The sequence below is a fragment of the Chanos chanos genome, chromosome 5 (assembly GCF_902362185.1).
Source record: "Chanos chanos chromosome 5, fChaCha1.1, whole genome shotgun sequence".
Taxonomy (NCBI): domain Eukaryota; kingdom Metazoa; phylum Chordata; class Actinopteri; order Gonorynchiformes; family Chanidae; genus Chanos; species Chanos chanos.
In genome coordinates, this window is record NC_044499.1 from 16950531 (window position 1) to 17002200 (window position 51670).

The 51670-nt window shown below is 40.0% G+C and overlaps 2 protein-coding genes across 2 annotated transcripts; one reads left to right on the forward strand and one right to left on the reverse strand.

Moving 5' to 3' along the window:
- Window positions 1-4429: 4429 nt before the first annotated feature.
- bpnt2 (3'(2'), 5'-bisphosphate nucleotidase 2) lies at window positions 4430-8499 on the reverse strand. The gene is made up of 5 exons (XM_030774223.1): window positions 7817-8499; window positions 6987-7146; window positions 6639-6734; window positions 6031-6192; window positions 4430-5848 (listed from the first exon to the last, which is right to left on the reverse strand). The coding sequence occupies exons 1-5, from the start codon at window positions 8162-8164 to the stop codon at window positions 5577-5579; spliced, it is 1038 nt and encodes a 345-aa protein (XP_030630083.1). The 5' UTR covers window positions 8165-8499; the 3' UTR covers window positions 4430-5576.
- A 32278-nt stretch (window positions 8500-40777) lies between these two features.
- Window positions 40778-41974, forward strand: fam110b (family with sequence similarity 110 member B). The gene has a single exon (XM_030775977.1). The coding sequence runs from the start codon at window positions 40778-40780 to the stop codon at window positions 41972-41974; it is 1197 nt and encodes a 398-aa protein (XP_030631837.1).
- Window positions 41975-51670: the final 9696 nt, after the last annotated feature.

The following is a 51670-nucleotide window of genomic DNA, read 5'->3' on the forward strand; positions in this document are numbered from 1 at the left end:
CAGATCCTGTCTTATACATCCTGGCTCAGCATGGCATAAAGAACCATCACAAGTGTATTCCGTTAGAAGGATTTGAAATACTCAGATTGATCAGGTACGGCCCTTTGGAACTGGTGCCTTCCTGCTTGTCATCATAAGCTGTTGTATACATGGACAGTGAATATGTTCCTTCCTTAGCCAAGAGGAAATAGTCTGGCAAAAAAAAAAAAAACAGGGCCTCTGTGTTGTGTATGTCCATTTTCTCTCAAATAATTAAATTACAGGATTTATGTTCCATTCTAAAAGTTACATCCCTCTTGCAAGATGCCACTATTTATGTACCATTCACTTCTATAAAGTTCAGAGGAGGGAATTATAACATTTAATCTGCAAGGCTCATTTTTAATATTCATTGAACACATAATGAACACATATATTTAGATACAATAACCTTCCAAATTATTCAAGGCTTTTGAACATGAAGGCTACAGGGCATAAACTAAAAGATCAAATGAGCTCAATACTTGACATGAAAATTCTATATTTCATCATGACGGATTATATTCTCTTGTGCTTGGCTAAACCACAAATTCCCCCTATTAGGAAGCTGAAACTTGGCTACAAATGGATCTTTAAGCAGGTAAATGAAAATGAAGAAAGGAAAACTGATCACAGAATTTCTGTTTTGCAATTTTGTTTTCCAGACTGTACACATAACACCTGATCAACAGTTTCACCTATGGGTTGAAAATTAGTTGAGAAGCTAAGACCAAATGATGAAAAATATTTTGACATCATTTTTGGAGGTGAACCTATGATGACAGTAGTGTCATTTTGGTTAATTCCATCGACTAAACATGTTAGACAAGGGGAAATGTACATTTAAAAACAAACAAATTAATTCATTAATTTTAAAACCTTTTCCCATTTTGTCTTCAGTTTGGAACGTTTCGTTAGCTCCCAGGTCAGTGAGACTGTCACGTTTCCTTCGATACTCGAAACGGGAGCCGTTGCATCTTTTCACAGAACGAATGGCCTACGATCGAGTGAGAGCAGCCAAACCGCTCGTGACCAGAGAGAGAGCGATCCCAGGATGACACTGGCAAGTGAGTACTCTTACACAACTGATTACAATCTACAGTTATGGAACAATTTAGAGCTGAACCGTTAAGGGCGCAGGGCTGCACAATCCACTTTGGGTGTCTGAATATGTTACTCTCTGAATTTTTAATCATGATTCTGATACCACATTTAAATTACGTCTTTTCATAATCGTACTGGGCCCACTAGTGAGGACTTAAAAATAACGACAATAGTCAAGCAGACAGAAAGAGAGGCGCTGCATGGTGACTGGGATTTTCAATTGTGGGTGCCTCCAAAAGACAACGTTTTCTGAAGAATTGATAGCTTCTCTGAGTTCTTGTCTTTTCAGGTCTGTTGCCCCTTTTTGATTGCTTATTGTCATCTTTGTGTTTTCCCTATTGCTGTCTCTGTGATTTTCCGATTTACTGTTATGCTTTTCTTTTTGTTTTGTGCTTAATACACTGTATTCCTTGTACATCGTTTACATATGTTCACTCTGTATTTATCTTCTACAGGTTTTGTCCTACTAGCTCCGACCCGTGTAAAGAATCCTTTCAGACACCGGCCAACGAAATTCGACCAATTATGTTAAGTGCCCCCATAATGGGATTTGATTGGTGAATCACAGAAATGTAGGCAACGGCACTGTGGACTGCTTGATGTAGAACCAGCTCCCCCACCCCCTCCGCCATACCTTACAGCAGACCATTTAACTAGTTAATTTTATACAGTCTCTTTGCTCATATTTGATTGTGGCGTGGAATGAACGAACGATGAATGTACGAACGAAGGAACTGATTGAATGAATGATTGAACACTGCATTATGTTAAGCATATTATGGCTTTGTCTACATTTTGACAACTGCATCATCTCTCAAAGCTCTACAGCTAAAAACCTAGGTGTGACTGTTGACTCTAGTCTCTCACTCATATCAAAAACACAACCAAAACTGCCTTTTATCACCTCCGCAGTAACGCTACATGGATTTGCGCCGGCCTACCTATCTGATTTATTACACATAATCCCCCTCGCAGTTTACGCTCACAAAATTCTGGACTATTAGTCGTTCCAAGAGTTGAAAAGAAGTCCCCTGGCTACCGAGTCTTTCTCTACCGCTTTCCCTTCCTCTGGAATAGTCTACCTACAGAAATTAGGGAGGCGAACTCTCTTCATAACTTTGAAACCAAACTAAAGATTTATCTATTTTCTCTCATTTATGGATAATACAATTTTGTTTTGACTTTGTTATGGACATGTAAAGCCCTTTGAGACAATTAATAGTGATATTAGGCTCTAAATAAACTTGTATTATTATTATTATTACATTTGTCTCTTCGATTAAGAATGTTAAAGACCAGACCTCTTCAGTAGGGTCTGTGGAAGAGAGTGGTTGCCACCACACCTTTTTCTTTGATAGCGTTTGTGAATTAAATGTGATTTAAAAACTTTTTAATCATTTACATATTCATTAGTTTTTAAACTTTAGCTAATTATAAAAAAAATATCTGTGACTCTGTTTCAGTGAAAAGCGAGAACACGGTAAACGTGCATTAGTTTGTTTGAGAGAACACTTCCTTTATATCAATAGGCTAAATGTGGTAACGCTCCCAGGGTTACGGAGACTTTGGTTCATGTCTATTACTTCTGATTACATTCACTTTTAAGTGGCTCACGTTGGAAAAAGGCTTGAGGAAAATCTACTACTGTACATCCAATTGGATTACACTAACCACTGCTGCATGCATCAAATTGGGTTTGGTTGCCAGGCAACATAAACGCAGTTAGCAACACAGAAATCGACGGATAGCCGAGAGCACACACACACACACACACGCACACAATAAAGGCAGGATCACAAATCTAGCGACACGAGGAAGCGTCGGTAATTCAACAATTCAACTCTAGAAACATATCCATGATGAAATTTCCCATGGGAAATGATAGGACCTATCTGTTAAGCCTCTGTATAATGTGCAACGCTTCTGACCTCCGCCACCCGAATCTAATGTTAATCGTAGTATGTGTTTATTTCATCATTTTCTTTTTATATTTGCAAACTGCAAATAGTCAAAGAGATTAAACCGTCAGCAAGTTAGTGAAAGAGTATCACTGGAAAAAGTGAAAAAATTATTTTTTAAAGCAACTTCTTAAACTGTCATGCAACTGAGAGGAATCAACTCATTTAAGGCAAACTCTTTAAAAAATACATTAGAATTACTTTTAAGTGACAGAGTTTTGGTCTTTTTGTATTAGAATTCACTGGCCTCACAATGGGCTCATTGTGAATCCAAAGAAAGGAGGCACTTAACGCAAGAGTGGCTCTTGGGGGGTGAGAACTACATTTGCCGTGTTAAGTGAGTGTATCTGGAGAAATGGAAAAGGGTGACTGTTCCTGTAATGTCACGGCTAAAAAGCTCTCAGGTGGGGTCACTAACCAAAGTACATGAAAATTCATTTCAGGTGTATATGAAAGTGTGCCGAAACGTGAAAAACAGGAACCCTCCTAAGATGCAGTTCAGTTATTGTAATAATTATAAATAAGATAAAACAAGTTGAGTGTATAACTTGCAACTGGTTTGAAAAAGTATGCTCTACCTATAGTACAACAGTCTTTTGCTTGTATCATACATCTTTACACAATAATGCTTGGGTATTGCTGGGAATAGTCTCAGTAAGCATGGTGGTTTGCCTAGCCTACCACCTAGTGGTCAACAGAATCCTGACCAAAACAAGGAAGTTTGAACACATTACACCTGTCCTGGCTTCTCTTCACTGCCTCCCAATTCAGGCTAGGACAGATTTTAAGATCCTCTTACTGGCATATAAAATTCTACATGGGCTTGCTATCTGACTTAATTACAGCCTATAAGCCCCCCTTCCAGTGCACCCTGCGCTCTCAAGAAGTCGACTGGCTACCAAGCCTTCTCCTACCGCTCTCCCTTCCTCTCGAATGGTCTACCTACAGAAATTAGGGAGGCAAGGGGGGGGTGCCATCCTGTTTTGTCTGTTATGGGCATTTAAAGCCCTTTGAAACTGTAAACAGTGATATTGGGCTCTTAAATAAACTTCAATAGAAACATTGCAGAGTTTAAAACACTTCAGCATTCTGTTATGTGTCGTCTTTTTGTAGGGCTTTGGCTCACTCACCTCACAGACCAATTTGTATAAACTGAACTGTTGATTAAAATGTACTGACAGAATTTAAAACTGCATTTGAAATATATCTCCAAAATACTCTTTGAGATATCCCTCCGTTCTTTAAAATAAGTAAATAAAAAGGAAAAAAACACCACCACACAAAATAATATCAAATGGAAAAAAAAAAATTAGAATATGCAAACCCTTTAATTGCACATTAAAGGTGGCATGACAACTCAGAGCTGAAATTCAGACATAATTCATCATAAAGAAAGAACATGCCTAAACATCTGACATCACACATTAGTGAATGAGGAGCATGCAGCTCTTCTTTAACTGCTGTTTCCTGTGACAGCCATACTTCACTTTCATGCACATCACTTAATTTAAAAGATAAAACGTAACATTTAGAGTCAGACGGACACACAACCATGGCTAAGTGCAAGGGCTTAGCATAGAAGCGTATCTGAAGCACAGGAGTTCTTACAAAAATAGCTCCTCTGAAAATGTAGTTTATACAATGGAGTTAGTCATCACAGTGAATGGGCGTCTGAATCAACAGTTATATCAATATCTAACTGCGCCACCCTTTACAATGCTTTTGCTGCGTGTCTTAATAAAATACCAAAATCTCAAAAAAGTCCTTAAATTAGATTTACCTCCCACCCTCAACATGTCAACTAGCTTCCCCCTTTATAACATCTCTCCCTTACATATTTACAAGTGCTGAATTCCCTATACACCATCCATACAATTATTAAGAAACCAGAGACCAAACCATGATGACAGAACATACTGAACAGAAAAAAAATGGATTCTGTGCTGTAAGATGATTAACAGAACGAAAAAAGTAGTTTTGTGCACATGAAAACCTAGTTCAAGTTATTGATGGCTTCACAGCTACATTTTTACCCCTAACAAAAAGAGTTATTTGTAACGCATTATTAATACACCATTTTTCATAAAAGTGAGTGCCCCAGTACAACATCCGAGTGACATGAAGAACACTGAAGGACTGCTGAACCAAAATTCTGTAAGGCTATTGGTTAAGAATGAAGATGACTACTGTGATGTTCAACAGTTGCGTTCAGTACCTGTTAATTCAACCCTGTCCCTCTAGCTTCATATAATCCTTAAATAAAGACTTCGGGTGAAGGAAAACCTTCAGACATTCTGCAAGTACAAGACACAATTTAACCAAGTATCCCAGCAAGCCAAAGGCACCCAGCCCGGTATCTCCTCTAAGAAATCATCTGTGTTATTGTACCGATACCATTGAGCTCCACTTGTCATCTGGGGCTGTGAGCTTTTTAGGTCTATGGTACAAAAAAGGCATGGGAGACTGAGGTTGAGTTTGATCAGTGTGTTGGACATCTTATGAGTATTTCTTATCATCCCAGATGGGCAATTTGCTGACCAGAGCTTTGTGATCCAGTTTGATACTGGCCAGCAGGCCTCCTGGGTTCCCTGCAGAGCCTGAATAGTCTATCTCCTCTCCTTTAAGAGTAGTCATGTGACCACCCAGTGCCTTTAAGATGGCATTGCCGGCACAAATGTCCCATTTCTTGATGAACGTGACATGGATGTACACATCGGCCTGCTCATATTTATCATCAGTCGCGTCCAGGAGTGCAAGCACCTTGTAACCTGCAAAGAGTTCAGAGATATTATCCACCATCATGTATTAAAAATGTACATTTATGTTATACCTGTAAAAATCATCACGCTTTTTCATGGTAAAAAAACAAACAAACACACACACACAAAAACCCCCCGAAAAAACAAAACACCACTCTACAAAATCATGACAGGTTCGGAAGATGAGTTACCTGCGCCCCCTGCTGGAGTAACTTCTGTATTGTTCCCAAAAGCCTCGTGGACAAACGACTTCACCTTGCCCGCATGAGAGCGTGATACGATGAACTTGGGTGCACTGGAGCTGTAGGATGCGCGAGGCTTCACGTTTGATTCCTCACCGACAATGGCCCAAGCTGAGAGGTGAGCACATTTTTATAAGGTGAATAACCATAGTGTATTTCTGGTCAAACATTAGCTGTTAATCTTACAAAGTGCAATAACAATCATCAGTTTCAGTAAAACTTTGATCTTTGAGAACCAGTGTAGACAAAACTGCACTAAGAGCACACTAAACACCTTCTCCATGAATTATTTTGCACTGTAAAACATTAAAAAATACCATGGAAGCACCACTTCTTACAAAACACCACTGCTTTACATTTAACAGAGTCTAGCAGAGTGCATCTAAACTTATTCCTCTTTTACAAACCGTTTTTGACAACATTACGAGTGAGCACAAAATGCCTTACTGAGTGCTGCATCTTGCCAGGTTTCAAAACTGATGACATTGGTCCTGATCGTGCTGCTACAACATAATGTGTGTGACAATGTTTTAACAGTGTAAACAATTTAATCATACCTGTATACCCTGTGAAAGGCTTGTGGATCACACCTATGACAGGGCTACCATCAATGGCCACACAAACCATGGTTGTGACATACTGCCGAAGGTTTTCTGTTGAAGCAGGAACAGTAACAAAGTGGGTTTTTTTTTCTGGAACAGCATTCTAATAGGCAATCAACACTTCTATTTTTCTTTTACATAACTGAGCACACTTGTCTCGGCTCCAAATCAGATAAGATACATACACAAGCACACATACACATACACACAAAATCAGTGACTTGTAACAGGAAGAGCAAGTTCCATTTTCATGTGTACTTGAGTAACATTCTTTAAAAGGACATATGACTGATTGTGACACACCTGTGTACTCTTGAGTGGCATCCAGTGGGTCGATCCACACTGTGATACTTTTTGCAGGCACCTTTTTGCCAGCTTTGACTTTCTCAAGGATCTCACTGCTGATCTTGCCATCCCACTTGGTCAACTCGCCCTCTGCCTGATCGTGCTCCTCTGAGTTTACCTGATACATGAACAAAATAAGCACTCATCAAAATGAGCAAAAATCAATTTCTGTGCGGAATGTGTTCTGCTCCTTTTTGCATTCATTTGGGATCAACAAAACCTGCTTTCTACAACACAGTTATGGACCAAATTTTTAATGAAGGGTGCGGGTTATGGCAAAAAGATCTGCAAAGTATCTTATGCAGCGGCACTCCCACTATTGTCCCCACATATAATACAGATATGTGTCACAGTTCAAACAGTAACTGGATCATTGTAACCAACTTAGCTTCTGTTGAAGAAAGGATCTCTGTATTTAGACAATGCTTCTTAGGTCAACCAGTGTACAACACAGCTGTTAATATTCATGTGTAAGCTTACAAATGATGAATGGTCACAGTGAATTTTAATGAACTTCCATTTAGTGTTTCATTTTCCACTGACTCAAAGCTACTTAAATGATTTTTAGGTGCAAAATTGATGTAGTTCCAGTAGTGTCGAAACAATAATGCTGTACAATAATCATCATCATCATCACACTACTATCTCATTAGTAGCTAATTAGGTGCCTTGCACCATGAAATCACCCGCGGTGGTGGTGACAGGGAGCTTTGTGATAGTAGGCAAGTCATACAGGAGGATGGAATACTGTTGTATGATTTTCGGCGTTTGTAATCCTCATATCTTACCTGTAAGGTGGGATATGTGTTCTTTATCAGATAGTACATTTTTCTGTGGGAGTTCAGGTCTCCCAAAGTGAGTTTTTCACTGGCACCCTCCTTCGTTTTCCCTTTCGACCTCTCCTCCAGTGTGTTGTCCTCGCGAATTCGCTTCACCTCGCGCCCACCTTGTATAGCAGCTTCTACTGACAAAGCTAGGAGGTCTCTTAGATCGACTGTATCTTCAGTAATTTTCTGCCTGAAAGCGGATAGTCTATTCGATATCACCCCCGCGTAAAGGTGGTAGATCACACCGACTCCAAGTAAGCAAAACACAGCAACTCCAAGGGGGGACAAGCGAATGCCCATAGGAGCCATAGTATCGACAATAGCGAGCTATGAAAGCAGAGCTGTAAGACTCTCAATGGGCAAAATGTACAATTAACCGTTACCGAACAAGCTAGTCTCCAACTTTAAAATGCACTGGCATGTTTAACACTGATCAGCTGGCGACACTTTTGACACCAGCTAGCAAGCTAGCTAAATTAGCTCGTAAATCTAGACTGCTTCCTACTATGCTAACGCTGATTTAAAAAAACTTTACCAAGATAAACGAAGACCTTCAATTAATCACAATGCAAAAGTTTTCACTATTATTCTTTTGTCGTGACGGAAGCTGTTGTTTTGTCGGATATAGAAGCCTTCGAGGTTATCGGAGAGGAGTTTGCATTTCATTTAGCTCAGCTCCACGTCCACGGTAGATGACAGTCGAGGGTCAAAGTTGAGAGTTAACGTCACCGAAATATTTCCAGGTCAGGTGAAAAAACAGTGGACATAGAAATTAATTGTTCGATTTAAAAACGAGTTATAGCACAACGGGTAAGGCGCATGGAAGCACTTGACGTCCTTGTGTGTGGGTAACTGAAATGTCCACAACCCACGAAGCTTTTTAGTTCACTAGAACATCCCCAAAGACTGAATTTAGTCAATTAGTCTAATTTAAGTAAGTAAACACAACATGAGGAGGTTGCGTCAGTGAGAGTTGTGGAACAGTAGAGTGTACGGTGACGCATCTCTACAGATTTATACTCAACAAATCAAATCACATATGAGACTCAGTAAACTACTAGTGACTACTAATGAAAATACCTCATTAACGGTATGTAACCTGTAGCCACCACTAGATGCCACCAAACAACATTGTAAATAACTGATCTCCGCCAACGTTCTGTGGTTATGACAGTGGAATAGCAGTGTTGACCTAGGGGTAGGCTCAACAGTGCAATGAAAGGAAACGAATGATGTCAAGTCGATGATGCACATTATTATTGGCATTGTTTCCAAGAGAGATTTGGTACCGTAGTTTAATGAAACAGTACTCCGACCCGCACCCACGCTTCACATTCCCCCAAAAGGCAAACATGTCTGAAGAGTTTGTTAAAATGGCTTCCAAGAAAACTTCATGGTGCTCAGACAGCACAGACAAAACCCTCATGTGCTACAAGGTTCTGTTTTTTCTTTCTTTTCTTTTTTTTTTAAAGATGTATTACAACATGGCTTTTTAGTATAAAAGTATGTGCAATTTTTTTTTATAACACTTGTATTTTGAGTATGTTTTTTTTTTTTGTGGAAAATTAACTTTCACAACAGCCCTGTTGTATAATAGATATACTAATTTATAGGGTGTTCATCATAGTGTTATAAAGCTTGAGCTGTCAGATTTTGGATACCAGAGCAAAAGGCTCCAGTTTTCATCCAGAACCACAGGTATGTATCTTTTGACTTCATGTTGGCTCCGTTTGCTTCCTTGTGGCCGCATGATTGTAGTCCTGATCTGAGGTTTATTTGTGGAATAAGTTTTGGCATGGCAGTTTGTTTAGGGACAAGATGTTTTACTGTCTCTGTTTTCCTCTGATCCTTGTCTGTGACCCACAAACAGTGCTAGCTGAGAGGTAAATGGTGTGATGCTTTGATCAGAGAAAGAGAAAAGGAGAGAGGGAGGGAGAAAAAGAGAAAGGCACAGATGTTTTCAGCTGTGTTTTTGTCACTGTCATGCCGGAATCACTAATTCAGCACAGAGCAGTCCGTAGTAAAATGTTTCTGACTGATATTCATTGTAAATGAGGTAAAATTACCCCAAATCCAAGGCCAACAAAACAATCAAAGCAATTTACAAAGCAGTAGAGAAATCTCTAAGGTTGTTCTGCTGTAACAGTTGGCTTGCACTGTTTAGACGAGACATTTATTACACCTGGGTAAACTTGAAGTACTTGATCAGATAACTGTTTCAACCAATGGGTAGTTTTCAGTTTCTTTGTTTTTGTTTGTGTGACATGTTGATGTAGGTCCCAGAAACACTACAGAATGAAATGCTCCCTTAAGAAGAGTAACACAGAGATGATTCTCTTCACCCTGGACTAACAGCATCTCCCCTTTCAGCCAAGGCACAGCCTCTGCCAAACACAGGAATACAGACACTCGTTTTCAGTAATAAACAACACATGTCAGGAATGAAGCCCTCTCCTTGCAGTTTTTTGGCTATTCACGGTACATCACCCCATATGAGTTTCATTAAGCATCATTGTCTTTCCCACACAGTTTGGAATATAATGAATCCAGCAGAATATGGAGGAGCAGTACTGATGATCAGAAATCATAAACACAGTTTACTGACTAAGGGGTCTTTCTGTCTCTCGAGGATAATTCCTCCTTGACCAAGGATAACAGTTGCTGTAACTGTATTTTATTTTGTTACAATATTAATTTATAACACAATAAAAAAATGACCCCCTCAAATTCTCAGTGTTTAAAAAAAAACAGCCTGTATTAGTAAAGATTTATTCACTAAGTGATTTTTTTTTTTTTGGTATTGCGTATGTAGGAGAGGTCTATGAGTAATACTCCTTTGTAGTACCCAACAAAAATAGACTGCTTACATGTACATACCTTAAATGTTAAGTTGATGAGATAGGGAAAAGTTCCTTGATGTCTGATTTTAAACCTTATGTCCTTGTGTATGGTTGAACCACAGGCTTGTAACCCACAGTTATATAAATGAGCAGAACAAAAACTGTCCAGACATTTTAAATTGTTTAACAATGCTTCCATTTTTTCCTCCCTGTCTCTCTCTCTCTCTCTCTCTCTCTCTCTCTCTCTCTCTCTCTCTGTCAAACTCCCCTCTCTATTGGCTCTCATGCTGTTTCAGGAGACACTTCCTTCCGGAATGAGGACTTCCTTGGTAGAGCCATGCGATCAGTGGGGTGGCTGTTATGAGGAATGTGGGATGGAGGAAAGCACAAATACAATAAAGATTACTATCTCAATATCATCTTTTTACTTCCTACAATGGCCTCGAATCTATGTTTATTGTTTTTCAGTTCCCATAATACTTCAGTGTTACTTAAATTCTAATGTACATTTGGCTTGCTTGTTGCTAGTTAGCCAAAATAATCTAGAATAATCAGCTCTTGAACATATTCCAAAGACTGCACATCATTTCATCCTAATAGACAGAGCTAGGTTGTCTGAACTGTTCTCATCAAATCCTCTTCTTACAATGCGACTCAGAGATTTTGTGGATATGCCAATGCTTAACCAATATTCATTCTGGGTTGTGTGGGAACTTGACCTACATAATGTTTTGGATTGGTTGCAGATGCAGCCTCTTAGGGGATAGAGGGGAGCTCCAATTGAATCAGCAAAAAAACAGAACTTTCTTTAAGGGTTGGTCCAGATGGTATTTGAGAGGAGGAAAGACCTTTCCATTTGTTTTCCAACAAGCTGGAGAGTGGTTGCCTCTCCAAGGCTATGGAGAGCATTTCCCAAAACAAATGGGTATAATTAGAATAATTAACAGGAGATAATGTCATGCTCTATGATGCTGCTTTTCATTTTTGGTTGTTTTAAATTACTTATATGATGTATGAATTATTATTTTGATAATTAAATGTTTACTTTGAATATTGAAAAGAAATTGGAATGTGATTTTTGATAAAACATTGTGGGGTTTCTTTGTTTGTTTTTGCTTCCTAACATTTGAATAAATATTGAGCCTAACTTGTCTCCTAAATGGTTATGAGGTCTTCAAAGGTATCTAAATATTTAACAGTTTTAGAAATTGATACAAATAGTGACAATACATTTGTGAATATTGATACCTTAAAACTATGGTTGAGACAAGAAATTAAGGACATATACAACATGTAGTACAATATGTAACATTTGCACACTTTGTTTTTATATTTGCCATTGATTTTGCTATATGTGATAAATGTAATGTTGTGTTTCCAGTATTTCTACCATAAACTTTTTATAGTCCTCCCTAAAAATAAATAAACATTTGATTAATGTGCGGTTTACTTTGTAAAAGTAATTTCAATTTGACATTTCTTGTCCCAATAATGTTCCATCAGCGGAGGCCACTGAGCTCGGCTGGAGCTGCAGTAAATTAGTTTTGGGCAAATAATAACCAAATCAATTGGCATGTATTGCTTTAGTATTACATGAGCATGCGACTCTCAAAACAGTAAAGTCACAGATATATTCTCTCAGAGACAGTCAGAAACATAGTCTCTCTCCAGCTCAGCCAACAGTTGTGGCCCAGAAGGTGAAATGAAACGTTAAGCAGAGGCAAGTATAACTACTGATGGATAAAAACATGACTCTGTTTTCCTAGCTTATGACTCAGTAAGAGTGGTCACTTTTCCAAGTGTTCTGTTTTCCAGGAGACTTGCCACTGAAAGCTCAGCCTTCATGAATACATTTTCCATGGAGCAGATTCAGCTGAGTCTGGTCATGATTACAATTTGAACTTCCAGCTACTTATAGTGTAGTCATTCTTTTCAACAGAACCACTGTTTTGCTTGAGGTGATCCATTCTGCAACACATGGTCACAAGATCATACTGATGAACAGAAAATCATTCAGAAAATTGTTAAATGGAGGACATATGTGTTTGCTAAAAATGTGATGTGCTCAATAGCAATTGTACATATGATTATATACATTTTTCCTAAGGCAAATGAGTCTGAAAGGTATTTATTGTAATATAGTACGTATAGTAATATAGAGTATGATTTTATAATACACCTTGGAAGAAGGGAGACAGCTGTAGAATTATCCCTAATTCTATTGGATGGTTCAAGTAAGGGTCAGTCTGAGCTTTCTCTTGAGACTTCTTGACAAACGTTTCTGGTAATCCACTTCAGCCAACACTGAACACAGTGCAACCTCCATGGACTCAGAGAAAGATTGTCTTTCACTAACACAAATGCGAACACAGAAAATTATCACATGCCAAGCCTGGACGCAGAGCTCACAGATATATAAGCTCCTCAAACTTTCTCAGACTGGGACACAACCCACTTCAGATGACCAAAGGTAGGTAATGATCATTTTGCACTTTGATCATCTATGGGTTTGATATGCTTTTGGTGTTAAATAGCCATTCTCTCTCTCTCTCTCTCTCTCTCCCTCCCTCTCTCTCAAGAAGTTTTTCTCTCTTGAAACACTTGGTGTTAGGTTTCAGCATACATTCCCAAGGACTCTCCTTCTCCTTGTTGAGTTGCAATTAAGATTTATGTAACTTGGCTCATATGGTTCCACTTTTGAGCTGAGGTAGATGTTGCTCTGGTTGCCAAAGTCTTATGTAGAATTAAAGCCTTTGTGTACCTGAATGACATTACACAGAGAAAAATGCCAAAAGCGTAGAAGAGATATTTCAATGTTTTGAACTCAGACTAGAATCTGTTTAAAAGAACATTTCACCTCTGTTCATTTTTTGCTCATTATGTTCATTTTCTGACCTCAGGTTATGGAAATAGTTCTCCTCAGAAATGTATTTAGGAAGTGTTACTGAAGATGATGCAAGGACCTCCTTTTTTGTTATATATGTTCCGATTATGTAAATCACTTATTGTGTACATGGGGTGCTGATTTCTAATTTTGAGTAAGGCAAAATGATGTTGAGCTTGCCTCTGCCTGACAACAAGAATTCCAATTTTCAGCCAGGTTAGCTGTTGCTTGGTAACAGGAGAAGGTCTATGAAGTTAAACCTTTAGAAGGCTGCTGTTGCTGCTAACAGTTGTCCCTTCCAGAGTGATATGTGTAGTCATTGAATCTCCAAATGTGTCCTATCCAATACTGAAAAATTACACAGCCGTTTTGATGAGATCACTAAGAAAAATATTAAACAAACAGAGAAATCACATACCATTATCAAGACTTGTAATGCTCTTGTTTTACTAAATGGCTTTCCCATTCTAATGATTTAATAGGAAAATTTTGGTAAAGCTTGATAAAGCTTAAGTGACTGAACGTGAGTAATTTAACACTTAGATTAGGATGAAAATCTCTTACATCACAGGTGCTGTATGACCAGATGGGGAAGTGCCATGAAGATCACTGGACAACCTTGATAACTCTTTGATCTGGACAGAATACTCATTTTCCTGTTACAGAAAATCTCAGCTTGGCTTTTTAAACTCTTTTTACTCCCTATGCATTCCATTCCACTGGTCTGAAGATTGAAGATATATATACACCCCCTTCTTTTGAGAGTAAAAAAAAAAATCATTAACTGAAACACACTGTCAAACCTGTAAACTGCCCTAAAATATTATAATAATAACAACAATAATAATAATAGTGTTTATTTAGAGCCCAATATCACTATTTACAATCTTAAAAGGCTTTACTTGTCTATAAAAAAGTAAAAAAAAAAAATATATACAAACATTGGTGCCATTTATACTTTTAAAGCATAAAAAGTATGGATGTATGGTGTACACAAGCTTTTTTTGTTTTTCTTTTTTTAATCCCAAGAATAACTGGATGACCTTTTCTTTATTGTAATATAAGCACAGTTTACAGTTGACCTTTTTATTGAACAACTGCTAAAATTAAGTGTAGGAATTGGAGTGTTATTACCCAGCATTCCATAGTATCCTGCTTTGTAGTCATGGCAATACAGTTTTCTGCAGACTTTGCCAGTAAAGCATATGCCAGGACAGTTTAGTGGCTGGCATGATTCCAGGCTGGCACAGGACAAACAGAGGAGTGTGTCTTAGAAGTGTTATTTGTGGGACACTGAGCAGTGTGTTTCTAAAGTGAGAAAGTAACAAAAGTGGTCCTTTTGCATTTCCATGTGCCCTCTATCAATAAAACACAATAGCAGAGCCAGATAGTATATTTACTGTAGTATCTCAGACCAGTGTTGTTATGTGTTTCAAAAGCTACTAAGCAATCCTGAAAAATGAATGCAGTTTCTGATTACACACTTTGAGGTAAATCTTTCAATTTCTGCATTTAAATTTTTTTTTATCCTACTTCAGGTTAAACTAATTAAGAGCTTCATGACTGCAGGATATTGGAATCTGATACTGACACAAAACAAATAAGAGAAGCAGTTGAATGTTCTCACAGATTAGGTTGAGGCCCCCTTAAATGGCCAAATATTTTTGAACACTAGTCATTCTCCCTGTATATCAATGTTCACAGAGATTAGCACCATAATATGATGACCTTTTGAGGAGGGCAAATTGAATTACTCCTGCATCCTATAATTCATCATTCGTTTCTGAGAGGTGACACGTCACATACTGAAATTCAGCAATTAGTAATTTTAGAATAACGTTATAGACAGAACAAGTAAATAATTCGTAACTGTCATTGCCTTTACCGATCAGGTTACAGTCGGCTAGCCACATGAAATGACGAACGTTCCCTTTAAGACAAAACGGACTGAAGCATTTACAAATTTGGGGGGAATCGTTTGGGTATTTTTAAAAAACAGCCAGATATGCACGCAGTTCACTTTACTTGCAAAAGCTTTGCCTCTGTTTATGGTTCCTTATTTTCTAATGTATAACATATGGCCTCAATCTGTGTTGAGTAAAAGTAAATAAAACAGACACCCATACATTCTCCTTTTGGGTTTTCCCCTTCAACAATTGTCCGTCTAGGCCGATTGAAGGCTCACGATGCATTGCAGTTTCAACAAGCGAGTTGGTGCTGCCCATAGAAAGGCTTTGAAGTCTGACCGACGTTGATCGTGTAACGGAAAGATACAGCATCCCTATTGTTTTCGCCCACAAGCTATCAAGGTAAGCCATGGCATTATTAATAATGTGATCATTGGAACCCGACACAATTTTTCTAAAACTCGGGCTTCGCTTTTTCCTCAAACATCTGTAGCATCCCTCACCTTTTGTTTAACTGCAGGCATCCTAAATTCCATGCCTGGATAATGCAACATTGTTGGATGCCCATGTGAAACATTCAGGTTTATCTCTTTGCCTTTTTGACATCGGAAAGGTGTATTCGTTAAGGAGACACATAGTAGTGGCAGTCATTTGGATTGTTTTATCGGGTGTTCATGTGAAGGCGGTTTTGTTTCTGCTGTCACTTAGCTGCGTGATTTCGTAAAGCATCGTTATTCGGTTGAGGATAAAAATGGAGTGTGCTTGCCACATGTAATACCACTTTAACATCATTGTGCATCATTCTAAATTAAAATGTTAGATAATCGCCACGGGCAGGTTTCAGGTCGCCGAATGAGCGTGCAAGTAATCTGTATTATTGTATTGTATGAAAATACAATTCCATTTACTGCTTTCAGGGCAGAACAGTTTGTTCTTGCCTATAGTAGGTTAGCGAAAGGAAAAACGCCATTGTCTGAATGGTTAGTTTTTTTTATTTCCAGTTTATAGAATCATATGTTCATATGGAGGCATCTCATTTTGTGCTGGGTTCTACTAAACTAAATGTGCATGAGATCTGTGACAGACAGTGAAACTGTCATGCAGACTTAAGTACCTGCCTTTTGTGTTCCCACCCACCCCTCTGGAAGTCCTGTAGCTTGTGCCTGGTACACAGCTGCACACAACAGGTCTAAATGTCAGGAATGAGCATTTGGATTAGTGCATTAGTGTGTGGTCTTCATGTAAAATGAAATCCAAATTGTGAGATCCAACCTTAACTCTCTGAAAAGAGTAAGATTGAATCCTACTCGTATGGATTCAGCAGTTTATCGGCACACTTTCAGTGATATATTTAAGGCATTGGCGTCGTTCCGGATTGACTGAGATCTTAACAAAAGACAATCTCCTATGCATTTCATAGTGTAACTGGTTGACTAATGAATGTCAAATATGAGTGCCTCACTCAATTAGTTCCTCACTTAATTAGTGCTCATTCAGGTCATACCTGATGAATGCACTGAAAACAATCAAACAGCGTCCCATCCATTTAGCTAACCCCCTTGAAATATGTAGAAACAAGAGTTTGTTTACTTTTATATGTATACAGTAGCTCCTCATGTACTGGAGTGTTTTTTTCCGCTTCTTTTTTTCCTTTTCCTTTGAAACAAAGTACATGGAGAGTTGTAATGAGGCTGGGGCAGGAACATGGATTTTAGGGGCCACGTTAAATGAGGAATGTGATGATGACTTAAGCAGAGACACTATGCGGAAATGAACCCGGTTTAGAGAAGTGGGCAAGCAGATGAAAATGCAATTGGACAGATCCTCTGTCAGCAGCCCATGGAGGCCTGCAGGGGATAACTGACTTAGATAAACAGATTCCATTTTATCCATTAGATTATATTTGGTGTGAGCAACAATGAAGTGATGTCAGGGATCAAACTGCACCCGTACTTGTCATGAAGAATGGCCAGGGGAGGTGACCAAACTAAGTGCTCTAGCTCACAACAGACTGACGTGTTGTCATCATGTAGGCTAGTTGAGAACTGACCTCTTGCTGACTGACAGCAGAAGAATCGCTGGTTTAATTCATAGGATCATTGGGCCGCAAGAGGCAGCTAACGCAAAAACAAAGAGATTCTCTGGCATCCTTAGAATGTGAGGTGAGTAAAAGGATGAAGCGTGATTATGATTAAACATAGCTGGTGCATCACCTCCTTTTGAAGTGGCTCTCTCACCCGTTATAGAGCCTACCTCAGGGTAAAACTAACCATTTTCCTTTACCTTATTTGTCAAGCAAAAGTTGTTTTTTTTTCCCCCAGGGAGCACTGACCTCTGACAAATTTATGTGCCCCAGGCGTTTCTAGAATGTGTCTGTCCTCCACCTCAGTCATGAAACATTTTGAACCAAATATTTGTTCAATTGTATCCACGAAAGTATTGTTTTGTCTTGAAGACAGTTTAAATCCATTCTGTTTATTTCTGTTAGTTTCAGTGAACTGTTCATCCCAGTCACCTATGCTGCAAACCATAACCACATACCAAATGAGAATTACACAATCTCAGCATCTGCATGAATAATCAAAGTTTTAGATGTTTCCAAAAGGAGTATGTTCTTAGCTTAGCTATGCATCATTTGACAAACTTCCCTCCTGTTTGAATTCTCTCTGAAACTTTGACTTCAAGCATATTGCAGGAGTTAATGGTCTTATATTTTAAACTGATAGGAATATAGGATGATTTATATTCTAAAAGGCAGTAGCTTTTATCCAACAGGAAAACAAAGTACAGTCTTTGATCTGAAATGGATGTGCATGAACCCACTATAAGCATTCATTTAGCCATCGATATAAACACATATTTTACATTTTTTAAAAATTGTGGGTCAATGAGCATAATCCATAACAAACTTGCCCTTGTTTTTGCCCAGAGCCCCGAGCAAAACCAGGGAAATGTGGCCGAATGAGCTATGTGTGGTGTACTATAGGGCTCAGGAAAGTATTGCTACAGAGAGACCATTTCAGGTGGGAAGAAACAGCAGAACACCACTTCTGAACAGTCAATACACGGCAAACAACGACCATTTTGGCTGTCGGTTAATTGCACGGTACCCTATGACTATCTGTATTTAATGTTTTTAAAAGTGTAACCATCCCAAAAGGCTTTTGTGACCAACAAAATGGATTCATCCATGAAGGAGTTTTAATGAGATCAGCCTGTTTCATTTGTTTTAATGAGGAAAAAGTGTCAATGTAGTCTTCTGCCATAGTGGTGGACGGGTCAGGCAGCGTTCAGTAGGGCAGGTTTTCTGATCTGAGCCAGGGAAGGGAAGATGGAAGACGGGAGTTGAGCGGAGGGGGAGACGGAGCAGGAGATGCCTAACCAGATGAGACATGGAGGCAAGTAGGTTCATGTAATAAAGCGTATCGGATATGAACTGGAGACCACCCCTGCATTGATGCCACGGATGGATTTAAAGTAGAGTAACTGAGTTCGTTGTGGTATTATATTGTAGCGCCCCATTGCACAGAGAGCGGGGGAATGGGGGGTGGGGTTTAAGGGATTTGGAGGTTTCGCTGCCAGACAGAACATCTTACCAATCTGAACAAACAATGCCTCAATATCTGTCTGTCTCACAGAGGTACTGACCACTTAAAATGATTTTTAGAATTAGCAAATGGAGGGAAAAAGCCAATTAGGGATGAAATGTGTACAGTGGGAAATGCATTTAATAAAATAGCCTGATTTGAAAATTAGCCTACATCTGTATTGCATGGAGAATAATCAGAAAACAGTTGTTCACTTAATGAAGGATGCCAGTTTTCGTCTCAAGGGACTCCTGCATCATAACACTGTTCTGTTAAATGAAAGAATGACCATGTGTTTGTTTTCATGTGATGTTCAGACATTGTAAATGCATAACTGAAGGTGATAAAAAAAAAAAGAAAAAGACCAACAGTAAAAGCACAGACCATTTTAAATTCTACTGGGTTGCACAAAAACTAATCCGAACTGAATTGTGTTGTATAGTGGTGGAGGGTTCTTATCCTCTTATCTGCCCTGGTCCACTGTGGAGTTGTCACTGTGGTTTCAAGTGGCCTAAGTAATGTGGTTTCTCTCTGGGGGCGGTTTAGGTCCATCTGTCTGATTCTTCACATCAATGGGAGATGCAGCTGCATAGCCTGACTCCAGAGCAGGCTTTTGTAATATGCACAGTTGTATTGTGTGTGTGCGTACACGCAAGCGTATAGGCAGTACAGGCCTGTCTTGCTTAGGATATGCCACGGATGTGGCCCTAAGCAGCCTTTTCACCTGCTAAGTTGAAATGGCCGTGAGGTAATGGATATTTCCAAGAGATGAATCAGTCAAGTTACAGGTGTCTGGCATGATGAACTGTTTGGGGTTTTTGTTTGGGTTTTTTTGTGTGCTATCATAACCCAAACTTTGGTTCTAAATCAATGACGCATGTTTGTCTTAATTTAGAATGTATCATCCCAGATTTAGCTAACGTTCTCTTTATCTTTTAGCTCAATAGTTTAGATAGTAAACGGACATTTAATTACACAGAAAACTGTAGCTCAACTCTTTACTGATAAAGTAGTGCATCTGCTGTCCTCTAGATTTCTTCTAGAACATCAACTTAGCCTTATAAATTCTCAGTCTTGTAGGCTTAGGCAGTATTAATGTATATTCTAACCATCATATCCTTATTTTGCCCATATTCCATTTCAACAAAAGAGAAGGTTTTTTTTCACCTGTTACTTGTTGCTCCTCAAAACAAGGCAGACAGTTGACAGTTCTAGAGCCCAGTGTTGATAAGAGCATTCTTTGGTGGTTACTTAAGCGTGCTGAACAACAGTGTTGCTCTGTTAATCTAATTGCCTAAAGATGGTTTAAGCTATGCTTGTTTGGGATGCAATTCATTGACATTGTGCATTCTATAGGTTTTCAAACTGTCATGACATGCGTAAAACATTATAGTACTAGGTGGGCAGTCATCATGATATAAGGAAGCTAAATGAGGAGCTTTTTTGTACACACTAAAACAAGATAAAATTGCTAATTTGATTAATTTGTTAAATATTGGCATTTCATTTTTTCCCCCCCTGTGGTCTGATTTGTCGAAACTGTTGTTGCAGAATTCATGCCTGATTTACTACAGGCTGCAAAATATGTTTGGAATCTACAAAAATTTCAGTGCTGGGTCAGCTGAAGAAGGATTAAAATCCCGACTGCTGTGAGTGTGAACAGCTCAACAGAAGGTATTGATGAAACAGGTCCTGCTGTATTGCTCTATATAGCAGATGGCACAAACACAAGGTCCCTGCAAGAGCTAAGGGAAGGTGCCAGGTCACATGGTATCGGTCGTTTCTGAAGACGCCCAACTGCTCAGCAGGGCCGTCACCAAACCACTGGGGATGGAGAATCGATTCTAAGTTTTCGTGTTTGTATTAGCAAACTGGTTATTAAGAAGGTCATAGAGTCTTTCTGTGACACTGATAGGGAAACTATTCTGTATACAACATGTTTTTTGTTTTGTTTTGTTTTTTAAATCCACGCTGACCTGTGCAAATCATCAGATCCTGATTCTTTGGAGCTGTTTTTAGATATGCCCCTTGACTCACCCCTCTTGTTAGACTTGACTTTTAACACGGCATTTAGAGCCAGAGGCTGCACTATCCTCCAGAGCCCCTTCACCCTTATATGTCACCAGATCTGTTCAAAATCCTTGTGATCACTTTTAGGAGCCTCTGATCCTCACCCAATGTTGCATTTTATGTTTCCATGAACAGTGCTGTGTGTGCACCCATGCAAAAGTGCTCTGTAAATCTTGCTAAAAAAAAAAAAAAAAAAAAGAGTAATTAATTGCCAATGTAAGATTCGTCTGACTAGGGGATTACAGCACTGACCCAAATAGTGCTGTCTGGGTGGGGAGCAGTTTAGGAGCCTGGCACTTGAGTGCTGCTTTCCTGATAGAATTCACAAATCTGGTTAAAATATGAGGTAGCACTTAAAGGGGAAATTCACCGTTTGACTTATTGGTTCATTATATTGCTTTCCTCAGTGTTTTTCAGTACCCAACATTTTGTTTCCATCAAGCATTTTAGGTTTGTGCATTTTCGTCCCGTTTATTATATGTTTTTTTTTCTGTGATGACCTGAAATGCATTTACTGTTCCATTAAAAGTGATATTTTTTTCCTGAATAATTTTTTGAAACAATTAAAAAAGACCAGAGTGTTCTGATTAATACTATTATCAGTTATTCTTATAATGCTTATGAAGGAGGTGGGATAAAACAGCGTGTTCTGCTGTTGGTCTTTAAGACAACTATTTTAGCTCAGCGTATAAAAGGGACACATTCACACTCTGAAGGAACATCAAAATTTAAACAACAAAAACATCGGTAATTACTAGTCCACTGAAATAAATGTTCATAAAAATCACACTGACAATTTAACTAGGCTACTTGCAGGCAATTGCCAAAATGTTCCCAACACATGATGGACATCCTACATCGTTTTCATTGTGGGTAACTGTCAGAAACCATTTTCTGTTAATTACATAGACTAATGGACATTTACTGAAAGCTACATTCATAACGCCATTGTGGACTTCATTGTGTTTTGTATGTCAGTCAATACATCTGATGTAGAAGCCATTATCTTTCAATAAGTCAATGAAAATTAAACTCAGGCCCGAGGACGCTTATCTAAATTTCTCCTCCCTTTGAGTGTGTCTCCAAAAGAAAGAAGTGGTTGGGGAGGGTGATTTTTTTTCCTGTTAAAGAATCCAAAACCAGTGGTGCATTTGTAAATTGTTACCTAAATCCAACTTCAGAGATGACACAGGCACCAAACAAACAAAAGTTTCACCCCCAGCTATGATTGCAAAAACATTTGAAAGTGAAAGTCTTTATTATATTCCGTATGGGTTTGACATGGAATGACCTGGAAATCTGTCTAATTCTCTCATAGGTTTCAGTGTCCTTCAGTGCCATCCGGATTGTTAAGCCACTTTGCATACAAACAAAAGGATTAACTTAAATGTAGCCAGGTGGGAGGCTATACCTTCTTTTGGTCCGATCAGTTCCACAAGCAGTCATTGTGTAATTTACTCCAGAATTGCTCTAGAATGTTCTTCAGAACCAGTGCGGTATACCAGGTTGGACCGTATACCAATATACTGTAAGCCCACGGTGGTATATGTCTTAAGTGTTCAGATGTCATTTTCTGTGGTTAACCGACTGTAATCATTGTCAGCGATTACAGAGACGGGCTCTCTTACAAATGGACAGGCCAATATTCTTCTCATTTTGACCTCAGTGCCAGGGATGGGGATGAGGCAGAGATGGGGACAGCGTTGCTAAATTCAGTTGTGGTTTTACCGCAGCTCCCCTGCCGAGACGCCCACTGTGAACAGCATTCTAACAGCATCTGTTTAATGGCCTCTGGTGCTTATGCGGCAGGCTAAATGCACTGCGCCGGCCTGACCTTTCCATCGGTCAGACCCCCCCCCAATAGTACGGCCCTCAGGCTCAGGGAGTGTGCCTCAGGACACACCCCTCGGCCCACACCCTGATTACGCTAATGCTAAGCTAGTCTGAATCCCTGCACCAGCACCTGAATCGACACGGATTACTGTGCACTCTCCCTCTTCACTTCCTCTCCGTAATGACAGAAGCGAATTATGGGACGTTATATAATCACATGACGCGTGATTTTGAGAATACTGGTGGATTTTATCCCGACACTTTTTTTTTCTGGAATTCATTCAAAAGCGTTTTGATTAAATACTGAATTCCAGCACGCTGTGTTGTGATAATGCTTTAAAAAATACCTCATAACTATTCTGAGACTAATTCCCTCTGGTGAGTCTAGACATTTTACAAGTGTACATTCTGAATGGCATTGGATTGCCTTATCTAACTCAGATAGATGGAAGGTTGGGTCTTAAATTAAATCGTTTTAGCAGTTGAGGATCAAAGATGGTGATGTTGTCTACTTAGATTTACCGTGTTCATTATATCTGGTAACCTGCATTCAACTGACTCTGTTATGAGTTTTCTTCAGGCTTTCCTCTTTTAAGGAAAACAGTTCTTTGTTAGAAGTGAAGAACTCCCAAAACTTGATTACCATACAGGGACAATTTCTGGTGAATTTCAGCATAGTAGTCTTATTGTTCCACAGTCTAGAATTTCTCATAAATATTGTGATGGAAGTACTGCAGCGAGCTGTCGCTTCAAGTAGGCTAATTTATACACAGCATACAAGCAATAAAACAAGTCTGGTTCAAAGTCACCCTAGCTCTGAGTTGGTCACTTATGCCAACTTTCTTCATTCCAACTTTAAGTGGTCAGAAGCACAGAGAGAATGGCGATGACACCATGGCAGTAATCCTCACTGAAATCTGGCCAGCAATCTGCACTGATGGGATTATTTCTCAGCTTGTTCCTCAAGCATAAGTCTGCACATCCGTGAGGCCCCTGAAAAAGGCCTCTAGTTGCCTGTTTTATTCTTCACGTTATTATACTAGGTTTTTTTTTTTTTTCAGTGAGGTCGGTGCCCATCCGTGAGATTTGTCTATGCATTTTTAGTAAGTGAATGGAGTGAAGCACATGATGAGAAAAGGAAAAGGAAGACCATGTCAACTTGTGATTAACACCAGCATTCAGCTCGTATTAGACTAATAGACTCTGACAGAGAGTTAACTGCTGTTCTCGTCAGTTTGTATACTCGTTTGTTCGCTTCTGTCGTTGGTTTAAGACACTAGTGTCCTGGTACCACGGTTACAGTATTAGCCCTTGAGATGAAGTATGTCAAACGATGTGTACTGTGATTTTGTGCTTTCTTATACGGCAGCTCTGGAAATGTGTTGTCACTGTGTGGAACTCCAGACAATGCGCAACACGTAAGTCAATTACATTTTTTTTTACTAGGATGGATGGAGATGGGACTTCGAAAGGCTGTAGTACTATGAGAGCCAGTAGTGAGATACGGGAACCAAATTTCTTTTTATCTTTAATAAATATCTTCCACTTGTTCCACAACCTCCATTTTAACTTTCAAAAAGAGTATGTTGTCATTGCCTGTACTCCCTGTAGCCATCAGTTGTGGTGGTAGAAGGTTCCAGATAATGAAGGCTAGAGACCTCCTAGTTTTGAGGAGGCAAATACAAATGACAATATGTGACTGTCTGAACTGACAACAGCCAGACTTGATCTATTTTTTAATAAACATGAGATTATCCAGAAGATATTACTTTCAAGTAGAGATGAATAACAAACCTCAGCATGAGGTGAGGGTCTGGGATCATATGAAATCACAGATGGTCCTTTCGCTAAATACTGGACTCAGATCTGGAAACTTGATCCGTCGGGCATGTTTTAATTGGCTATCTTCCTGTCTGTCAGGTGTAAATCTTTTCTACGCTTAGAACCTCAACAAACATGCTAATTGTTCTATCCTCACAATGTTTTTTGGATTCCTTTTAGTCATCTGCTTCAAAAATCTTATGTTTGTATGGTCTGAGCTGTGATAGAGACATGGCATTCTGTAATAATGTTGTAGAGCAGGTGGTGATAAGAACGCACCATTTGGTATCCCTAATTGTGTTTTTTTATATTTCACACACAAACAGTGAACTCGTAAGTTGAAATGCTTCGTTTTCTGGAGTTAACTGCACTGTTGACATCATTTCCAGTGTGTTGAAACAGTGATGATGAATAAAGAAAAGGTTCACGTCGGTTCGCGTGGTTTTTTCCCCTCTCCAGTGAGGCACTGAGTAGCATGGCTATGCAAAGATGAGGAGTCATTACTCTTACAGTGAAACTGAGCATGTGGGGGGATTAACAACAATGACTCACTTTGGCATTGCTCTGAGACAGACTCCCTTCTGTACCGCTGTACTACAAGCGAGGGAAGCGTACACACATATAAACACGTATAAACGCAGGCTAATTAAAAACACTGCCCTCGCATTTTGAAGATATTAATGTGCCCACTCCCAGTAGTTTACAATCTATGAGTCAGTGTTGTGAATTGCCAGTTGAAAAAATATCTCAGAACATCTTGTTAAAATGCATGTGGATCTAGAATCGACTAATGACTGCTCACAAAGCAGCTTAGTAAGTTTTTCCCGTGCCTCTGGTTTCACTAGAACACACAATGGTACTGCGGGTCCTTTAAAGAAAAAACAGCATGGTTGTAAATAAAGCTGTAAAAGATTTATACTGATTCATATGTCCAAAATAATGATAAACAGACATAAAAAGTTCACTAAATTAGCGAAAAGGTTTTTTTGTCCGACTTTGTTTCCTCTTCTTTGCTCATGATTCGATGAACATCAGGTCACAGTTCCAGCCTGACTTTTCTCCCGATTCAATGACGATGCCTTTACTCTTAAAGTGTCCCTCAATTCCTGATTCCTGTTGTTTGTTACGATGGTTTTTAAAAAAATCTTTTGATTATTTGTGATAAATCCTCATTACCGGACTGTGACCGGAAGTACGCTCATAATACGTCTTTGTCATAAACATACCAGTTCAATCTACATTTTTACCACATGTACACAGAATACAAGTGACAACAATACTGAGCAAATTCTCTAATTCAGTGCTAATGGAGGAGGTAAGAATATACTTAAAAAGCATGTAATATTGGCCTGTCTTACATCCTTAACCACAAGTAGGTCGTGTGTAAAAACAAAACAAAACAAAAACAGATTTTACTTGAAACTTGTTCTTTTTTAGCAAGTTTTCTGCAGCTTTATGAAAAAGATGCGACGTTCCATAAAGCCTCATCTTCATTAAGAGTTCATCTTTATGTGCTCACCGCTGACCGCTGGATTGTGTAACGTTTTTTGTTTTTCTATTTTTTGTATACGGTTGACTAATTTGGAAAATCCCCATTTTCTCATTTTTCTCTCACAATACAATCTATTGTGTGCAAAGGCCATCGACAGAGACGAGTGTTTCATAATGGCTTAGCAGATGTCTACTTGGAAATTTAGACTCGGTCATGTTGTGGCACTCAGACAGCGTTGAGTGGAAAGCCAAACATGAGCCGTTGTCGTAAGAGAGCACTGATTGACTGAGAGTGCGCTGACTCTGTGAGGTCACGGAAGATGAGGGCCATCTGACACTTTGGATCGCCTTGTGTTTGTTGTGATTGCCGCAGTTTTTTTTTTTTTTTTAATGTGACACCAGAGACCAGGGGCTGAGAAATCTAAGCCAGTGCTATGATGTAAGCCTGTTCAGAAGACAAAAAACATTAGGCTAGAGGGTGGTTTGTTGAATGGAAGAGAAGGGCGCCGTGGTTCGCCTACTTTTCCACAAAATTCTGAGAAAACACTGTTAAGTATGTTGCGATGACCACAGTAGCAGAGGGAATGGAGGCCTGGATTGAGGGAACAGCGGGTATTTTCCTTCATCAAAGCGTGGTTATTAAAAGAATACCAGGATTGGGTTTTCTCTGAAGCATTTCGTTCATGAAAATTTAATATAGATGATACCGAGCACTGGCCTCACCCCTGCTGGTAGGACAGCCGACACAAACTGGCTGTTGAAGGGCTTTAATTAGATTAGATAGACAGAGAGACACAAAAGAGAGAGAGAGAGAGAGAGAGAGAGAGAGAGAGAGGTATAATGTCAGAGCGCAGCTTGCATGTGAGTGTGGCTACAGGTGTCAATGTCTTGCACAAAGCTAATGTCATGACCAGATGGATTTAATCCGAAACTAGTCTGTAGCAGACACATACATCCTAACTGTTGCTGATCTGAGCTCTGTAATGACATTTTTGCGCTAAATGTTTGAGATTTGGTACGTGGTTATAAGAACTGTTTCTGGATCTGCTGTTGGTAACAGAACATACTGGAGCCAGTAATCCTCTTCTCTGCACCATGCCTGGCTGCTCTCTGGCAGGAGGTGATCCACTGGGTGTCTTAGCGGAAAGTTTAAGGGAGGGGGGAGCTATTGGTGTTTCATCACTCCTGAAAGGTCAGAACATCTCGTCAAGGCTTTTGCAGAGGAGAGGAATTGCCATAGTAATTGCTACCATAAGTCCTTCATGACATGGGATAAAAAGCAATCAGGCACAAAACGAGCTGATGATACATGTTTAATTCAAGAGCATGTCTGTGCACAGTGTCAATGACTTTAGGTGTCTGTGTGAGTTTACGTGTGTGTTCTTCATGTATATTTTGACACAATGCAGCCGTTCTTGCATTTGTGTGGGTAGACCCTGGTGGATTTGGACCGTGGGCCAGATCCTTTGCTTTTTGGGCCTGGTTCCACTGCACTGCACTGCACTTTTTTTTTTTTTTATAGGTGTTTAAGTTTTTTTGGGATGAAAACAGGTGACGGTGGTACAGAGCACAGAGCTGTTTTTTAAACCAACCAACTTGTCCTCATTTGTTTCAGCAAATTTATATTGAAACAAATTGCTGTCTTATGTTGTTGTTGTTTTTTTTTCCCTCCCTTCTTCTGTGGAAAAACCACACAATTACAAAAGCATCGCCATGTTCACTGTCCAGCTCCACTTTTACATTTCAATAATGAAGATATGATCTGTTGATAATCATGCATAGGAAACTTTCAGCTGGCTCTATCATGAGCTCTGTGAAAGTACACAATAAGTTCAGGTGGTATAATTAAAGTTGCCCTTTTGCGAAAAAGACCTTTTTAGTGCCAGTAGACATTCAGAGATAAACATGTGACTGAAGCAGCACACAAACTATTAAAAGTTGTGTTTTTCCACACGGAATACAAAACAGCTGTATGAACTCATGTTTTGATTTAACTAATGTTTCAGATATGCGATCATGGATTGTATGACTTGCCTTTTTTCTGGTTCCTGTTGAAGCTACCACAGTTTTCCTTGGGTGAAATTACATATTGTTTTTTTTTGTTTTTTTCCAAAGTGTATTATGTCAAACCGCATAGCCATTTTGTAAGACCAATATTTTAGCCAAGAGTTTTCTTTCCTCGTATTCCAATGAAGGATTGTATATTTAAGTCTAGATTAGGCCAAACTCACAAACACTATCAGCTTCTATCATTATCTAAGTAAGCACCAGAGCAATGTCACAAGTCTGTGTTGAATCAGACACAGTGCTCCCACTGTGTCTGCAGCTCTCCAGAACATTTCAGAGCCAAAGAATGTCCATTTTTAAAACAGGTACATGTTCGCTGGATGATCTTTGCATAACAGAATGTGGCTTCTCTAATTTCCTTATCTTCTGTTAGTCGAGAGGCGATAAAGCTGAAAGAGGCAAACAAACTGAAGCCTGTATCCTTGGCCTGTGCGTTATGGAAGCGCTGGGGCGGTTAAACGTTGATGAACACCTCACATCGTGACCTAGCAAGCACTGCAGCAAGCCTCCTTACTCAGCATGGTTCTCTCTCTCCCTCTGTCTCTCTCTCTCCCCCCCCCCCCCCCCCCCGTCTCTCTCTGCACGGCCGAGAATATGCTCCTTTCCAATCACCCCCTACACACACCCACAGTGTCAGAGCGTCTGCCTGTAGGATGGAGCAGTCACACATCCTCTCTGGCCGTCCAGAATAAACAGCAGCTCAGCTCTTTGTCTAATGAAAATTCCTCAGCGGCTATCCTGTGAAGTGTATACGCCAAGCTGATAACATTCTCTGCTCAGTCATGCTGATGAATGTTTTGCCTTTTTTTCTTCCTGTTTGATGAAAGGAAAAAAAAACCCATCTGTGGCTTCTAATTGCATTAATTTTCATTCAATGCAAGAGGATGGAAGTGGAAGAAACATTCAAGGCTTTGGAGAGAGTGTTTTTTTTTTTTTTTTTACAGACAATATTTTGCTGAAACTAGCTTTTATATTTTTTTGGCAACAAACCCTTTCAGCACTTTTTGATTCATGCTGAATACAAAACGACATGCACCTCTGCATGGATAGGATTATCTGTCAAATATTCAAGCAGTTCTTTGGTAGGGTAAGCAGAGCATATTCTGTGTGCTGGTTTTCATTCTTGTTTTTCCCATGAAGCCTTTTTGACACGGCTCTTAACTATATGACTGCTATATCTGTCAATGAAAGGTACCTGTTATGAGAGCTGATAAACATTTTATTATGTCATCTTAATAAATGTACAATCATGCACTATGCTGCTACTAGCACTGCAATCTATGAGGGAAAAGCCAGGGCGGTAAAAGCAATGCACTCAAAATGAATAATCTATAGGAATATTTTTCAGATGTTTTGTGGCCTCACTTTTGTTTTTAAGCTCTTGCTGTAGTGTCCAAAAACTAAAAGTGTCTAATATTTCCCTCAGTTTATTTTATAATGTCTGCTCTTGCAGGAGTTGGCTAGTGGTACAGTTCTTTCCTCTCTTCAGCTGTGTTTACCAGTGAGGTCAGGTTCCCTGTTGTCAGCCCCAAACATGGTTACAAATATGCTCTTTCTCTTTGTTAAAAGAGCCTTCTTCCCCCAGTGGTTGTTTTTGATCAACAAAATGGAGCCATATTACTGCCACGGCACCCCCACCTCCCTTCCTGAACCAGAGGCAACATGGCCCCGTGTAGAGGTGCTGCACTGGCCAACTGCACACGTTGGGGTGTGGTTCAACAAACTGAAAACTCCAGCATTCCTTTGAGAGAGAGAGAGAGAGAGAGTTGAGGGAGAGAGTCCAGTATAAAGTCAGTCCTATCACAGGGAGAATTAAAACTATCAAAGGCTGTTTTAATACCACAAAATGAACACATCTTGGAAATAAGACTGTATCGTCTGAAGCTACTGAGAGTTTTTTTGGTTTCATTTGGAAAAGGCAGAATCATCCCTGACAGCATTAAAACATTTGGTTTCTTCTAATGGCAATCTGTGCCTAACTGAGTCTGTGTAAGTTCTAAAGAGGGCCTCTTCAATCAGCCGTCAGATGCATAGCTGCACTGTGGGAACAGCAGTCGCTGCACACTGAGGAGAATGAGAAGTAGACAGGGAGGAGCCAAAAAAAAAAGGGAGCCTGACTCCTATTGGGCCCTCCTGCTTCATGGTATACCACCACAGTTTCCTCCTGAATGCTATGAAGGCTCCTGTGTGATGAGGCCTCCTGTCTTCCCTTTGACAGCTCTCTCCCTCTCTCCCTCTCTCTCTCTCTCTCTGCCTCTTCCAGAGCTTTTCTTCATTCTGTGCTGGCTGGTAAAGGTCTGGTAGGGAAGGTGGTAGGGTGTGGATAGGCCGTCCCCTGCCTTCCTCTTGGTGGTTGTGTTCTGTTTTCTGTGGTTTCTGGCACAGGTGTAATTACACTACTGAGAGCCTGGACATGATGGGAGTGGTATCGCAGATGAACTGCGCAAGGTGAGACCGTGCGTGCGTGTGTGTGTGTGTGTGTTTGAGAGAGAGAGAGAGAGAGAGAGATTGCCAGGAGCCTCTTTTAAAAATAACTCTCCCCACAGACTAGCATCGTGGGATGTTAGTATCTTGTGGTGTCTACCTTCTGCAGCTCTAGATAATCCGTTCAGCATCAGACTGTAACACACACACACACACAGAAACTACAACCTGACAGATCGAATGTAAGTGCATACTTTTGATGGTCACTTTGCATCATTTTGTACCTCTACTCTTCAGTTTTCATGTAACATCAACTCTCGTTTTTTTCTTTTATGTGAGAATACATGAACAGTACAGTGTGTGATGTTGACGCTGAACCTTTGAAAGGGGGCATTGACTCAACCGTGTTCTGTTATTGGTGATTCGTGGCTGAATGACTCATTTGGAATGATAATGCTGTCTTTGGTGTTGGCTGATTTTCTTCGAGGGAAATGAAGCTGTGAAAGTTTGTACTCGGCTCTGTGAGAAGGGCCTCCTGAACGGAATACAAAGTGTCCTTGTGCCCCTGTTCCCCTGAATCCATGCCTCCTCGTTTAGCTAAGCATCAGCACCTGCACTGAAAGGAGTTCCTTGATTCAATCTGCATTAAAAGTCTGGGACCATCTCCTCTGAAATTTCTGTGTGGTAATCACTGAACTGAAACCCAAATACCATCGAAACAACGGTTAACGGGGACATTAAGTGAATCCTGTGAAATGATTTATGTCAGAAAACAACTTTATCTAGCTTATCAGCTGAGCTCAGGGTTTAATGCTTGCAGCTTGAGGCAGAGTCTGTTTGGATAGAGAGATCTGGCTGAGGCGTAATCGCTGGTCTGCATCTCTCCAAGACAGCACTATTGAGACATGATGAACCGACCTGTCTGCAGTGCTGCGCCCGCAGGCTTGTCATTCGGATTGGGTTCCTACTTGGAGAATTCGTCAGAGTGTTTCGGTCCCATTGGCAAACGGTGATCCCGCCTCAAAGGCGATGAAAACGATCGGTCAGAAATCAATGTCCGAGCCCTGACTCTTTGGGCCATAGGTCTTTTGTTAGTCATCGCCGGGTCTTATACCGCTGACGTAATTGTTGTATCTGGCTGTGGTGGAAGTGATAAGAGGTAGTGAGGTATGTTTAGAATGACTGGTTTGGGTTACACTTTGATTGCGGCAGAGCATTGGTTTTGTTGAGTCACGTAGACCCTGAAACCTTCTGTATTTGTCCATCTTGAACCTTGTCCATGGATGTGGTCGTGTTTTGGTTAAACAAGCTCTAAAACAGCAGCTGTGAACCGGCATTCTTTTTTGTGCTAGCATTCTCCCAATTCTACCCAGATTATGATGCACATAAACTGCACAGCTGCTGTACTTTAATCAGGCCATAGCACCTAAACGTGATCTTCATCTGAATGTTCTTCCAGCATATGCCTGTGTCAAAGAAAGATCCTCAAATGATGAGGAAAAAAACGAAAGCCCCGGAGGTCTGAATAACTACCACATGTGCTATGTCCTGTTATATCACTGTGATTAATTAACACTGTGAAAGGGGAATCCAAACTGGAGGCTCAAAAGAAATGCATCCATCCCTCTTCCATGCACCATTTACACAGATTCCCCCGAAAAATGAAACGCCTCACAACTGTGCCCCGTTATAGTCAACCCACTGGAACATATTTTGTCCAAATGCACTATTTATAATTTGTCAATTCGAATTTTGAGGGATATTTTCAAGGCTCTTTTCCATGCATCACTACAGTAGTTAATCTTGACTGGTCTTGTGTCCTTGGCAGGGGTCAAACCTACTGACAACCTAGAGCAGCTGGAGGAAAAGGGGGGTACAGACAGCTCAAGTTCAGACCCTGTTAAAACCTGAACTACGTACAGGTGAGTGTCAATATATACTGGAATACTGGAATGTTTAGAAACTCTGGATTATCTAACATTATTACATAGTATTGTTTGATTGTGAGGTTTTGTGAGGCTAGGGTTTTCTGCTGTTGATTCCTGAGGAAAGGCCCTTTACTTCAAGGTCAGGGTTGGACAATCGACCCATTTCCCTTTGATCACCTCAATCTTTCACAGCCTATGAGAGAAAATATTTCAAAAATGTCTAAAATGCATGGATCTGGATTATATTCTGTCAGTTAGGAGGTTAGCAAAACAGTGTGAGGAGGACCCATTGGACAGCATTATACCATACTAACCCTGAAAACTTAGCATTACTCTTCCTGCTTGTTTACAACAGTATAGCATGTTATCAAGTAACCTGGGTATTTCAGTGCACCCAGAATGTGGGCATACTTACTGCTGTAAGCTGTTACATGTATTACCACTGAAACAAGTCCAGTCTGCCAGTGAACAAAAAAACAAAACTAGGCGACATTGAGAGTCAGACCCAGGCATCATATGATTTGGCCACAGTTATATTTGATGCGTTGTCTTGTGCTCCATAGCCTGCTAATGTGAATTTGCCACAGCTCATTATATTGCCAAAAGGGATCCGCTGGCTGCATAGTCAGGAGGTGTCTGTTTATTACCTAAAATAGTCTCCACCTGCAGTCTTATTTGTAACAGCTGTCTACGGGTCATTGGATTCAGTTAGCCCTGTTCTGTTCTTTGTGGTACAGAGAAACACACATTCAGTTTTCCCACTCAAAAGACAAACACCGAAGAACAAACAATACTTAGAGGCTAATATCTTGCCAGTCTTGCATAACCAAGTATTACCATGCACTGTTTTACTGTCTTTCGTTTGTTTAAAACCTGATTGACAGTGATCTGGATAAATCACTATGAGGGTGATACTGAAAACAGCAAATCGAACTTCTAACCTTTTATTTTCTGCATTAACCAATGAAAACTCCACCCCACAACAGCTAAATGCATCAACCACTAAAAAGAATGAATCCAAAAATTCCAATTACAAGTCCAATCACAAGAGACACAAGATCAAAGTTTTAAAGATTGCAGTATTTTTGCTTCATAGCCTGTTCCTCTAACTATAAGTTAACCATAAATATATTTGAAAATTATCCACACATGAGTAAGCATAGGGCGGGGTGTTGCATCGTTAAATGCAGTTTTATTGTCATTGCAATCATTGATGGCAATTTCACCAAAGGCCTCAGGCTTCACAGACATTAAGTCGAAGGCTTTCGGAGTCAGAAATGATCACGTCCTCATATAAGGACAAGCTGGTAGCCTTCTAACATTCTGCTAATCAGCTGAAGTCATATCAACTGTCTAAATGGCCAAAACTATAACATAGCATCCATCTACATAGAGCATATGCTATGTGTTTCACAGGGATCTGAACCCTGTGAGAGGTTTCCCCCTGCTGATTGGCCACAACTTCTATGAGATTAAATTGATTACTGTCGTTAGAGCGGGTCTTAGAGCATTTGTACTGCCCAGTAGAGTTCAAAGGGACACATCCTTTGGCAAAGAGACCATCCACCAAGGTTGAAGCTCCATCTGCCTTTATCTCATTTCATTTTCTAGTGGGATTGTTTGACTGGCTTTTCGTTATGCCATTCCACAGAGAGTGTGATGGGAGTAAAAGATAAAAACCAGTCAGATGTTTTCAGAGTACGTTTCTGACTGATTTATCAAAAATGTCTATGTTCTTCATTTAAATTACATTCAGATCTGCTGAAATTTTACAATATTTTCTCGTAGCTTAATGTAAATGCATAATAGCTTTATAAATCAAACTTTAGACATATAAAACATGAGAAAACAGCGTGGAAGCAAATATGTAAACCATGAGCTTTGTCTCACGAGCCTTACATCTCTGTAAAACTGGGTCAGAATGTGGCACTCCAGGAACCTCTGTCTGTTTTAATGCTCTATGCATCTGTTTACATAGAAGAGCTTAGCAAAGGGTCCACCAATTCATTCATGGATTTGGTTTGATCTAACTGATTACTTTATGAACAACGACAAAGATTCGGGTAAGTGCCAATATACTGAAATGTTACAGATAACAAAACTCAAAAACTACTTTATTTTTCACAAATATTCTGAGGCTCGTATCAAATTAAGCTCCCAGACTGCCAGCTAAAAATAGTGTGCGTTCAAAAGAGATTTTCTCTTGCATAAGATTAATCTGTAATTCTAATCATATCTCTAATCAGAAGTATGTGACTGTGTTTCCTGATGGCATGGTCAACATATGACGTAAAATTGAACCCAAGTGACTCTGTGCACCGATTTGTTGTATAATAAAGACTTAGGGAAAATGTGAGATTTTAAATATAATATCGATTTTTTTTTTTTTTACTGCAAATGTTGTTTTTGAAAGGAGTTGCTACAGTGTCATTCCCAGGTGGTAAATTGCAGTGGAGAGGAAAGCAGTATTTTTGTAAGCAATATTTTTGTAAAGGTGTTGTCTTTTTCGGGATCCTGAGGGACCTGTTTTTCTTCTTTTTTCCCCTTTTTTTCCTTTTTTTTTTTTTTTTTTTGCAAGGTCAGTGTGAACACCTCCTGCCTTGTTTGTCTGGTTTCAGTATCCCAGAGAGACCAAGCGTCTTTGTTGTATATGTGGTTTTGATGGAATGGGTTTAACGTGTCTTTCAGAGGTTTTTTCTTTTGGAGGGTGGGGGGACTGTGCATCTGTGGCTAACTGTCCAACCAACACTGAGAGGACACTTAACACAGTGTGTCCCTGTTTGCCTTTTTATTTCAGAAAAGCACCTTTTAGTAGCCTGGTTATTTACCCAAGAACATGAGGCATTTTCTTCGGAAAAAGAAACCCTTAATGATATAACCGAGAGAACATTTTTGTCACAAAGCAAAAGTAGCAATGCAACCATGGGTCACAGAGGGTGAAGTTTAGTTGACCGCTAAATTTGTTAGTCCCATAGAACCCACAGCACAGTCCTTCAGAGGGGGTTTAAATCTTTCATGCCGTTATGTGACAAAAACATTTTTCAGTGAAAATTTGTTCACAATACGTGACTGATTAAAAACATTCTTAAACCATGTCTGCTACTGACATCGTATCGCCGCAGGAATGCTAGGGAGTGACATTTCTGTAGACGTCTTAGTCTGCAGTTTTTGTGAAAGCTCTTTCCCTCTGTTTATATAATGACAAGAGACTCTGAGAAAAGATGCCACAGAAATTGCAGTGGTTTGTCAGTTAACCTTTTCCTTTTTGGAATTTTGCCAAGAATATTATCTTTCTGTCCTCAGCTAAGGTTCCTTGGGTAGAGATTTCTTGTCTGTGTGAATGTGCATTAATGAGTAAAAACACCACACAGTTCATGAATGAACAAACAGAATTGAGACTTTTACGGATGACGCGTGAGAATCGGTGGCGTTTTTGAATCGCTTACACATGGTTAGCTGCCAGCCGCCGCAGCTCAGCCAAATGATTCAGCAGGACTGTGGAGCCAGGGGCATATGTGTTAGCTTTGGCTGTTTACCTGTTTGATGCCTGGGTGAAACACACATGCTCCCACACCTGCTGTACGGGTGGGCCGGAGTATGGCTGAGTGATGTGAGGTGCGAGCCAATGAGCTGCTCTCCCAAGAGGGACAGGCATCATCTGTTGGCTCCGCGAGTCTGCCCCACTGCACACGGCACAAGCCAAACACACACACACATCACACACAAACACACACAAACACACACATACACTGACATAGCCTCAGTGCTGGGTGCTGCATAGCAGCAAACAGATGGACATGGACGGCTGATGGATACTACACACGCTGTATGTGATCTTGTCCTTCTTGAATCACATACTTTGGACATGCATCCACTAGAGCTTTTGAATTACAAGACACAGCTTCGTTGCTTACAGTTGTACCTACAGAGACTGTTAGTTTAATTTTTTCACACTTTTGTGTTACATTACTTTGACTGGCCTTAAGTCTCACAATTCATTGTTGACCTTATACTTAAGAGCATCAGCTCTAGGCAAGAATAAAAAAAGGCTGAATGAAAAAGAGTGCAACTTAATGGAGCGTGGTGTGGTATATACTCTCTAATTTAAAGGATAGATTAACCTGATACTCTCTTTTTTTCTTAAACCACTGCTATAATATTTAGGCTTTGTCTTTGTTTTATATTTATATATATATTTTTGGTAAATTGTAGCTGTTGAGTGGGAAAAAAAATGAATTCTTGACACTTCATTCCTCAGGCAGGAGCGTGGCCTCAAGCTATGAGCAAAGTTATTAGAGAGTGAGCGTGGGTCAAATACGATAAAAGGATTTTAGCTGAAATCCCATCGCTCCATTGTTGAATACACAATGCTGTAAGTCGATACACCTCTGTGGGGCAAGTGTACTGAATATCATTGCAAAGACCTCGCCGATAGAAATAAGAGAAAGCCAGTAGCCTAATACAACATAGAGAATGTCAACTTGAGCCTGTTCTGTCTTAGGTACAAGTCCTTTGGTATCGTTGAAATGATTCTCTTTTGCCTTTTTTTTTTTTTTTTTTGCTGACACATTCAAATCTATAAATCGTTCAGTATGATTGTCACATGTGTCTGGAGTAGTATTTAGAAAAAAAAATAGAAGGATAAAAGGATAAAATCCTCAGGAGGATTGTAAAGCAGTGTTGCCAAAATGAGTCAGCTGATATAGTGGGGTTTTTTTTCAGTGATTTTCTCTGATTTTATTTCTTGAGGAAGGCTGGAATGTGGCAACTAATGTGGTTTGTTAATGAAGGACATTGTTCAGGGTGCATTCCAAACATGGGGAAGGCATGCTGTTGATTCAGAAGTGAGTAGCTGGACAGTTTTCCTAGTTTTTTTTTTTGTTGTTCTTCAAACATTAGATGCTCTGAAAATTGGAGGAACTTGGAAGTATGTAGCAGGAATTTTCCACGGTATGTGGAAGACATATGAAGTTCATTAGCGTTAGCTCATCCTGAGCACAGAGAGCTGTTTTGTGTGCATGCATTTCTGTGTTACAGATTTGATCGGTTTAGTCGTGGCTAACTTTGTGGACTCTTTGAAAAACTGAAACCATTTGACAATTTTCGAAATGTAATTTTAGCTTTATCGTTTATCTCTCTCTCTCTCTCTCTCTCTCTCTCTCTCTCTCTCTCTTTCTCTTTTTTTCCGCTCATGTTTATACTCATCAGTAACAGCAGCAGCACGTTTATGGAGAATTTTTTCCCAGTGAAAGTGATGGTTTGAATGTGTTTTGTAGTTAAAAAGACCTTGGGAACTGTTAGATTTAGTCTGCAAATTCAGATGGGATTTTAAATATGATGAGATGTTCTGGCCTAAAGCCTAAAGCTGATTGGGTGAGCTCTAATTTTTTATGGTGCTTGGAGCAGGATAACCAAGTTTGAGACTGCAACAGTGAGGAGAAAAACCATTCAAAACTTTCAGAGGTTTTTGTGTCTTTATGAGTTTGTAGGGGAAAAGAGTTGTACTTACTGTTCTCATTGATATCTGCATAACCTGAGCTTTAATTTAAAAAAAATGTTTGACCTCTGACATCCTCTGTAAACATGATGAAAAGAAGAACAGGGCTATCAGCACTGATAACATTATCATGTGTCCCAGACTGTCAACAGTCATCTAGGCCAGTGTTTTGTTACCAGTGGTCTTTTATTGTCTCTGTGTTACACCCTAAGACTGTGACCAAAGACTTCCTCCCTGCTGCTTTCACCATGTTTCTTATGCTCCCGTTTAAAAAAAAAAATGTTAGGAATGTGTATGGAGAAGGTGTTTAATTAACATAATTTTCCTGTCATTTTCCTTTTGTGTTCTATACTTTGCCCAAGACACACCACAATCCACGGTTCTAGTCTTCCCCTAAAACAATAGTTTTGAGTCGTCAGGTTTTCTCCAACCTGTGGTTTGGCGGCAAACGAAATCACATAGCCTCTAGCTGAAATGGTTTGCTTTGGTCTGCGTGCGTGCGGTTAGTGTTTATATTCTCTTGCTTTATTGTTGATGCTGTTAATGCGCGACTATTTATCTTTTTCAGATGACGCGCGGCTTTTCAGGGCAACGTTGTGTTCTGTTATGGTGGCTGGAGTTTGACTGTGGTTTATACCTACTTCTTTGAGTTTAACAAAGAGCCATAAGCTCCAATCTAAATGTGGCCCCAGGGATTCTTGTCTGAGTGCAGTTTTATCTGCAGTTAGAATGAATGACACTTAGGGAGAAGAAGTCTCAGCCTGGGCCCCACTGGCACTCAGTGTGTGGCAGTAGATAATGGAAAGGCTGGGAGACCTGGTGGACAGACCAATCTTTGTGACACAGAGGTCCCTAATGTGCTTAGATTTCCTAAATTGAAGTGATAAAAATGGCTGAACATCTGGGTCCATTAAGAGCATATTAGAGTGCCACTTTGTGTTTGGTGATATGGTTTTATTTGAGGCTTTATTTTTCATATATTTGTAACTTATAGAGCTTTAAATTATGAAATCATTAACATATTGCCACATTTATTTATCAGAAGAGGGTTTACTGATGTTCAGACAATAGTAGTAGTATAACTAACAGTTATACGTAATGCTAAAGACTTTTCTGAACTTTGCCTAAGAGGATGTTTGCAGTTTGCTGCTCTCCTGAAAAAACGCTGAAATAAAGCAAGAAAAATGCAGAAGCAAATGTTTAAGTAAATCCAGACCTGGGATAGCCTAAAGTACAGTTGGTCTAAACAGAGAGGAAATTGAGTCTTCATGCTTTTCACTGTAGCTATGACTGTACTGATGTGTTTTCTGTTTTCTCTGCTGCCTCAAAATTAAAAGGGTCATACGTACTAGCGCAGTAAAACTGCTTTATCATAGCAGTTTCCATTTCCGTCACTGCCACCACAAACAGTGCTGTTCCAGTGCCCCTGTAATAACTCTTATTTATGACACTAACTTTTCTTCGTCCTTTTTGTTCCGCTCCAAGCAGCCTTGAGGGTCTGGCAGGGAAGGGGGTCTGTGCTTCTCCATGCATTTCTCTGTGCTTTTCTCAGGCTGAAAACAGGGAGAGAAAAAAAAAAGCTGACTGCTGACTCAGCGATTTTCTGTATGCGCTGCAACAACTCAATTCCTTCCATTTTGGGATCGGCTTTGTTTTATGTAGTTAAAACTGTTAACGTTGAATTGGAGAAATTTGGGGAAGAAAGCTGTAATCATATCGAATTAGCCTATATTAAAGTTGTTTTTTTGCTGGGTAGAAATCTGTTGGCCAGGAATTAATTTTCATTTGTGATGAAAATAGAGAAAGTTAGAAAGCTGAGCAGAGAATTAAATATACATGATTTTTTTACCAGTACTAGTATTAATGCTTATTGACATTGCAAATTGCAGATAAATTATCTCTGGGTGACCATTTACTCTGAAGCACAGTTAAAATAAGTGAATTATTTGTAATTATTTAGGTTTTTAAAGATAGTCGTCATCCAATTATTACAGTGAAATTCAACCGAAGCCCCCCCTCACACCGCCCCCCTTTATTATTATGTTAGTTCTTTCCTGGCAGTGATGTGGATATTTATGTGTTTGTGTTGGTGTCTGGTGCTCATATCTCCAGCCAACTGCATGCCTGCCTCACAGCTCTTCCTGTTGTTGCTAGGAATGTGATGTCACCTGCTCCCTTAACAGGGTTGGTCCTTGTGTGTGTTTCAGATACACAGCCTTGGCCAGGAACAAAGGAGGAGAGACAAGGCTCTCCCCCTGCAACAATCCTTCAGTCCTCCCTCCCTCCCAGCCAGCAGAAGCCAGCAGGGTGTGCTGACACTGACCCGAGCTGAGTGCTCTCTCTTTTTTTTTTTTTTTTTCCTCCCCCCACTCTGCGTGCGCAGTCTGAGGCCTGGCTGACCAGAGGAAGCAGGGCTAATTAATGAGCTGCGAGTATGAGGCCTCGCTGCTGACAGCCAGTGGAGACGGGATCATCGCTCCGCTCATCTGGCTTGATGTACGTGCCTCAAGGCTGCCCCTCCACCAGAGACCACAGCGGAATCCACCACGGCGGCCGCCGGCAGACCAGCAGATATGCCCACCGAGACGCTGCAGGCAGATAGCAAGCCCTCCGGTCAGGGCGCCACCTTCTCTGCCGTACCGCTCCGTATCCTCAACAAAGGGCCCGACTACTTCCGCCGACAGGCCGAACCCAATCCCAAGCGGCTGAGTGCCGTGGAGAGGCTGGAGGCCGACAAGGCTAAGTACGTGAAGAGCCAAGAGGTGATCAACGCCAAGCAGGAACCCGTCAAGCCTCAGGTGTTGGCAAAGCCACCGGTCTGCCCGGTGCCGGTCAAAAGGAGCGGGGGAGTGGGTAGTGGCCTGAAAGCCTCCAACAACAATGCAAAATCAGACACCTGTGCTACCACCACCAAACGGGAGAACCTGAACCTGGAGATCTTGAAGAACATCCTCAACAGCTCCTCGTCTTCGGAAGGCCCGGCCAAAGGCACGTCGCACAAGGTGGGCACGAGGAGCTGGGCCCCGCACTGCTCGTCCGAACCCTCAGAACCCGGCCGCCACTCCTTTGCTGAGTCGCTTAAGGTACCGCCCTCGGTTCAGGGCCGGCGCAGTCCGCAGGGGGGCAACCTTAACCTCAGTCGGAGGCTGCTGGAGGAAAGGTCTTGCGAGGGTGAAGGAGAGCGTTCGCCGCTTCACGCCTCCCATAGTTCATCAGACATTCGACGACTGTGTAACGGCAAACCCCTGAGAGCCGCACGCAGCAGCAGCAGCTCCGCTCCTCCGCTGCCCCCCAAGCCAAGCCCAAAAGCTCTCGCCGCATGTGACAATGCACCCCGCTCCCCCGACAGAGAGGCGCTGCCCGGAACCGCCAATGAGCTGGAGCTAGAGCTGGGGAGTTCCGTGGCCCGTAGGCCTTCCCTTCACCGCTCAAAGTCAGACCTAAGCGACCGCTACGCGCGAGCCGGCGCCGACGTGGAGCGTTTCTTTAACTACTGCGGGCTGGACCCAGAGGAGCTGGAAAGCGTTGGCATGGAGAGCTTTGCACGTGCCAACTCCGACATTGTCTCGCTCAACTTCCGTAGCGCAAGCATGATCAGCTCAGACTGTGAACAGTCACGGCACAGCAACGACGACCTTACGGATGACGATGAGGATGCTGGTGAACGTGTGCCCTATGGGATATCGGCCGTTGAGCGTAACGCCAGAGTCATCAAGTGGCTATACAGCATCAAACAGGCGCGGGAGTCACAGAAAGTCTCTCATGTTTAGTGACAGAGTGAATGACCCTCCTCTGCTTGGACTTGGTACCTGCTCTTTTTTTTTTTGTTTTTTGGCAATCCTGTGCACTGTCTTTGAATCTCAAACAATTCATCGGCAAAGCCTTTGAATTTCCGGCTTTTCTAGTTGCTTTTTTGCATTCAGCGTTTCTTGTCTTCTGAATTTGCATGACCTCTTATACACTCAGCCCTACTGGGGCCTCTAGTACCCCTTTTCCACTGCCGCGGTGCCGGTGCCGGTGCCCGATCGAGCACCGGGGCCGTGCTTTCCACTGACAAAATACTGGTGCCGGAGCCGAAAAGCTGGCACCGGCACAGCACCACAGAATTGCTGGTCCCAAAAGTTGGAACCGCTGACGTCAGAGGCTATGCAAATAAAAACCACGCGAGAACCAATCAGTTCAGCGTTTGATGTGTTTGGTACGTGACGTTCTCTAGAGAGGCGGGAGTAACAAAAAACGTCTGACCAAGTAGCGGTAGGCTAAAGGATATTTGTAGCATGAAAATATGTATATGATTAAAAGATGTATGAGCAACAATTTGTGTCTACATCCATATGGGCTGTTGTTTACATGTTACATGAACGTAGTCGGACCCAGAGTGGTAGAAAAAGACATTCTCTCTCTCAGCTCTAGCTTGTGCAAATAAACCACTGCAGACCTTCATTTCAACACTCGTTTTAACTTTTGAGCTAGGTGACAGACTTACTATTTTCATGAATTTTGCCCTCCGAGCGAAAAGTTATAGGACAAAATTCGTGAGGTGTTTCGCTGTGTGGAAGCCTAGCGTAAAAGTAAATTTATAAAAAGCAAGCAGATGCGTTCTGTCCGACATTATTTTTTCCCCACGGAAATTACCCAAACTTTCGCTATGTAGCGTTCGGTTCCCAAACCAGTGGAAATGCGGGCCGGTTCTCAAAAGGCACCAAGGCAGCACTGGCTCCGCACCGGCACCGGCACGGGCACCAGCACCGTCCTAGTGGAAAAGAGCTATAGGTGATGCAGCTCATTTAGGTATAAGAGCCTATTGAATGATGGCTGTTGTCCAGTGCCATCTCAGTGTACAACGGCCATTTTCTCTCTCTCTCTCTCTCTCCCTCTCTCTCTTTCTCGCCCCCTCTCCCCTCCCCCTTCTCTCTCTGTCTATCTTGCTCTATCTCTCTTGCTCTCACTCTTTCCCTCAGCCTCTGTCTGTCAGATCAGTGGTTAGGACGTCAGCTCCTGTGTAGGTGCTTCTCTCGATGTAATTTTATTGGACACACTGAGCGAGGAAGCCATATCGGTGTGAATGCAACGCTGTGGTGTGTTACAAGTCACTTGGTTACACTTTTTTTTTCTTTTCTTTTTTTAAATCCATTCTGATGCATTGGAGCTGTGTGTGTAATATAAACCTCTGTGAATAGGCTCTACAGAAGCATGTCTTAGGCCCATCCCCTTTTCCAAACCCCCTGTCCTCTGCTTTTATTCAGTCAGCGTTGCACTGGTGATATTGTTCAAGCAGTATCATGAAAAACCAATTCAGCATTACGTGACTTATGTTCATTCGGTTTGTCGTTTCATACATGTTCCTGTTGACTGTTGATTTTTGTGGTACTATTTTTTTTTTAATTGTGTACATGCTGTAAGAATGTGTATATAATTTCAAAATTGTCCGAAGAATACGTGTGATGAGGAATCCTGCTATGCTACTACATAGCTCTTGGCCTATTGGATCTTCTCTGGGCTTGCATTACTCTTTGTCCATGATCAGATCTGTATAACACTGTTATTATAATGACATTCATGTTCGGTATATCAAGATTTCAGCTGTTACTTAAAAAGAGGCAAGATTTGTTCACATTTAGGTTTTTTTTTCCATTATTTCAATAAATGGCTTATTTTGCCATCTTTTGCCATCAAAGTCAAAAGGTTTATGGAGTATTATTTCATTAAAATATATTTGCTGAAAAGTTGGTCGGCTCATTTTTCCTACATTCACCCATTCTTTGAGGTTGTGCATTGACCTACAAGTATCTGAAGTGGATGAAGTAATGAAAAAAAACAAAACAAAACAAAAAAAACATAAAGGTCAATGCAAGGACTGTCAATCATATGAAAACAGCTGTCACCTCTTATTTCCTCACACCTCTTGCACTTCCTCTTGCTGTGTGTGTCCAAACCTGTAAGGTCGACTGACTGCAGAGGTCTGGTGGCTAATGCTGTTATTTACGCTGTATGTTCTCAAGACAGAAGGAAATGATTTGATTCATCACAAATGTTTGGAAAAACTGAGACTGTTGAGGCTCCACTTTCCCATAGAGCATTAAATTCACTCTTAGAAACAAGCTGAAGAGGGACCTGACAGGTCAGAAGTACAGCAGTGTTTTAATTTGAGCCTTTATAATCTAGTCTCTTCTGTGTGTTTTATCAGTGACTGGGATTTGAACAATACTTTTAGCATTTAATCACCACACCATTAATTACTTTTCCAGAATCTTTGACTTATTAATTGTGAAGGTAGTTAGATGACATCATGGAGAAGACTGGAAAACATGGAAACAGATCTTTGAAGTTTAGAATCAAGGGTGGCCATGATACAACAGTGCTGTCATTTGATTTGTTGATATTTAATGGTGTTTGGACAGTGAACGTTAACAGTTTTCAATGATTCAAAGTGGCCTGTTTAACGATTCTTTAACAATACAATCTTTCCCTGCAGCATTCATTATCCAGAAGAAATGAAAGAATGTGAGAAGGATTATTAATGAATTCCCTCAAGCTTAACAGGACACAATATCATTTTTCAAATGACATAATGACAAATGGACCTCATCCTTTTGTGTGAAGGCCGGTCTTACACACCGCCCGTAGAGAGCTGTTTTCCTTACCATGAAATTGAGGGGGGGAAAAAATGCAAAAATGTCTCCTTAGCCCAAATAGCAGGTTTAATAACAATAGACAATTTAATTTTCGGATTAATTTAATGAATGCTCATGATCATAGTCAAGCCCTCTTCACGACTATTCTCATTTGTTTCCACCCTGTCAGAACTGACAAAAAGGAGCATTAATGAATGCTTTGTTTTTCCACCAGTTTTCTATGCTTATCTGTCCCCAAGCAAAGGATGTGGACCCTGCAGAACCCTTCTCCTCAGGTCCCCTGGTTGGTCTGTCAGTTGTCTTGGCTGATTGGCACATGGTGCTTTTACTGGGTCGCTGCTTGCCCTCCACCTGTGACACTGAAGACTGCATGTTCCTCCAGTTCTCTGCGTCATCCTAACGGGTTCCAATGTGGCAGTTTAACACTGGGTTCAAGAAGCCCTTACAGCAAAGAGGAGGCGTTCTGATCCTTTCAGCACATAATAGCTAGTTTCTCCCTCCCAATGCAGGCATCCATCAACACTCTGGAGTCTATGCCTAATTCTTTAACCAACTGAACTTATACATTCAAGTATAAATTGATCACATCACACCTGAAGTATGCCTAAAGTTAAACAGCAGAGATATCTGTTCTAAATGTGCAGTGTCTTTTTTCGGATTAATACAGGAAATAACAGACTTTTCTTTTACCAGATTCCATCTTATTTAACGTACCTTAATTACTCCTGATTTCTGCTTTTTCTCCTAAAAAAAGATTTATAATCAACCAAACAATTTTGTTAAAGTAATATTTTTTATATCATAATGTATTTGAGCTGAATTTGCTTCAATAAATTAAAATGTTTTCTTTGCAACAGTTTCAAACAATACTCCCAATTTCTGGGAGCATGTTAAGCCTAGAGAAACTACACAGAGCAATATCTCTACGCTGTGTCAGAGAAATCATTAAGACACAGTGCTGCTACTTCCTCAGGGACTCAAATATTAAAGTTGTGTCAATGACACTATTTGTTTCTACTCTGCCAGGAGACCCAGATGCTGTCATTTTATTTGAGTGACCCAAACTGAGATATAAACCAGGAGGACCAGTCGGTCTGCAGCTGCACTCAAGTAAATTCTCATAAGGTTTCATACTATTTGCTATTACCCATGGCATAATGACTTAAACACCATTAACTAGCTTTTCTACAAAACCCGCTACTTAGGAAATGTACTCTCTACAAGCAGCTTATCTGGCCCTCATCTGCAACTGCATGCAGTTATTTAAACATGCAGAACAATCTCTTGATTGAAACAGACTTTTATCCTAATGAGAAATATTACAGACTGATTTTGAAATGCTTTTAATATAGATAATGTTAACAGGTTTGTTTTTACCTACTTTTCAGATGGATCTGTTATAATCGGATGCAGTAAATCTGATATAATTTTGAGCATTTTTAAATACACACTGAGTAAACACTAGATTAAGAAATGTACATGGCACACAACACGTATTTTAACAGTTTGAACTGTGCACTTTTGGTGCTCTTGTGTTATTGAGAGTGCTTCACCGAAGATACCCATCTGTGTACAACAACAGACTATGTAATACATCATATTAATCTGACCTAAAACATCTTGTTCACTCGGACAAACCTTTAAATATTTTTCCAAAGGTCGCGTGCTTGTTCTTCACTTACCATCGATTAAAAGAAACCCTTCGAACTTAGTACTGATTTGAACCTACAATGCCTTACATGAATGAAAAGTATAAAGGTATACCCACCCAAATACAAAATTTACGATGTGCTGAATTTACTCCATCAACTCTACTTCAAATGGCTGCTCAGTTTGTATTGCACTTCGTGTTCTCCATTGCTTTGTAGAATGGTGAATAGTGTTACAGCACGTCATATTGATCTGTCGTACTCTCTTGATCAGAAAAATAGCCTGCGTGTTAACAGTTCTGTTCGATAGATTGTTCAATACTATTGAATAACTTCGAAATTGAAGATATGTGCCCTGATCGTTGATGTCTAGCTCCCATCCACAGAGCTTGAGTACATCGACACAATTAATCAACAATGATTTGCAACAAAGACGTTGAGGTTAAGGTAGGCTTGTTGTTTTTAGAAGCTCGAGAAAATTATACAAGTTTGCTAATGTTTAGGCCTATCAATAACCAGTCTGTGTTCGACATAGGTTACATAGCAGAAATTCCGTTACACAGAAAAATAATTAAAAAAAATTAGTTCCAGCACTGTAATGCTAATTTGCATTAACATCTAGCCAGTGTTCTAAGTTTCTAGCTGGGCAGTTTGTTTAGTGATAACTTTACTGAAACAAGACTGCATTGTATCGGAGCAGTACAGCCGCAGCAGTGAGAATTCGGTCATCGAAACGAGGATGGATGCTCAGTCATGCAGAAATATGATTGACTTAATTTCAATTTTCTGTCCGCTTCTAAAACTTTGGCACACAGAAGAGGCTTAGTCTGTGTCTAAATGTAACTAAATAAGCAGGGGCACATAAATGCACATGTTATAAACACGTAATCACTGTTCATCATAGAAACATCAAAAATACAAACAAGCTGTTTTAATAGTTATCTAAATAGTTATCTTTTTATCTAAAAGGCACTGGCTGTATGACATGCACTGTGGTTAGACGCATATATACTCAAGTCTGTTCTTAATCAAGTAATGCCTTTTCACGGATGCAGAAGTGATTCCATCCAATATGTAGTCACTTCAAACGATAAAGCTTAAGGGCCACTGAGGGAGTTGACGGCGTATGCCCTCTGGTGGTTAATTGCTATAATCACTCTTTAGGGACAGACGATGCCCTTGTCTGTTCTTCAGTGAGGTGATGAATTGTCACATTTAAAATCAGAAAATCCACAAACTGAAGGTATAAAAGGAGTACTGACGACATTTTGTAGTTTACACCCAGTGAAGGACAAACTATTCACCTTCTTATACAGACTCTTTTCCAAAGCGGAGATGCCATTCGGGGCAGGTTTGAAATATCTCAGATTAAATAAATGAAAATAATGTAATATTCAGTCCAGTAAATGAATGAATGAATGAATGAATGAATGAACGAATGAATGGAAAGCGGTGCTTTTCATTGCTTAATAATATTTCTCAATTAGACTCGGTTGCACCCACACACTGTTTTAACACAGCATGAAAAGACCTGCTTTTGTAACAAATAATTTATTGGTTCAGTTGAACAGGTTAGTGCAGGACACAAGAAAGTATGTGTGGTTTCCACACATGTTAGTCATGGATAAATATTAGAGGTGGTAAAAATGCATTGCTCAGATCCATCATGACGAAATTCTCTCTCAATCTTTTATTAATAGGACATTATGCTAACTTTTCTAAATTTATGCTAAAGTTTCAGCAGTTTTATTTGTTAATCCTACTCTTAAAATATAGGCTGCTTCACAATTACAGTAGTGTTATTTCCCAACCAGAGACTTGTATCCCAGATTTTTTGATCACTTAAATTTTATGTGTTTAACCAGTATGTGTAGTCGAGTGGTAAACAATAGCACAGATCTATTGTACCTGTTGAAAGAAAAACACACGCACATATATGTTTCTCACGTGCTTCCTCTATATAAAACACAAACACACACACATATACATTTATCATTTTACCATCTACCCCTCCTCATTCCAAAGTCTCGATTTCACTGTGACTGTGATGTACAGACTCGCGTTTACAAGGATTATTTATTACTTTGCATTATTCTAGTTAATCTTGCAAGGACGCTGAGAGAAAGTTGAGGAGAAGCTGGCAGCTGATAATGAAAGTAGTTCACTGGTTTTATTGCACCTGGTATTTCTTTTTGTTCATTATTGTGCACCACTAGCTCTGTAACTAGGAGGAAGTGTATCACAGATAGAGCCCTTGTTAACAGATTACAGACAATATTCTTGCCTTTTATCTTTCAATTGCCATAACACTTTCAAGGTTATTCCTACTCCTCATGGTCACCATAATCATTGGGTTTTCATATATGCCTTTTATGATCTTAAAGGCCATAGTGCATACGTGGACATCTGCGGCTTTTTTTTCTGTTCAAAGGTGTCAGTTTACAATGGTTTCATGCAATGAAAAAGCTGTGTGAAAGAATCTGTTCTCCATGCAAAATATCCTAAAGCAAACCTCACAGGGCGAATACAGTCAATTTAAAATCTATACGGCAGTTTCACATTTAAAAAAAAAAATCTTTTATTTTTAATTTGAAATCCTGCCGTAGTAGAGAGCAGTAACACATAATGTCTTTAACTCACATATTTCAGGGTTATCCTTGTATGGCTGAAATTTGATTCTTCACAGTTTCACAGTAAAATATCTTAAATCTACATCCCACAAAATAAATTACAAATGGTGTTGATAAAATGACTTAGCAGTAAGTCTTCTTTCAATTTGCACAACATCAGTTATATTTGGCAGACGCAAAAGTAAGAAAAAATATTTATTGTATTTATCGCTGCAGTTGCACAAGCGCGCATCTGAAAAAAAAACAAAAAAAAACGCTGACAGCGCTGTATGATAGTATTTGAGTTCTTTCAAAAAAGTGTCTCTCTCCCTCTCTCACTCTCTCTCTCTCTCACTCTTTCTTTTTTTTTTTGCAATCCTACAGTATATTTGACATCTGCTCTCTGGTTGCTGATTTCATAACAGTCTCTGGAAGGTTTCCACCCTGAGTGACTCTTGAACATGAACTCAGAGCCATGGCAGGCTGGCAAAGGACAGAGCAAACTTTTTAGGTCAAGGCACTGAAGTGACATTGGTGAAACTGCTTACTCTCAGTAGGGTGTCTTGAGGGATGAGGTCAATACAGGTCTTATATTATTAAAATGCACTGCACACTGGATTATTCTGGAGGTACTGCTATATGCAAACAAATATAAATAACATTAACATGTTGAAATATATTTTTGGGAACAACAAACAACCTTTCTTTTTCTTTCTTTCTTTCTTTCTTTCTTTTCTTTTTTTTTTTTTTGGCAGTTTTTGAATTGCGGAGTTGCAGCTCTAACCTCCTAACACCTGTAAGCTTTACCAAAAAGCTGCACGTGGCTGAGGGTTTGCTCCTAAAAAAGCCATGACATTTCTAATGATTCTGAAATGGGATAAGCACAAAACTCACAAGAGCTCAAGCCATGGCTGTGAACTGAACTGAAAGAATGCAGATTTGAACTGAGGAGATACACAGTGAAAAACAAACAAACAAACAAAAATGATACAAAGCTGTACAAAAACACATCTTATTAAACTTTCTATAACAAATGTGGAGCTGTGTCAATTTTAATTTGCTCATGTTTTGATCTGCCCTTGCTACATGGACACCTAAATACACTATCATAACTGTATACAGCAGAGGAAGAACCTGTTTAGATTTTCTGTTTCCATGACAACATGAAGGATTGAATGAGGGGAGTAGCAATGACTGACAATGTTCCACATGAGACTGACTAATTTATTAATGTTTGGATGATCATTTGGTGGAGTAATAACGGTGAGCACAATTCTGTCAAAATTCCACACGTGTGTCTTGGAAGTTGTCATTTCAAATCATCTCAGATATATTTACTGGAGCGATTTCATGAGTTTGAAGAATGTGTTTGCTTTATGTCGATCCAGCCTGTTTTTCTAGCACGATCGAGCACGTTTTTCTCGTTGTAGGATTCTTATGACATTTTTTCGAACCAAGACTCCCATTGCTTATGTGATATGTGACGTTTTGAAAAGATTGATTAAAAACATTTCAACTGAGGGCATCCGCTTTAAGCGGTAACATGTTCGGACAGAGTATACTGATGAACATCAACGGTTTATCTGAGGTTTCAAGGCCATGCAAATGCCCTTCTGTCAAAGTGTTAATAATTAAAACTGATGGAGTTGTCCTTCAAGACTTCCTTATCAACTAAGTTAACTCTTCTCACGACTAGAGATGTCATAAACATTGTAATTGAAATGGTGTTTTGATAAGATGAACACAATGTGTTGTCTCGTTCCCTCCCAACCTTTCTGTGTTGGCGGGACAGTAGTTAAAGCTTCTTCATTTAAATGTAATGCTGTGTATTCACACATGACATATCACCAAGATAATGCACTCTGTGTCTTTTTATGTAGTACAATATGTGCAGTCCGAACAACGTAATCTCTCTGAGAAATATGAAATTTGTTTTGTTTGCTTGTTTGTCTGTTGTTTTGGCTTTTTTTTTTTTTTTAATTATGGTTCAAAGGTTACAGGGGGGTCATCTGACAAAACCGAGTTTATCTCTGAAAAACAATGAAGCAGCCCGTTACAGCATGATCACGGTATGTGTTAAAATTATTTATGCCTGATTGCAAAAGCACTTCATCAACTCCAAGTCTGACAATTAACAACCGATAGTAACCCTTTGTCCAAGAGTGACACATTCTAGACCCAGAGTCTGGGTTACTGTGTAAACGAACAAAACAGGGTGTTCTTTGGACAAGCAAAATGCTCTGCCAAATTGTCTGGTTTTGGAAAAAAAAAAAACAGACATCCCAATCCAATTCATTTTGAAAGAAATGACAATAAATAAATTAATTAATTAATAAATAAACAAATAGCTCAGGAGTTGTATGCTGAGTCCTCAAGACTGAAACCATTTCAGTCGTCTGTTCTTAGTGGAATTTGAAACAAATAAAAAGGCAAATAGAAAAAATGAAATGATTTGCATTCCAGACAGGGTGACAGAAAACAGAGCTCTGATCAAACATACAGTAAATATATTTCATTTGAGCCAATATGACTTTTTAAAGTTTTCACAGGCATTTTTATTGGCAGTTCAAATA

What these genes read in the sequence shown, in the direction of transcription:
- bpnt2 (XM_030774223.1), bottom strand. Translation starts at nt 8,164, where the DNA reads ATGGCTCCTATGGGCATTCGCTTGTCCCCCCTTGGAGTTGCTGTGTTT. An exon ending in ACACATATCCCACCTTACAG is followed by an intron (nt 7,147 to 7,816) that starts GTAAGATATGAG and finishes TTCATGTATCAG; the next exon opens with GTAAACTCAGAGGAGCACGA. An exon ending in TACTCCAGCAGGGGGCGCAG is followed by an intron (nt 5,849 to 6,030) that starts GTAACTCATCTT and finishes AACTCTTTGCAG; the next exon opens with GTTACAAGGTGCTTGCACTC.
- fam110b (XM_030775977.1), top strand. Translation starts at nt 40,778, where the DNA reads ATGCCCACCGAGACGCTGCAGGCAGATAGCAAGCCCTCCGGTCAGGGC.